Raw genomic sequence first — 72,089 nt, forward strand, 5'->3', positions numbered from 1 at the left:
CCTACCCAAGGGATACACTTCGATGTTGATCGGCTTTGAATATGATATAGTGTTGAGCAAAATTAGAGAGACATATTTTTTTATACGTGCCCATATGGCCGTTAAGGGGGTGGAACAGCCCCTTGAAAAAAAAAAATTGAGTTTAATATTTCTGAATGAATACTGTTGAAACGGTGACAGATATACATAAAATTTCAAATAAAAGTTCTACCATTTTTAATGTCCATTACAACGGTGCACACAAACTTGTCGAAAAGTCATTTTTCAAAATCAAAGTGCTTTGTACATTTTTTTGAAGATAACAGTTCTTCGCTTTCTCATTATTGTACAGATTTACAGTAATGTTAAACAATAATGTACAAACGTACAACATAATTAAATCTGACAAGGTTTCATCTTGGGGCAAAAAAAAGAAAGAAAGACAACACCAAAAGTAAGAAGAAGACTCAAATACAACACATGTTGTTTTATGTCATAAAATTAAAAGAAAATGTATGTACAGAACAATATATATATAAAATACACATTTAGAATATCTTAATCTGGGAAAGATTATCTAAGGAACCCAACATGACAAATGGCATTGAAGTGGACACGTATCGGCATGCGTACACCAATGTATATACCGGGTGATCAAAAATCACATTGCTTGGTGTTCGATATCTAGTCATTTTGATTAATAAGACAAGTGCGTCTACGCACGCTGGAGCGTTGCATCCATGTCATTGCATCAGCTGTTTCTCTCTCGGGCTAATTTGTATTACTGATTATATTAGAATATGTAATTGAATTTAGTGCATTTATTAAAAAAATTATTTTCAAATACATTTAAGGAATGAAAGACATAGTTTAATACTTTCCATCATCGCTCCGAAAGTCCTCTTACGCTTTCATGATCGCTACAATCTAAGTCGATAATCTGTTCCTCATCACCTGTAACAAATATAATAATAATGATGTATAATTACATAAAAATACTTTCATAAAACGTTTTGTAGCTTTAATACGTAATAATATGTTTAAATAAGTTAGAATATTATTTATAGAAGTTATAAACGTGATAATGCAACATTTTTAAATGTTCTTTAGTTTTTAAATAAAATAATCAAAAAAATTACATTTAAATAAGGAAATATTTGTAGTTAGAAGAACTATTCTAGCCGGCCGGTGTGACCGAGTGGTTTTAGGCGCTTCAATCTGGAACTGCGCGACCGGTACTGTCGCAGGTTCGAATCCTACCTCGCGCATGCATGTGTGTGATGTCCTTAGGTTATTTAGGTTTAAGTAGTTCTAAGTTCTAGGGGACTGATGACCTCAGATGTTAAGTCCCATAGTGCTCAGAGCCATTTGAACTCAGAACTATTCTAATGTCCAGTACTTTGCTTCCTCGATGGTAATATCCTGAAGGCAAGAGGGTAGCTGTTCGCCGCCAAACCATTTAAACAAAAATTTGTTGTCTTTCTTTCCAGCCCTAATCAGTCGGGTGCAACTCAGTTGGAACAGTATGATGCGCATCAGCCCAAATATTAGCGATGTACGTCGTTGCTGCAGTTAGTTTTGACTGAAAAATAATTTACAGTTATAATACGCGATATTGATGTGAAATACGATAAATGGTATTAGAGTAAGCACAAATGTAAAGACTGAAATGATCTTACGTTCGAATGCTAAATACTTCGTACGCATAGCGACAGATAAAATAACACGGCCTGAAAATAAAATCGATTTACAGACGAATTTACATAAATGTTTATTCTCTTTCTGAAGACGAGGGAGCTTGCTTTTTCGGATCATATACTCTCTTCTTCGGCGTTAAAGTTGTGGAACGGGCGTAGCACTGACTGTGGTACTTTGACAATTATACATTTTTGTCGGCAATATAAAGTTAGTCCGCAGCTCGTGGTCGTGCGGTAGCGTTCTCGCTTCCCGCGCCCGGGTTCCCGGGTTCGATTCCCGGCGGGGTGAGGGATTTTCTCTGCCTCGTGATGACTGGGTGTTATGTGCTGTCCTTAGGTTAGTTAGGTTTAAGTAGTTCTAAGTTCTAGGGGACTGATGACCATAGATGTTAAGTCCCATAGTGCTCAGAGCCATTTGAACCATTTGAATATAAAGTTATTTAAATGCAGATTATTATCGTTCCGGATTTTTAACAAAACGAGGCACTTGTTAAACATATCTGTTTCGAAACACTTCAGTTTTCCACTTTTTGGAGCAAAACATGTAAAAACTTTCAATGTTAGACATTTTGGAAGCAACCCTAGTCCTATCGATTTTAAGGGCCACACTGTTTTCAGAGCAGGCGATATGGTCGTGTGAGGAGAACTGGGGAGAGAGAGAGAGAAAGGCGAACGCAGGTAACGGCGTAACGCGCAGTCCACACCGGAGGCGGGTTTCCCAATCGGCCGCCGTCGCGAAGCTGCGTCGGCGTGCTGCGCGCATAGCTATGCGCCGTATCTTCCAATCTCAGCTGAGCACTTTTCCAACGCGAAAACTCAGCGCACTGTTTTTTTTTATTAAACTGTTATAGTTAACTATCACTTAGCCGAATTTCAGATTTCTTAGTATCATCGTGCATATTTTTCGCATGTTTATGACCTGAAGCTGATGTATAATACCCCATAACGAAATAAGCCGACTATTATTTTCCCCTTGTTTACAAAATATTCTTATCATTATTATTATGCGTGTGTGGGAGGCTGCCGCCGCTGTACCAACAGCTACTATGCAAGCTGACAGTCACGTCGTTTATTCGCAACGTGAAATGAAGAATAGCAAAAGTTCTCAGCTTTCTACAAACAAAGAAATAACAATGGCAGCTGTCTCTCGGACTATTGGAGGTGTACGGCAACGTGCAATCCTTGGAAGCATGGTAGTCGGCACGGCGACACAGCAAGCGGTAAGTGTAGACTACACCCTAAATCTACACTCCGCAAGCCACGGTCCCGTGCGTGGCGAAGGGTACCCTGTACCACCACTAGTCAGTCATTTCCTTCCCTGTTCCACTCGCAAACAGAGCGAGGGATAAACGACTGTCTATATGCCTCCGTATGAGCCCTAATTTCTCGTATCTTATCTTCGTGATCCTTTCGCGCAGTGTATGTTGGCGGCAGTACAATCGTTCTGCATTCAGCTTCAAATGCCGGTTCTTTAAATTTTCACAACAGAGTTCCTGGAAAAGAATGTCGCCTTCCCTCCAGCGGATCGCATTTGTGTTCCCGAAGCATCTCGGCAACGCTTGCTTGTTGTTCTACCAGTTACAAGTCTAGCAGCCCTCCTTTGAATTACTTCGATGTCTTCCTACAATCCGATCTGGTACGGATGCCAAACACTAGAGCAGTACTCAAGAATAGGTCACACTAGCGTCCTTTATGCTGTCTCCTTTACAGGCGAACCACTCTTTCCTAAAATTCTCCCAATAAACCTAAGTCGACTATTCACCTTCCCTAGCATAGTTTTCACATGCTCGTTCCATCTCAATTCGCTCTGCAACGTTACACCCAGATATTTAAACCACTTGACATCGTCAAGCGGTACACTACTAGTACTGTATCTGAACATTACGGGTTTCTTCTTCCTACTCATCCGCATTAACATATATTTTTACATATTTAGAGCTAGCTGCCATTCATCATACCAACTGCAATTTTTTCTAAGTCGTCTTGATTCTTCCTACAGTCACTCAACTTCGACACCTTACCGTACACCACGGCCTCATCAGCAAACAACCGGAGATTGTTGACCACCCTGTCTGCCAAAGCATTTCCGTAAATAGAGGGCAACAGCGGTGCTGCCACACTTCCCTGGGGCACTCCTGACGACACCCTTGTCTCTGATGAATGCTCGCCATCGAGGACAACATACTGTGTTCTATTACTTAAGAAGTCGGCGAGCCACTCACATATCTGTGAACTTATTCCATACGGTCGTACTTTCGTTAACAGCCTTTGGCTGGGCACCGTGTCAAATGCTTCCCGGAAATCTGCATATATGGAATCTACCTGTTGCCCTTCATCCGTAATTCGCAGTATATCATGTGAGAAGAGAGCAAGCTGAGTTTCTCACGAACACTGCTTTCTAAAACCATGCCGATTCGTGGAAATAAGCTTCTCAGTCTCAAGAAAATTTATTACGTTAGAACTGAGAATATATTCAAGGATTCTGCAGCAAACAGAAGTTAGAGATACAGGTCTGTAATTTTGCGGATCCTTTCTTTTACCTTCCCATATACTGGAGTCACCTGCGCTTTTTCCCAGTCGTTCGGGACTTTTACTAAAACTGGGTCAAATGATTCTGAGTAGTATGGGATTTAACTGATGTAGTCATCAGTCCCCTAGAACCGCTCGGCCACTGCGGCCGGCCGGACTTTTACTGGCGAGAGATTCACGATAAATGCGAGCTAGGTAATGGGTCTATTATTCTTTGCACTCTTGTCGTTGTCCTTCGACTTAGGTAGATTTACGACAAATACTAGCATGGGCACTAAGTCGTCTGTCTATTAATCTGGGTTTTTATACTGGTGAATTCTCGCCGAGGTGAGCCCTTTCTAATGCAGGGCCCATGTAACGTCAGCCACTGGCACTAGGGCAGGGAGTCGTTCTATGATCACTTTCAGCACTTTTTCCTCTGGAGGCTGATGAGTAAAAAGCGGAATGTTGCACTGTTCAAAGAGCTGAATTGCCCGCCTGTGGTTCTCGTTCGTAATGGAGATGGTACTTGACTAGGTCTCCTTGGAATATCGTCTCGAGGATGTATTGCAAGTGTTGCTTCAAGGCTTCGTCGAGTTTCACGTAGTAAACCGTGATGGGCGGTATTTTGAGCGGCAGGGTAGGTTTAGCAGCGGGTTCTAATTGGATGACGGGGACATTAGCCGACCCTGCCGGTGCCTCCCCCTGCTCGAAGGTTTGTGGGTCAATCGGTTAGAAACTATCTGCCGTTTTCACCTCTGCATTCCGTTTTCTCGCTTCTTTCTCTGTAGCCGATCGTCGCCAGTGTCGACGTTTGTATCGGACGCTTTCAAAATCAGCGTCCTGTGTGTTTTGCGCTTCTAGAGCGTCATCCGTCTTCTCGTCGCTCGGCGAAGATTAAAAAGCGTTAGGTGAAAGGTCCGCTTTCGTGTTGTGTTCCGTGATTTGGTCCAGTTTAGCGGAGTAATACTGAACTGGTAGCAATTGAGTGCCTCGCAGGAGTCGTTTCCGTTACGGTCACCCCGTTTACATGGGGCTCCCGAAGCCGGATTTCGTAAACCGATTTCCCAATACCGTTTCTGGGTGCTCACTTAAACACTTGAATATCGATTCTGGAAATCCGCCTCTAGTTGCCGGTTTTCCAATTCCACATGAGATTTTAGCTCCCTTGTGAACGCAACCGGCTTTGAAACGTGCTTGGCCTGTCAGGTTTCGTCTTGTTTCTAAACATTTTTGGCTAATATGGGCGGAGTGGTTTTTCGTACAGTGAAAAACAAGTAGAAACATTTGACTGAAGCTGCTAATTGGGGAGAAACAGTGACTGACCCGACTAAATCAGAAACTGTGACAGCTTTTTTCCAGGCCCTATTGTTAACTAGGCTACCAAATCCACTTCAGACATTAACATGGAACACGCCAGCGAAAAACGGTTTTCGAAATTCGGTTTTCGTCTTTCGGAAGATGTGTCGCTTGTAAACGTAGTGAGTGTTGTCGGTGAGTGGTAGCAATACGAGCGCCTTCGGCGGTCGTAAAGTGTTGAGGTGTAGTCCCCTCCAAAGCCGCGTCGCCATCCGCGAGTGTTCTCCCGCCATCGCGTGGCTCGTCGGAAACGGAGCGGCCGGTGAGGCTGCCGACGGGGCAAGCCGGCCATCGACCGACTCCGCCGAGGCACAGGCAGACCACCCGACCGCCCGCTCGGCCCTCTGTTCGCTGCGACGGTCCTATAACAAAGCAAAGATAACGTTTGTCAAAAGTATGTTACAAAATGGTAGTCAACCTCGGCACAATTTCCTACTTTTAGGTAACATTATTGGGAACAATGATCTCTCCGTTAAGTAAAATTAGAAAGGAAAAATTCTCCATTGCACAGTCATATATAAAAAAATATGACCGGTTTAGGCCTCTAGTAGTGGGCCATCTTCAGATAATGCACTGAAAAGATGAAAAATAAGTGTGCTGATTTACATAGAAAAGTCAGAAAACATTAAAAAGAATGTACATTAAAAAGATGCATTGTTACCTACCTGGCTGATCAAAACGACCACAATTACCCATAGAACAAGTCTTTTCTAAAATGATATGCATGGATCAGCCAGAACATTATGACCGTCGACTCAATAGCCGGTATTTCCACCTTAGGCACGGATAACAGTGGCGACACGTCATGGCTTGGAAGCACCGAGGTCTCGGTAGGTCGCTGGAGGGAGCTGGCACCACACAAGTCATCTAAGTCCGGGAAGGGCGGCAGTCAGCTCTGGCGCCAACGTTCAATCCCATCCTAGATGTGTTCCATCAGGTTCAGATCTCGCGAGTTGGGGGCCAGACTGTGGTGTCACCGCCAGACACCACACTTGCTAGGTGGTAGCCTTTAAATCGGCCGCGGTCCGTTAGTATACGTCGGACCCGCGTGTCGCCACTATCAGTGATTGCAGACAGAGCGCCGCCACACGGCAGGTCTAGAGAGACTTCCTAGCACTCGCCCCAGTTGTACAACCGACTTTGCTAGCGATGGTTCACTGACAAAATACGCTCTCATTTTCCGAGACGATAGTTAGCATAGCCTTCAGCTACTTCATTTGCTACGACCTAGCAAGATGCTATTACCAGTTGCTATTGATACTAGGAATCATGTACCGTCATGAGCGACGTTCACCATTAATGGATTAAAGTTAAGTATTCCACCAGCTACGTCCGTTTTTTCTAAATTCTAATTTCCATGTCCTGTTCCAGACCTCACGCCAGCCTGCGTGAGCTAAAACGCGTGCCTTTCGGCTTCCTCTAGTAACATGGTGTTGGCTCTCCTGCCAACCACAACACAGACATCAAATGGAACTCGTCACTCTGTTCCTTCGACGACTCCATCACATTCCTGGCCTTGTGACACGGCGCATTATCTTGTTAAAAATCGCCACTGCCGTCGGGAAACATGATCTTGATGAAGGGGTGTACGTGGTCTGTAACCAGTGTACGGTACTCGTTGGCCACCACGGTGCCTTGCACGAGCTCCACCAGAGCATAATGGGACCGCTGCCAGCTTGTCTCCGTCCCGTCGTACAGGTGTCAGGGAGCTGTTCCCCTGGAAGACGACGGATTCGCACCATCCCATCGACACGATGAAATAGGTATACGGATTCATCAGACCGTGCAACGCTCTGACCCTGCACCAACGGCCAGTGGTGGCCACGTGCCCGTTTCAGTACCAATGTGGTGTTAACATTGGCACATGCGTGGGTGGTCGACTGCGTAGGCCCATCTTTAGGGGTGTTCAGTGCACTGTCTGTTCCGACACACTTCTCCTCTGACCAGCATTAAAGTCTGATGTTAGTTCCACCACGTCCTGTTTTACCAGTCTGCCCAACCTACGACGTTCGACATCTGAAGGTCTGTAATGAAGGGTGGTCGCCCAACCCCACGACGTCAGGATGTGATTTCACCTTCGTTTCGCCACTTGTTGAGGACACTCAGCACAGCATTCTTCGAACAGCCGACAAGTCGTGCAGTTTCCGAAATGCTCGTGCCGAGCCTCCGGGCCATCAGTCGGCTCTCGGTCAAACTCAGATAGATCGGGCGTCTTCCCCATTCTACCCACGGACAGCAGCCTCACTGATATTATATGCATCGTGCGTGAGTCTGACTAGCAGTCAATCCCCGCCTGGTGACATTGCTATTGCTGGAATGCTTATATCGATAGCAGGTCGGTGTTCATAATGTTCTGGCTGATCAGTGTGTATGGGAACCGTATCAAATGGAACGTACAGACTTTTCAGAAATTCTCGCACAACCGTTACCTTTTCAACCACAAATATCCTTCTTAATAAACTTAAATATGTTGTTGACAGCACTAAGAAACGTTACTGTGGATCAGGAGTACATAAACGAACCTACAATTACTGTGAGAAAACATATCTTGGCCACATTAGTCGTAATTATAATACACGCTTCAAGGAACATGTCTCAGGTGTGTAATGCAATAAATCATTTTTCGGACAACACCCTACTAATAGCAGATATTCAGAAGGCGATATCATGAACAGTCTTGAGATTATGCACACCACTTCTAAAGGTTTACTTCTGAATACTTCAGAAAAGTTAGAAATTTTTGTGCATTACAAGAAAAATCCGTCACCTCTTTTGAATGAACAGTTGGATATCCACGAAAAAGCCTTTTTTGACTTACTCGAAGATGTTATTTAAACAAGAGGATTTCTACTTTTCTAGCTATATTCCACCTAATGTTTTTGATTTGTCTTTTGTGAAATTTCCATGCCGTAACCAATTTTCATCTTTTAATGGCAAAATCACAACGAATCTTACGAAAGTATCAGATTATTTTAGAGGTAATTGTTTCTGATATGTAAAATACGCAAATTTGGTAACATTTATCTCCATATCAAAGATTTTAGCTTTTTATTCCATTTTTTGTAAGCGGTATTTATGCGTTTTAACACAGTTCTATACATCAACTTTACTTCTTTGGAAAAAAAATCTGACTACAAATTTTGGTTTCAGTTTACTTTTAATCAGTTGGTCTCCTCGTTTCAAACACTGACCAACGTCCTGCTGTTGACTACAAAATTCCAGCACACTAGCGCCACTCTGTTAGCGACGCCATTCTTTTCCTATTTGACGGTGGGTATCGACAGCTGTTGTCAAGGCAACACACGGCGTCCATCTAATAAACCTTTGACAACCGACAGCCACATTCAACCACCAAGTTTCCATGGGAACGACCTCCTTAAGCATTCTAACCGAATACGCAAGATGGCGATCATATACCACGAAGCTTCTAATTTTCCGTATTGCTCTGTAGTATTGTTAACAAACCAATTACACTAATGTGAATAACTGTGTATTTAATCGTCACATACGTAATTTTTGTATCTTTTTCTGTCATGAATATGGACTTAATGACTTAATAGCAGTTGTTATGGAAACAGCGTCATCGTAATGCTAACTATTGCCTCTAGATGGTGTTCTGGGTTACAGTTTAACCTATCACATTAGTTTATTATTTAATGTTTTATAAAACTCATTTTAACCCTATACGATATCCAAAGGGTATTAAAATTCCTGTTTTTTAACCTTTTAAGTTAAATTGCTGTATATTTTTAAAAATGGATATTCAAATCTTAACAAAGGTCATGTAAATCGCTTCCCATTGATTGACACTGGCGTCATGCGGCTCACGCACGCTCTCTCAGACTCTATTTAACCTTTATAATTGTCCCAGTGTGTGGTTTTTTGTGAGCGCTACTTTTTACGGTTTTGATCTCCATTTTACAGTCACACCTTTTTGTCTATTGTCTTCCATCATGTTCCCTCCTTTTTTATATCTATGTACACCATGTTTTCTCGTTTATGTTATTATTAAATTTCTTCCGTTGTATGTTTTATGTCTTTCGACTGAAGAGCAGCGCATATGCTGCTGCCAGCCCGCCCCGATGGGGAACTGAAATACAATAAAGAAAAAAAAAGAAAGATAAGGGAAAATGCCTCCGAACACTATGGGACTTAACGTCTGAGGTCATCAGTCCCCTATAACTTCGAACTACTTAAAACTAACTAACCTAAGGACATCACACGTGCTCGGCCACCGCGACCGGCAGTACTAAAGAATAGGTCGCACTAGCGTCCTATATATAGTCTCGTTTGTAGATGAATCGCACTTCCCCATTTCTCCCAGTAAACGTAAATCGACTATTTGTCTTTCACACTACAATCCTGTCATGCTCGTTCCATTTCATATCGCTTTGCATCGTTACCCCCAGATATTTAAACGACGTGACTGTGTCAAGCAGTACACTAATAATACTACTATATACGAACATTACAGGCTTGTTTTTTCTACTTATTCTTATTAACTTACATTTTCTCACGTTTACAGTTCGCTGCCATTCATCACCCCAACTAGAAATTTTGTCTCTGTCATTGTGTATCTTGCAACAGCCACTCAAGTTCGACACCTTACCGTACGCAACGGAATCACCAGCACACAACCGCAGACTGCTGCCCACCCCGTTCGCCGAATTATTCATGTATACAGAGGACAACAGCGGTGCTATCACACTTTCCTGGGGTACTCGTGCCGATATTGTTGTGTCTCATGAACACTTTCCATCAAGGACAAAATATTAGCTTCTATTACTTAACAAGTCTTCGAGCCACTCGCTTCAATGGGGCACCGTGTCAAATGCTTTCCAGAAATCAAGAAATAGGAAATCTGCCTTTTACCCTTCATCCACATTTCACAGAAAATCCTGTGAGAAAAGGGCAACCTGAGTTTCGCACGAACGATGCCTCCTAAAACTATGCTGATTCCTGTACATAAGCTTCTCAGTCTCAAGAAAATTTATTATATTCTAACTGAGAATACGTTCAAGGATTCTGCAGGAAACCGAAGTTGGGGATATTGGTCTGCGATTTTGAGGGTCTGTTATTTTCCACATCTTACATACAGGAGTCACCTGCGCTTTTTTTCCAGAATCTTGGGACTCTTTGCTGGGCAAGAGATTCAAGATAAATGCAAGTTACGTTAGGGGCCAATGCTGTTAAATAGTCTTTGTAAAACCGAATTGGATTTCCATCCGGACTTGGTGAATTATTTGATTCCAAATCTCTGATTTGTTTCTCTACGCCAGGGATGCTTATTACTATGTCGTCCATACGGGAGTCTGTCCGATGGTCAAATGACGGCATGTTGGCACGATTCTCCTGTGTGAACGATTACTTGAGCGTGAAATTTAAAACTTCTGCATTCGATTTGCTATCTTCAACTACCAGACCAGACGGACCAATAAGGGACTGAATGGAAGCCTTAGACCCGCTTAGCGATTTTAGAAGGATCAGAATTTTTTCTGGTTGTCTGCCAGATCTTTTGCTAAGGTGTGACGGCGATTGTTGTTATATGCTTCGCGCATACATCTTTTCACAGACGCACGAATCCCTACTAACCTTTGCTCATCGTTATTTGAGCGTTCTATTTTAAAACGAGAGTGCAACAGCCTCTTCTTCCTCAGCATCTTCCGAATTTCTTTGTTAAACCCTGGTGGGTCTGTTCCATCATTTTTTCACTTACTAGGCACATAACTCTCCAGGCCAAGATTTATAATCCGCTTGCAATTCGCCCATAATCCATCTACGCCCATCTTACTGGAACGAAGTGATGTTAATTCACTCTTTAAATGAGATGCTAACAACTGCTCTATAGAGCAGAAACACTCTCCTAGCCTTCTTGACTGGTTTGTTAACTTTCGTAACCGTAGCTGCTATAATGAAATCATGATCTCTAACCCCCATTTCTATACAGGCATTGTCGACAATGTCCGGGCTATTTGTAGCTGCAATGTCTAAGATATTTGTCCCCTGCAATGTCTGCTGCATGCACGAACTTTTAGCGCTATCCACTTTATCTGTATTTCCCTGATTCAGTGACATGTAACTGTCGATACTGATCAGGGTGATCTATACATTAAGTTTTATATTAGTAGCCTCTTTGAATTATATCAACACAAACCTGTTAATACAAATGCACCAGAATACACTCATGTGTAAATTAAAATTTATTTAAAATACTTTAAGAAAAAAATTTATTAAAATATACCCAAGGAAAATTTGAGTATATCATGTTACAGTACTAGTGGTTAATTAGTGTGGATCCATTACAGAGTGCTTTCCATTTCTTTGAATTGACCAGCATCACCACAACCTCGTTTTGCGCACAGGCACGATTGATGTTGTCGGTTTCAGTTATAGTACAGTGTGGCTCTCATTGGTGTATTGATCCGTAACAGGATCGTTATCAGAAAGAGCTGCCGCAAAACCTACGCAGCTTTATTCATTCTTCCTGTAAGGGCCTTGTACCCCTTCATGCAATGCTTACACCTGTTATCACTTATTATTTCATACGAAGATTGCTGGCTATTGATTGTACGTAGGCGACAGATGGTTAAACAGTATACAGTAAGGAGACTATAATGTTGAACGCCAAGAGCAAGGTCCGGAGGATGCAATTTTAAAGATGTCCACAGGTGTTTGTGAGCCGTTGCGCCGTGTAGTGTGGGAAATAGTTGTACTGCTATGCCGACATGATAATAAAATTAATATTTCAAGAAGCAATAATGACAGCAGCACGGAAGATTGACCGCCGGATAACAAAATGAAATTGATCATCCGCATCAGGACCAGTCGCGTCATCTACACTGAAGCGCCAAATAAACTGGTAGAGGCAAGCGTACCCCAGTACAGAGATTTGTAAATGGGCAGAATACGGCGCAACGGTCGGCAAAAAGTGTCTGGCGCACTTGTTAGATCGGTTACTGCTGCTACAATGACTGGTTAACAAGATTTAAGTGAGCTGGAACGTGGTGTTATAGTCGGCGGACGAGCGATGGGACACAGCATCTCCGAGGTGATTTTCCCGTACGACCATTTCACGAGTGTACCGTGAATATCAGGAATCAGGTGAAATATCTAATCTTCGACATCGCTGCAGCCGCAAAAAGATCCTACAACAACGGGACCAACGACGACTGAAGAGAATCGTTCAAAGTGACAGAAGTGCAACCCTTCCGCAAATTGCTGCAGATTTCAATGTTGCCCCACAAACAAGTGTCAGCGTACGAACCACTCAACGAAGGCCCACTCGTGTACCCTTGATGACTGCACGACACAAAGCTTTACGCCTCGCCTGAGCCCATCAACACCGGTATTGGACTGTTGATGACTGGAAACATATTGCCTGGTCGGACGAGAATCGTTTCAAATTGTATCGAGCGGACTGACGCGTACGGGTATGAGGACAACCTCATGAATCCATAGACCCTGCATGTAGCAGAGGACTGTTGAAAGCGGTGGAGGCTCTGTAATGTTGTGGGTCGTGTGCAGTTGGAGTGATCAGGGACCCCTGATACGTCTAGATACGACTCTGACAGGTGACACGTACATAAGCATCCTGTCTGATTACTTGCATCCATTCATGCCCTTTGTGCATTCTGACGGCCTTGAGCAATTCCAGCAGGGCAATACGACACCCCACACGTCCAGAATTGCTTCAAAGTGGCTCCAGGAACACTTTTCTGAGTTTAAACACTTTACCTGGCCACCAAACTCCCGAGACATGAACATTATTGAAGATATCTGCAATGCTTTGCAACGTGCTGTTCAGAAAAGATCTTCACCCCCTAGTACTCTTGCGGATCTATGGACAGCCCTACAGGATACATTGTGTTAGTTCCCTCCAGCACTACTTCAGACATTAGTCGAGAGCACACCGCGTCTTGCTGCGGCACTTTAGCGCGCTCGCGGGGTCCGTACACGATATTAGGCAGGTGTACCAGTTTCTTGGGCTCTTCAGTATAAAATTTAGAATACGTTTGTCTGCGTGACCATCTTTCGGAGCAGCCGCTAACAACAGTTATTATTGGTTTCTCCGTCTTAAGCTTAATACAAAGAACTTTGCACTAGATGTATTTCGCTTTTATTTTCAAAGTATCTTCTATGGTCATTTTGGAAATATATTTTGGTTGTTGTAAAATAAAAGCATTATTTATAAAGTTGACGTGAAATTCACTTACGGAGTTTCTACCTCTTTTTCACACATTCTGCAAACCACTGCTTTTACCTTCTTCGTTAACGGAAGTTGAAGGCGAAAGAAACTTCCTTGAGAGTTTACACTTGGCAGTTTTTTACCTTTTAAGCTATCTATTATTCTGCATTGGTATTATTTGCACTGCACCTCACTTGTGGAAACAGAACTGTAGCTGTCTGTGTTCGCACTCAGTACAGTATCACACTGTTTATGTTTCTTCATTTGCTTTTCGTGTAGGTTGTGAGCGTTGCCAACCGTTGGATATTTTTATTTTTAATACGTAATTCGTGTGTATGTGTGCTGGTGTTACAACAATGTAAGATCACGACCAGAAACACAGACAAGGAAATCATAAGGGTAAACTACAACAAAAAGCAACATCCCACCTTATAAGAAAACTACCACAGTCAGAAAAGTATAACAGAAGAGAAAAAATTCGTTAATGATCAGACCAACCTAGTGAACCACACACTCTTTAAACTAACTGGCAACATTAAATAGATACATATAAGCAGCCCACATTCACCACTACCATCTCCTACCAGTTTCTTTCCTATAATCGCAATCCCTCCTCCCCAAAACACGAAAATCAATTCTCAATCCAACCACCCCCTCCACTGATCAGCTTTTCAAATGACGGCACACAAGACAGAAGCCTATCTGCAGGAATGTCAGCATAGGCGTTTCTGATCGGTCGACCATGTATTCACGGCCTGTTGGCACTTGCTGGTGCACCTTATGTTTTAAACATCACCACAGAAAGAAATCCGGCGACGTCAAATTAAGCGACCGAGCTGGCCAATCAATAGGGCCACCTCTGCCGATCCTCAGAGCCGTGAAAACACGGTGTAATACCTCCCGTGCTTCAGTTGCGTAATACCGTGGGCAACTGTCATGCTGAACCAACATACGTTGTCAAGCGCCCAGGGCAACATCCTGCAGTAGTACCGGTCGTTCCTGTTCCAAAAAATTCGATATTTGCGTCCATACAACGTGCCGTCTGACCAATGAATTTGTTCCTCATGATGCCACACCATACGTTAACCGACCAAGGACGTTGATGGTCAACTTGATAGGACCAGTGGGGATTGTCTACAATCAAATAATGCATGTTATTTCGGTTAAAGCTACCATAGTTTGTGAATGTAGACTCATCGGAAACTAGTACCTGGGCAAAGAGCGTGGGGGTGGTTTGCATTTGTTGACGTGCCCATTCACAAAACACTACATGGTTATGGAAGTCGGCGCCATGAAGTTCTCGATGCAGTGACACGTGGTATGGATGATACTTACGACGACGCAGTATTGTGACAATACTACCTACGGACATACCGGAATCGAGAAGTAATTGCTGGGTGCTCATCCGTGGGCTGTGGTGCACTGCAGCTAGTACAGCTATTTCGCTAGCTTCTTCTGTAACATGTTCGCTTCCTTTCCCTCTGCCGGTTTGCACGCACTATCAGACATAAAGGCGTTCACAGCCTTGTAAAAAAAAAACGAACCAGAGTGAGCTTTCTCTGGAAAACCCTCGATGTACAAAGAAGCCTCAACGTTGTCTTACATTCTCCGTAATTCAGGATCATTTCAACCGTTGATGAATTCTTCTCGGGTTATCAGCCGAGTGGTGGCGTCGTATTGTTGCAACGTTTCAATGAGTTTCGCACCCATCATCTTCTGGCGAAGTGACTTCGCCAGAAGGTGATGGGTACGAAACTCATCGAAATGTTGCGACAAAACGACGCCACCACTCGGCTGATAATCCGAGAAGAATTCATCAGTGGAAAACGCCGGGAAAGACTGAAATCGTATACATTTCAACCGTTTCTTCTTGTGGTTGCAAAATTCATCGTCCACTTGCATGACTGTTCTACAAACTATAGGTAGGTGTGCAGGTAATACACACTGCACAAGTATTGTTTATGTTTACTGTCAATGTCTGTGCTATATCTGCACGACATGTGAGCTCCGGTCGCAGCGTACTGCCTCTCATGATACATCGTAGTTCCCTACATGGCCACCGAGTGAGGTGGCGCAGTGGTTAGACACTGGACTCGCATTCGGGAGGACGACGGTTCAATCCCGCGTCGGGCCATCCTGATTTAGGTTTTCCGTGATTTCCGTAAATCGCTCCAGGCCAATGCCGGGATGGTTCCTTTCAAAGGGCACGGCCGACTTCCTTCCCCGTCCTTCCCTACTCCGATAAGACCGATGACCTTGCTGTCTGGTCTCCTTCCCCAAACAACCCAACCCAACCCTACATGGTCACGGTGACGTGTTGAATACTCTCCTGTTCGATATGCGTTGGAATACAACGTTGCGAATGGATTTTCCAATTAGAAGTTATGAAATGCTTGCCTGTCCTACCCTCGCAGCACGTGCCATTGGATATTCAGGTGCCATTGAGTAGCATGTCGTAAATTGCGACTGGGTATCCATTTCTATTCCTCCGATTACAGTGCCAACAGTGGCTAAACGAAGAAAATGCTTCAGATAAAATATATGTAGATTTTGCCGTAGAATTGTAATCTGCAATGAAAAACGGGGGTTTCCACTGAATAGTTCAAAGTTGCCGTCCCGCTACCCATGCACGGGTTGAGGTGATGGGTCTAGTGTGGTGTCGCTGGATGTGCCCCTCCGAGACAAACATATTCGGATTATAACTTTTTTGATACGATGTGTAGTTTTCGATATATTTCAATGACCTGAGTTAACATGAACACTCTGTATAGACAAAAATTAATGAAGTGTTTTCACAAAAAAATTGTTTTCGTCTTCACCACACTGTCATAAATTCTAAAAATTCCGCTATTTATGATGATTTAAACAGCATGTGTGGAAGAATAATGGACCATGCAACCACCTAATGCCTCATTCAACTAACTGGAGCTGTTCAATATCGGTTATAAGCTGCAGTTCCGTTTCAGTAATTTTTAGTAGAGTATCGTACTACAAGCCAGGCAGATTTATGCACATGATACAATTAATATGCTTTACGGGAAAGACAGCGAAAGTTTTTGAACATGTGAGCACTGATTAGCACGTCAAGTTTAAAATCTAAATTGGAGTAATCTCCAAGTGCTTTGCACTTGAATACATTCTATACATTCGAAGAATTTTGTGACCATCTTCTGTTATTGTTTCACCTGTTAATAAACCTTTAAACTTACCGATTCGATATAGATGACGTTACAGTAAAATCAATTCGTTGCTCACTTACCAAAAAATTCCTTCCTGACTAACTAGGGTAAACTTTCAATCACCAGGAAAATACGTCTTCACTATCTTAAGTTCATCTGATTTCAGGTATTATGACCACTTTTCGAGTGAGCGTGTCAAGAAATTTAGTAAATCTATAAATCGGAAACTTATGTTGCACTACCTCACTTTGTGCAGTATTGTATACTTCTCATAAAAGATTTATTTATCTCCATATTCGAAGACAGACGAGAAATATGACCTCAAATTAATTTAACTTCTTCATCGCCATCTGTCACCTTTTGTTCACACATATATGTCATCAAGAAATACTCATCGTAATAGCTCAAATTGTGGAATACAGCTGAGTTTGTGTAGTGAGGTCTGCAGTTCACAGTGTAACTACGAGCTAGGGTACCTTGATAAGCAGCAGTGAAATACCAATGGTCTCTTTGTTTCATAACGCCTTCCTGCAATGGGTCCCCACTAATATAACAGATATCTGCCGAGCAAAACGCTAATTGTTTTTCAGGACTTATCTCCATTTTCCATTACAAAAAATGTTATTTACAGTCGGAGCAGTTACAGTGGCGAAGCGTGGCATTTTTTGTATGGTAGGCTGAGAATTACGGATTTCGAAGAAAAGAGAAAACAATCTTAAAACAAATCTTGTAAAACAGAAACACTGCAAAAGTAACTTAGTTACGTACTTTTAATAGGACTGAAAGTACTACAGAAATTGCTATAAATAAATGGACAAAAATATGAAACAGTTACACACTCATAAAACTATAACATATAGTAATGCACCATTACATCTTTTTATAAATCTGTTCTATCCTCCTGTCCTTTCTTTGGGTGTAAACGTCGATGACACGAGATATGAAATTCTGCAGGTTGGTTGAAGATTTCACAGGCCCCTACTCTGTAGTCAAAATGGCCAAGTTTGACAGTCTGTCATTTGTCTTTGTGTTGCGAAGGTAGGCTTTAACGTTTTAATGTACTCATGCTTCTTTTGCAAGACGCATTGCTGGAATTGCAAGAACCAACGACAGTAATTTCACACATTCAGAGAACACGCTTTTTAATCCATTATTTATAATGGATTTAATGAGGTCCTGAGGCTATAGACGTTTATTCTCACTGCTGTAAACAAACGTAAGTTCTCTTTTCAGATTTTCATTGTCAATACAGGATAGGTTTTATGTAGTTTTTCAACTTCACGTATAGGGAAATTGTTTGGACTACTGTAACTTGAGAACTTTTTCTCATTTACAAGTTCTGTAAATATGTTTCATGGAAGTCCTGGAATCTAGTTTCGATGTTTACTACTACTGTGTCAGTCATTTCGAATACTAGCCTTATCAATTTCTGAATACTTACTTCTGCTTCGTTAAAATTTAATTTCTTATATTTCTGCTAAATTTATAAAGCTATTAGCTTCCATTATGCATTTCAGAATAATTTCCTCACATCTTAGTCTTTCAACTGTCTGAATGCAGTTTTAAATTTCAAGCTTACAGCGTATTATGTCCACGGTTTTACTTTGCAAGATGTCAAACGAGATACTTGTATGTCAGAAATTCGATTGTACTGCTGTAGTAGAAAAAGAAAAGTCTGTTCAACCACTATACTATTTATCGCAATTGCTTGATGTAACGAATCATCATCCCACCCTTCATTGTTTATCACATTAAATACTGCTCTCAGGTCTGTATAGTGAAGAATAATGATTTGTACTGCGCTTGAATGAAAATTCTAGCTTGTTTCACAAGGACCTGGTGGTTTAAATATCCTTTCCCTCATAAGTTCACTTCCGTTACTGGAACAGCTAAAAATGCGTGAAATCGTAATAGATTTGCCACAAACGTTTTTAATTGGGTTATTTTTTTACAAGCATAGAGTAGGACTAGGTTCAACTGATGTACGTAGCAGTGGATAAAGAGAGCATGAGGATTCGCTTGTGTCACAATAGAATGGACACCGTAATTTTTCCATGGCATTGCACTGCATGCGTCGTATGTTTGCGACACTAATTTGTTTTTATCAATATTCCAACTGCTTAGCACTTTCAAGAAAACAATGGCTATCCCTTGTGCACTCCAATCGTTAGATACGTCATAAAAACCTACCCCTTCTCGTATTTGCCTGATTCGTTATTTGAAAAATGAAAAATTACACTCATTTGACTTCTAGTTGAGGCATCCATTGTTTCGTCGGCTTGTACTGATGTAAAAGCACTACTTTTAACTTCACTTGGAATTTGCTCCTTAATAACATCGTAATAAAAGCTATTAAATCATTCTGTGTGTCAGAGGAAGTGCCTTTAAAAATCCCATCGGATGCTAAATAATCTTTCATGTATGGTTCATCTTCTGCCTAGAAATTCAAAAGTTATAAATAATTTCCTTTATTTACTGACACCTCATATTCGTCATGACCTCGAAGAGCTAACTCTTGTCGTTCTAAAAAGCAGGTTGTCGAAATAAGTCTCTTCATTATACTGCTACTTCGATGAACCTTATCGTTGTGTTTCAAAGCTTCCAAGCGTGTTGCTACTGAAACTGCATTGTTGATTCTTACTGTGCCTACCTGATTGTATTTAACAGCTGCTGTGATGTGTGAAATAGAACAATCATGCTTTTTAGCTTTAGACAGCAAATTTTTAAAACTCTCATCGCCTACACCCCACTAACGCCTTTCAAAGTAGTCATTACCCATTCCAAATAGAACACAGCAGAAACAAAAAACTGTGTTCCTTACAACGCTGCCACTTAACTATGGTATCATTTTGTGTGGAAACGTCTTACAAATTTTCCAAAAGATTTGTTAGTAGACAGATTTGGCGTCGGCTTTCGTTCTTTCACCAGCAGTTTATCTTCCAAAGAAAGATGAGAGAAGACTGCAGGGTTTACAGTTAAAAAATTCAGTGGGTCTTGTGATGAAACAAACACGTCCATGGGAGTTTAAGGTAGTCAGCCATACCATGCTTTACAACATAATGACTTAAATATTAGACAACTTACAGTTTTCCTTTCGACAGCACAATGTGAAGACGAATTGACAATGACACCTCATACATGACAGGGCACGCCGAAATATACAGTGTATCAGAAACAGCGATTCGATTTGGCACCTCTATATTTCTGAAACTAACAAACATATACAATGAATTTCGTTTTTGATGAATGGGAAACTCAAAAAGTTTTTTTGTCATACTGAGGCACATAAACAGAGTCTTTTATAAACCTCCACAAGAAATAATCACATACTGTCAGGTCCGGTGACCTTGGAGGTCAGTAATGTAAGGCTGAATGAATCATTTGGTTCAATGCGACCGATCCATCGTTCAGTAATCCTTTGATTTAAATATTCCAGCACTTCCAGATGCTAGTGTGGCGGTGCGCCATCTTGTTGATAAATGAAGTAGTTCGAATCCGTCTCCAACTGTGGGAAAAGAAAGTTCTCAAACATATCGATATATGTGCTTCCTTTAACAGTGTTCTTGGCAAAGAAAAATGGACCATCAAGCTTTTCCCGTGAAACTACACAAAATACATTAAATTTTGGAGGGTTTCTCTCATGTTGTACAACTTCATGTGGTTGTTCCGTACCCCATATTCTCACATTATGACGGTTCACCTTCCCATTTAAATGGAATATTGCCCATCACTAAAAACTAACATCTTGCCAAGGACGAAATTACCACACGTTGTTGACAACTTCACGAAGAGCTTGCAGTAGCTGAATTTTGCATGGTTTCATGTGTTAACATCGACACGGACATCGGGGGCATGTTGACCTGTCGAGCTGCACGCGAACTGCTTGTGAAACTATGGCGGATGCATTCGACGTCTGTGTCAGACACTGCCCAGTGATATGCCTTTACATAAACAACTTGTTTCTCGGAACTGTTCATGCCATCGTCTAATGCTCTGTGCTGTAGGAAGATCCACACCATACGTAGTACGAAAGTCACGCTGACAGTTATTAGTGACCCGCACTGCGCAAAACGTAGAACACAAAACGCTTTATCTTATCCCGACACCATTTTTCTAGAACTGAAATGGGCGCACTCTGCTGCTACCTAGCGGGAACCATGTAAAACTTGAGAGTTCGCTCTTTCCAACAGTACGTTGTTCATGCACATATCTCAAATAACACAATAGTTATGATTTTTTTCAAATCAGATGATCCTTCTTGATACACCCTGTACTTCACTAATCAGTTAATCACTGCCAATACTTACTACATGCCAACTAAAACGTTCACGCTCGAGGTTTCATCATTAGCACGTCTAGTACTATTGATTTGGAAACATACAGACATGCTACAGAACTACCAGCGTTTGAAATATGTAAGGCTATAAATTTTAATCAAAGGAACAATGAAAAGATATAAGCTATTTCCTGTCATCTTGCAACAACATCCAATGATACATTCACATTAATTTTCTATGAATTATGCCGGCCGGAGTGGCCGTGCGGTTCTGGGCGCTACAGTCTGGAACCGAGCGACTGCTACGGTCGCAGGTTCGAATCCTGCCTCGGGCATGGATGTGTGTGATGACCTTAGGTTAGTTAGGTTTAATTAGTTCTAAGTTCTAGGCGACTGATGACCTCAGAAGTTAAGTCGCATAGTGCTCAGAGCCATTTGAACCATTCTATGAATTATGAATTTCTCCTTGTCCTTTGTGTTTAAAATAAACGATTAAATCAAGAGTCGATGGTTTCTCATTCTGTCCGACTTGCTGCTAGCGTGCTAAACGATGTGAGGTAGCGCTATCTGTTAGGGAACCGCTGAAAGACTTGCCATTACATAAAGGCGTGTACCCACCTGCTGGAAAGGAGTAGAAACAAATCAAACGCCAGCTTTTAAACACCGTATCCGCGACGCAGAAACACCAGTCCGCCACATAAGAGAAACGGGCTTATTGAGCATGCTCATAACAATCACAGAATTCCGAGCTGCTATTGCTTACAAAGCTAGAGGAGTGATGCATTATACTGGCGGGTGCATATACGAAATCCAAACGTAAAATATTTTATAACATTTACGAGGGTACGTGATCAGTTCGGATTAAATTCAGTTTGGACGAATTATTTTGGAATCTTTTGGATTGACTTAGCCTTAGAACCTTAATGGATGCTTCGCCACTGAGCTGTTACATATCGCTGACGAGTCAACCATTCTATGCAATCGCTCCCTCTCTGTAACTTAAAATCAGGATATTTCTTGTCATAGCCATGGTGTTTGTAGTAACCTACGCTAAATGATCTATCCAAATGTAGCTGATTGGAATACAAACAAGAGTCACTACTACGACAGCAAGTAGCAACTGGTTCTAAAATGTATGCTGCATCAGCATATATTATTAAAGAGAACTTCAGTTCGTTGCTGAATTGGTAACTTTTATAAACTCGTTCGTGCCACTAGGCATGATCCTTTTGACTGGTTTAAAATGTGTGCAGTCATTTAATTGTGCATCTTTGTTCAAATGTGGGACTTAAGTGCTAAGGTCATCAGTCCCTAAACTTACATACTGCTTAACCTAAATTATCCTAAGGACAAACACACACACCCATGCCCGAGGAGGGACTCGAACCTCCGCCGGGAACAGCCGCACAGTCCCTGACTGCAGCGCCCCAGACCGCTCGGCTAATCCCGCGCGGCTGTGCATCTTTCTTTTGTTTCGAATAAAAATAGCACAGACGGAACTGACAATTGATTATGTGTTAGCTGTGATAAGGTTTTAATCCAATTATTATTGCCACGTGGGATAGCCGCACGGTCTGGGGCGTCTTGTCACTGTCCGCGCGGCTCCCCCCGGCGGAGGTTCGAATCCTCTCTGGGGCATCGGTGTGTGTGTGTCGTCCTTATCATAAGTTAGTTTAAGTTAGATTAAGTAGTGTGTAAGCTTAGGGACCGATGACATCAACACTTTTATCCCATAAGACCTTACCACAAATTTCCTATTTATCCAGTTATTGTTATTATTCTCGTGTCAAAATGGCTCTGAGCACTATGGGACTCAACTGCTGAGGTCATTAGTCCCCTAGAACTTAGAACTAGTTAAACCTAACTAACCTAAGGACATCACACACATCCATGCCCGAGGCAGGATTCGAACCTGCGACAGTAGCAGCCGCGCGGCACCGAACTGAAGCGACTAGAACCGCTCGACCACAGCGACGGGCATGCCCATACAGAGGATAGGTAATTTCGCAGCTATCTCTCTTCGAACAGGTGTGGTGCTTTTCCTGCGAGGTGGTAAAGATAACAGAAATGGTATATATCGGTATTATCAACCTGCGAAATGAATGGATTTACGAGTTTCTTGTGACGGTGCTTTTTAACATATAATAGTAAAACTCGAAATTCTTTTTCAGCTCTCTTTCAATGGACAACTATCCTTTCATAATCAAAACACTGGATGACACAGCCGTTAACAGACACGTTATCTTTATGTTTTCTTTCAAAAATATGATAAATGTGATACACTGACGGAATAAAGTCCAGCACCAAGAAAGATATGTGCGACGTAAACGAAAGTTGGTAGTCGTCTTTTGACATCCGAAAGATGATGTCTACTCAGATATCGCGCCAGAGCGGCGCTAATAGCGCCACTATGAGGATGCACATCATATTTGCTTTAAATACACGCTGCAACGGTAGTGAACGTCAGTTACCTTCGAGACTGGACGTGGTGAGTTGATGTTGGTCAAGAATGCCATTATGGCGACAAAGACGTCATAATCAGTAGCTCACATAGTTTGAATGGGGTTGTGTAATAGGGCTATAGGATGCTGGGTGTTCCTTCTGCGCTATTACAGAAAGACTTGGCACGACTGCAGCCATTTACATGCTTGCTGGTACCGGTGGTCACGAGAACTCCCGTGTCACGTAGCACTACCGATAGGAAAGACCATCGCTTTCGGCGTATGGCTCTGACGCATCGTACTGCATCTGTAGCAGCAATTTGAGCAGCAGCTGGCACCACAGTGACACAACGAACTGTTACAAATCGGTTACTTCAAGGACAGTTTCGAGCCAGACGCCCTGTAGCGTGCGTTCCACTGACCCTAAACCACCGCCATTTGCGACCTCATTGGTTTCTAGCGAGAGCTTATTCGAAGACAGACTGGAGGTCTGTTGTGCTTTTGATGAAATCCAACTTTGCCTCAGTGCCAGTGATGGCCATGTGTAGGTTAGAAGGAAGGCAGTTGAGGATCTGCAACTAACTGTATGCTAGACACACTGGATCTATACCTGGATTTATGGTCTGTAGTGCGATTTCGTATGATAGCAGGAGCACTCTCGTGGTTGTCTCACGCACCGTCACATTCTGGTGATTCGATCAGTTGAGCAGCCATTAATGAGCAGCATTCCAAGGGGTGTTTCCAACAGAATAACGCTCGCCCACATACCGCTGTTGTAACCCAACAAGCACTACAGAGTGTCGAAATGTCACCTTGGCCTGCTCGATCACCAGATCTGTGTCCAATCGAGCACATATGGGACATCATCGGACGACAACTCCAGCGTCATCCACAACCAGCTTTAACTGTCCCTGTGTTGACTGGCCAAGTGCAACGGGCATGAACTTCATTCCACAAACATCCGGCACCCGTACAACACAATCCATGTACGTTTGCTTTCTGTCAATTTTTTTTAGAAGTCTTATGGGACTTAACTGCTAAGGTCATCAGTCCCTAAGCTTACACACTACTTAACCTAAATAATCCTAAGGACAAACACACTCCCATGCCCGAGGGAGGACTCGAACCTCCTCCGGAATCAGCCGCACAGTCCATTACTGCAGCTCCTAGACCGCTCGGCTAACCCCGCGCGGCTTCCGTCAATTACTCAGGTTATTAATGTAGTAGTATTTCACAATTACAATGGCTTATCTCACGCTTACATTAACCTGTGTTCTTGGAATGTTAATTTCTTAAATCTGTCACCCTCTACATTAACTATTTTCTGCTGTTGCGATATTTTTGTCATTGTATGCTGACAAAGTTTATTTTGTTTGCATATAGAAAATAACTAGGCACATGGTCTACATGCTGATTTACAGGAAATGAACTTGCCAGATATGATACATTTTCGTTTGACATAACATTTATTACTGTGGCATTATTTGCTATTACTTTTTGTAGTTTCGTGTGCAGACATACATAAACCCGTTATTTTCGTTTACATTAACATACTGTAGAATTATTTCCTTCAATGTCCAGCCAGAATCTCGCTCTAGTTTCTTTGAAGAGCTTATCAATAAAATTAGTTCTGTGCCAATATTCGTTAATTTAGGATCGCACTAAACTCGTCTTCTTTGTACTGATGTAAATTTGTTTTTCTTCACCTGATTTCGGACAGGATAAACTTTTGGAATACGACAGAATTGATGTTAAGAGGTTGGTTAAGAGAACTCTTTTCTTAAAAACGTGAGAACAGGTGTCTAGAAGATGTCATGGCTACTTAAACCCAAACTTATTAGTTATCACACCTGCATATATTGGACTTGTAAATGCAGACTTGACAGCAAACTGATCGTGATCATCGGTTACATGTAATTTACTGTTTAGCGGCAGTTCACTCATTACTGTTAACTTGACACTAATACAACAACATTACTAGGTTAGTCTCAAAGTCTAGGATGTTCAGCATACCAACAGATTTCTCTGTCGGCGGTCTTCCGCATTTTGGTCGATTGGGAACTAGCTGCCGCAGACCTTCACCTGCTGCTTGAACGGGCAGTTGTTTTACAGATTCACGGTTGCTCGGTCAGGTTACTAGATGATCGATTGGTGGTATTTTTGACAGTCACTGCTCTCTCCAGCTGTCTACAGATTATAGTATATTGAATAAGAAAAAGCGTGGCTTAGGAAAAACAATTTAGTTGCATTCTTAGATATGGCGATATCTGAATAGACAGGAAAGTGTCAAAAAGAAACAGAAACATGTATGACGAATATTGACAGGAGGAAAGACAAAATTGGCAGAGGGTTCGTAAACTATCATCATAAGCAGAAAAGTTTCAGGAAGATGAATGACTGTTAATAATTATTTATATGTCAAACTTTTCCTGGAGAGTTGTCAAGCATGTCGAATTTTCCCTGCGAACGGGAATTTTGACGTAAGGCCCTACAATTGTTCAACCATTGCTGCAACTGGGTACTAAAGACGCCAACCGGTGCAGATTCTGCAACAACGAATAAAAAAAGGATGCCTGAATTATAGAAAGTAATCAGTAGGTGAGAAAATGTAAGGCTGTTAAAAGTAATACATATGTTAGACTTACATTTTTTGGAGAGTTACACGCATGTTCCAAGAAGAAGGCTATGATGGTTCAGCAACAATAATTCGGTTTTATTACCCCTTCATTCAGCTGAGAGGCAACGGCCTTGCCGCAGTGGATACACCGGTTCCCGTGACTTCTCCGAAGTTAAGCGCTGTCGGGGGTGGTCGGCACTTGGATGGGTGATCATCCAGGCCCCCATACGCTGTTGCCATTTTTCGGGGTGCACTCAGCCTCGTGATGCCAACTGAGGAGCTACTCAACCGAATAGTAGCGGCTTCGGTCAAGAATACCATGTTACGACCGGGAGAGCGATGTGCTGACCCCACGCCCCTCCCATCCGCATCCTCCACTGAGGATGACACGGCGGTCGGGTGGTCCCGGTAGGCCGTCGTGACCTGAAGACGGAGTGCTTCATTCAGCTGAGTCACCAGTTGCTGATGTCTGCGCATGTGCATTGAAGTAATTTACCATCATATCATCTCGGCAAGCCCAAACAAACTGAGACTTCTTCTGAATGCAAAATACATAGGCAATGACGTCATGCATACCAGTGCGTAATCAAAATGTGCGTCACAATACGCCATTTGGATGTCGAAAAGACAAGGCTTGTCCAAACAAGCAAAATGCTCATTCAGAGAACTAAGTCTTGCCGACGCCTGCCCAAAGGAATCGACGTGTGTGGCATATTACGCCAAGCCGAGTCAAGTGCGTTGGCGAAAACAACATGAGCCGCCTATTGCTTTCAAAAATGGATTTTATGGAGAGCTGCATCAAACCAGTTTCTGGACTGAAGACCACAACAACAGAGATATCAAGCATTAGTTCATCAAACATCAGTTTACAACCAACCTACATCCGCAAAATAAATAGTATGGGTTATGGCTGAGATAAATAACGGAGCATTATTAAAATATACAACAAATCGTTCGGAGGACTTTTGAGCATACTGATAGTTTACACAAGAGTCAGACTGTTGGCATGGTTTTGTACATGACTCAAAATTTAGATACTTTTTGAACATAACAATGTCAGTTATTGCTTGCCAAAAAGTCTGAAGTAGCACTGCGGCGGTCAGCGTATCATGTAGTGTGTCACCACGTGCAACGCTAGCTGTGCGTCTGTTAGCTCATCGCCTGGCGTGCCTTATGCAGTCTAACGTCTAAAAGTGAGTGCAGTCGATGCAAAAATGATTTTTCTGGAGAGAACCTAACAAAATCAAGTCACTTCCGACATATAAACCATTGATGGAAGAAGCAGCACCGTATTTCTTGTTTAGGTAAGCCATGGGTAAATATACGAGCCCAATTCGGTGACAGCGTGACCTACATTTCACATGCATTTGCACTAATTACGACAATGCTTGAGATGAGATCAGTGACGGATCCTAATGCAGTCACAACGCAAACGGTTTGTTTACAGACACGAATTTACTTGAAACGTTTTTGGCTATTAATTCTGTTGCTCCCTATGTGTAAGTAAGATGGAGTCGCCGTTTACAAACATGGTTACCAACATACAACACTGTAGTACACAAACTGCTGCCACTGACCATAATATCAAGATAACATACCTCAGTTGAGATCGGTTAATGCTGTGATTGTGTACGCAAATCCATGTCGTATCGTTTCGTAATGTCGGCAGATAGGTGTCTGGTGATGTGCCTGATCCATTATTCAAATAATATAGTCCGTATTTGGGGCTTGTAATACATATACATACCTGTCAACTCTCCAGGTTTGGTGGGAGATTCCCGATGTTCCACTTTTTCTCCAGCGTTCAGATTATTACATTATTTCTCCCGATTTTTAGCTAATTATCGTTTAACATAATAAATTCTTTTTGGAAACACTCCATTTCAGGTTTTTTGGCAAATGGTCGGAAGTTCTTCACGCATTAGTCGTTTTCAACCGACATACGTAATCAAAGTTTATGGAAATCGGAAAGTTGTGCGCGACCTGTATACAGATTGTTGTTGTTCCTCTTTCCTGCGCATTTTGTTGAATGTGTACTCGTTTCGATCAGGGTTGTGCTCCGTTTGAACTCGTATTTGTGTGTTGTCATTGCGTTCAAGTGAATTCGCTTAACATAATCGGTATAAGTCTTTAGAGTGGATGGTTATGAGTGTTATTTTGTTACTGGCAGGCTTTATTTTTGTGTAAGTGGTTATTCCACATTTATCTTATTCGTCATATTCGTAGTATTTTGATTCGGTGTTTTGTTTTTCATTATGTCAAAAAGCAGTTCTGTTTCCTGGAAGCAATATTCGGAACAGTTTACGTGTAGTATCGAGTCTAGTAAATATCCGTTGTTTGCATTTTGTACTGTTTGTCGATCTAACATTTGTATTACGCATGGAAGAAAAATCATATATTTGAAAACAAATGGAAACAAAAAAGCACCGAGCCGGCCGAAGTGGCCGTGTGGTTAAAGGCGCTGCAGTCTGGAACCGCAAGACCGCTACGGTCGCAGGTTCGAATCCTGCCTCGGGCATGGATGTTTGTGATGTCCTTAGGTTAGTTAGGTTTAACTAGTTCTAAGTTCTAGGGGACTAATGACCTCAGCAGTTGAGTCCCATAGTGCTCAGAGCCATTTTTTTGAAAAAAGCACCGAGAAAATGTTAGATGTGTGAACAACAATAAAAAACTGGAATTCGGCGTTAAAAGTGAAAGTCATGGGGTGGTAAATGCTGTGTTGCGGCCACATCTAGTAAGCATTGCTTCACGCAGTGGAGAATGGCAAAACAGAGGCACGTCGGCGACCGAGATGTTGCGAAGTAGGCAGGCACAGATAGCCTTGTTGACAGCAGCAGTCTACCAACAGCCTGACGCAAGGATGCACACAGACCGAGCACTGAGCAAAACCTGGAGAGTGCTGAGTAAGGGGAAGTGAAGCCATCACGCTAAGTTACGCTGCAATATACTGTAGGAGTAATAACAAAAAGCTACCACCGAGGGTAAAAAACGTCCTCCAGCCGGATATAAATAGTGGAGCGCAGGCAGCAACAGACAGAAGCCATTAGGAAGCAGTTCGGATCTGAGGACGGACGTGGTCCATGTCCGAATGTTCAATCTTCGTAGGTGACGGTTCCGGAAATCTGTTCCAGCTCGCAGGAGTCATCTGTTCACCGCCAGATGTCAACTTCAGCCCTGGAGATCGGCCTGAGTTCGGTCGGCACCATGGCTGACTAACTACAGCGACAACTTCCAGCAGGACCGTCCACAGCACGGTCTTGGTCACAGGCGCCGCTGGGGACTGTTACCCGGACTTCACGGCAACCTGGCCCCACGCCACGTGGTCCGTCCATGACGGGACCTCGCGGACATCGCGACTGATAGCTTCCCAGCCGCTGGTGCAGCAGGCTTCGTCAGCTGACCTCACGGCGACGCAGCTCCGTAAGCGTGCCCGTACTGGGGCGCCGGGCGGCGACGAGTTCATCTCAACCACAGGGCATCCTGGCTTCAGCGGAGCACTGCTGGCCTGAGGCTCCCGAATGCGATCAGTGGCGCATGTTGCGCGCATTGTCGGAGAATATACACAGCAGTAGCCAGGCAGAGGGATCCGCAGGGCTGGGCAGCGACGACGAGGGAGAAATTGTAAAGAAAGTTCAATAAATAATTGTAAAACTCCAGGCCGTCTCAGTGTTTGCTGCAGCCACTGTGTCTGCTGCTAACAGCTGAATGCTTATTTACATAGTTTATTTTTAGAACACAATTTGACAGTCAGCTGTGCTGACTGTGAGAGTAACTTGTTCAGGAAAACGTTACCGGATAGCAATACAGCGAAACAGTACTGTTGTGCAAGAACAAAATTGTCTCAATTATAGGGGAAATGGTGAAAAAGAAGAAGAAAATTTATAAACATTGAAAGATTGGCCATTTTCTGTTTCAGCAATCGGTAGCAAGAAAGGTGATTCTAATTTATATTCCATATTTGTTACCGTTTATAATAAGATGACCCAAAATGTTGAAAGCAATTTATTATTTCTCTCTAACTTAAAAGGGGATTTCACTGGCATCAACATATGAACACTTCTTCTCAACAATCTGAACTAGTACAAAACTTCACTCAGTAAAGGTTTAGGCATATGTTGTGATAACGCACCTGTAACGATTGGAATGAAGAATGGTGCTGCAGGTGTGTTGTAAAATAATATTCCTGACCTCTTTGTTGTTGTTGTTGTTGTTGTTGTTGTTCTTGTTGTCCTTGTCATTTGTTAAATTTGGCTGCAAAAAGAGAAAGCTGTTTGTCTTCCATTCCAGATGGGTGATTATTTAGAGGAAATATACTATTTTCCGCAAGGGAGTGCAAAGAGAAATGAGAAACTGAAAGACTTTCAGAAATTATATGATATCGAGAGGAGGAAAATTTTGAAGTATTTCTGTGAACAAATATTCATTTCCGTTATAGGAACGTTTGAAGCCATTGTCCAGGCTGCTCAGGTATGAAGGAAAATCTGGTAAGAATTGTTGCACCCCAGAATGAATTCGGTGTGCAAACCCAAAAATTTAACGTTTTACCTGGCGAGCTCAGAACCAAGGGGTCAACTCAAGGCCAGTGTGCCATTCGAATTGGCAACATGGAATACCGTCGATGCAGCGGAAGGCAGGGCACCATGCGAGCTTTGACACACAACCTCCGAGTGAGGGAGGCCAAGGCCCGCTCTACGGGCGTGCAACCCGCAGATTTGTCCGGGGCGTCAAAATGTGCAAGCTTCTTCATCTCCCAGTACCTACTGCAACCTACATCCTCCTGAATCTGTTTAGTGTATTCATCTCTTGGTCTCCCTCTACGATTTTTACCCTCCACGCTGCCATCCAATACTAAATTGGTGATCCCTTGATGCCTCAGAACATGTCCTGCCAATAGATCCCTTCTTCTAGTCAAATTGTGCCACAAACTTCTCCCCAATCCTATTCAATACCTCCTCATTAGTTATGTGAACTACCCATCTAATCTTCAGCATTCTTCTGTAGCACCACATTTCGAAAGCTTCTATTCTCTTCTTATCCAAACTAGTTATCGTTCATGTTTCACTTCCATACGTGGCTACGCTCCATACAAATACTTTCAGAAACGACTTCCTGACACTTAAATCTACTCGATGTTAACAAATTTCTCTTCTTCAGAAACGCTTTCCTTGCCATTGCCAGTCTACATTTTATATCCTCTCTACTTCGACCATCATCAGTTATTTTGCTCCACAAATAGCAAAACTCCTTTAGTACTTTAAGTGTCTCATTTCCTAATCTAATTCCCTCAGCGTCACCCGACTTAATTCGACTACATTCCATTATCCTCGTTTTGCTTTTGTTGATGTTCATCTTATATTCTCCTTTCAAGACACTAAACATTCCGTTCAACTGCTCTTCTAAGTCCTTTGCTGTCTCTAACAGAATTACAATGTCATCGGCGAAACCAGATGAGTCCCCATTTGGTCTGGAGAGTGATTCTCAACGGATTAACGGATTCGCAAATGGAAAGCACGTGGAACACGATTTCGGGACCCAAACATTGTGGAAAGAGACCGATATCGAGGGGGATCCCTAATGGTGTGGGCAGGAATTATGTTGACCACTCGAACATTTCTTCATGAAATTGTGCGGGTGAATCAGCAAGAGTTAATTGCTGTCAGGTACCGTGAGGCGGGATTTCATGCGCGGTTGTTTCGAGGTGCTGTGGGCCCAGACTTCGCATTGATGGACGATAATGTTCGACCTCATAGAGCACAGGTGGTTGATTTTTTTTTTTAACGGAAGTTATTGCACGCATAGCGTGGGCTTCCCATTCTCCCGATTTCAGTCCCATAGAGCACGTCTGGAATGCACTAGGGACACGGATGTCATTACGACAGCATCCACCAACCACTCTCCAAGACTTGTGAGAAGCTCTGCAGGAAGAATGGGCTTATTGACTCAACATGAGATTGATGACATTATTCACAGCACGTCCCGTCGTTGTCAGGTCTGTATTGGTGCCAGAGGTGGTCACATCCCATACTGAGCACATTAATCAGTTGTCGGAATGTGCGTGCGAATCCGTTAAGCTGAAAAAAAAAACGAAGAAAATTTTTGTCTACAGTTATGCATATTGCAGTTGATTACTTCCTGTATTCTTTAAATTATTTCTATTTTGCTGTCACCTGTTTATACTGTATTGTGGAAATATAAAGGCAACTTTGCAAAATTTCCGTTTGTTGCTTTAATTTTTGACAACAGAGTAAAGTTTCATTATTATGATATCTTTCTCTGCGCGGACTGTTGCTGCGCGATCGAAAGCTTCTGTTTCATTTTCGGCGCTCTATGCGGTGACGAAGGTTCTCCTCTCGCTCCGAGACACCATTGTCGCAGTTGTGTGATCTATTGTTATGAGGCTCGCGGTAAGGCGGGCGTCAGCCGTGCGCCATCCACACAAAAATTCTCCATAAGAATAAAAAAAGAAGTTCTCATACGAAGCCCGAGATGAACCCGCAAAATATCCAAAAGAACAACATTTTTTATTTTGCAATCGATCAAGCACTAAATGCGTAGATGATGGATGTGAACAACTTAGTAATCATAGTAAATAGTTTCAATTCTTATATAATATATACGATTTAAACACCACATCCAAATTTATGCTGCTGAAAGACTACAAGCATAGAACGTATTTTAACTTATGGTAATGTTTTTGACATAAAGGGGTGGAATTAGCAGAGGAAATCTGCGGTTTTGGGCAAAAAAGAAAGCCTAAACTATGTACTGAATTTAAATACGAATTTAAATTTTGCTCCAAATCTTATTAATCCTTTAAGAATGTTGCTAAGGAATCGAATAACTGTAACAAATGGCGAAAGGAGTTCCTCTAAGTAGAAATTAACTAGAAACAAGTAACGTTTGACTACAGAAAATCGTCTTAATGGTTTGTACATCCTGGCAACTGACCATGAAATTGCTTATGAAGTAAATCTAAAAGGTGTAATAAGAAAGTTTGCGGAACTGAAAGTAAGAAAAGAAAAAGGCTTTGTGATTCTAGCGTAGCTGATGTTTCATTCTCAAAATAACGAAGTATAAAAATGTAAAAATTGTATGGTTAACCAACTGTGGCTAGGTTCAGATGTTCCTTATTTAATTTCTGTTGTATTGTACTGCTTGATTATCAATGTTATTTTGTGTTAGATGTTTCTAAAAATACGCGTTTATTAACATATATAAGGAAGTTTGCGGAACTGAAAGTAAGAAAAGGAAACGGTTTTGTGGTTCTAGCGGAGCTGACGTTTCATGTATAATAGGCCTGTCTGCCACATTTCGCGGATCGTTCGGTTCCACGCAGGTACCACGCGAAATCAATATTTAATAGAAAAGGTACCATCTAAAGGTCTTTATTTTGTCGTGTGCTATCGAGAACTTGCCTGTATTTAAACGCAGAGTCAAGACTTATTAACTCGTCTGAAATAGCTACTCGCTCCCCGCCGGAGACGGCTGCTGGCACTCGTAAGACGTGCAATGTCACGTGCTGTGATGTAAGCGCTAAGGTCTGTGTTTCTAGTTGGCCTCACTGAAGAGCAAACGCCGCAGTACGGCATAAGAGGGCAATACCAAGTAATACTCCATAACTTCAAGCGCCAGAGTGCCATTGGAATTGTCAAACGTTGTAGAAAGACCCGAACTTGGCAAGAAGCAATGACGAGTCCAGTAAACGAGGGCAAATTCCCTCATGCATCCAGAACCACCGCGCCATATGTGTGTGCTCGGCTCTTTAAATAACAGGGCTTTCGGAACTCGAGAACACATTGAGTCATGCCGCTATTCAGCCCCGCTCGCCAGAACCAGTGACAATGCCGGTTCATTATGTTTCAGTGAAACCGCGACAAGCCGATCGATAATGGCCTACTGCCTGTTTGCTGACTTCGACGCAGAGACACAGCGAATTTGTTGCTAATCACAGCCGCAGTCTACCATTGCCGGCTGCCGGGACATCGCAGACGAGGAGAAGGCTGGCGTGCTGCCAATCTCCTCCCTCTGGGGGCCATGCGCGGACGAGCTGCGAGCTGTCGTCTTCATATCGTCCAGGCGTAGCCTCCTGGCCAACACGTGATCACCTGGAACAGTCCTGGTCGGCCCACGATGGGTGACCGGGACCTTACCTCAATGACAGCAGATGTCCTGGACCACACAGCCGACTATCCTCACCTAAGAACGCGACGGGCTATCAAAGCACTGAGGTGTGAGCCAGAACGACTGGAGCGACCGACGGCTGCACATCTCGCCACGCTCTGGCCCACCATCAGCACTTCTTCGTGGCACGCGCTGAGGCCCGGCCATTGTACGACGCAGTGAGGGAACTTTATCAGTCTGTAAACACATGCTGGTGATACCGGTGTGTTTCTAACGCCTCTGGGCGTTTCTACGGACCACTCTCCCACACTCCGTCCTTGGACCCTGCACACAAACCTGTCTCAGCGCACTGTGTAGCTACAGAATGATTAGTAAACTGTCTCCAAACTTGTCTTGTTTCGAAGGTGAAGAAATCCCCAACTGAGAGTGATGCATCCTCAAGAAATTTACTAGTGAATCGCAAATTCCGTGTTCCTATACATCCAGAATGACTAACCAGGATTCCTCAGTTAAATGCAACATGTCCAGTGAAGAAAGGTTTTATGTTCGGCTTTATGTCGGTTTTTGTCAGATGTTGTAACTACCTTTGACAGAGCAAAAGGACTTTTAGAATCAAGTGTGTCTCAGATCCATAAATTGCAAGATCTGTTGCTTGACACATTACAAAATTTGATGTCTAAATTTGTACAACGTTCAGGGATATCATATTCTCTTTCTGAGGTTGATTACCGCAGCAGAAGGAACCAGAGCGATGACTGCGATTTAGTCACTGGTAGTTGTAATTCGCAACTTGTGGAACGTCTCGAGCATGATGAAAAGGAAGAATTCTTTCAATCCGTTAGAAAGTACTTCATTTTCGCTTCGACAACGTGGTCCACAAATTCCCGCTGAAGAGTAAAATGCTGAAGAATGCAACAATTTAGCAAATTAGAGCCGTTTTTCGTGCAGCATTTTCTACCTTGAGGTATTTTGTAGAAATATTCCAGTGTTGTTGAACACAGATGCAGTAAATAACATGATGCAACGGATGAATTACAATCTCAGTTTTGTGCATTTCAGATATATTTCATTAAGATTTCATCTGCGGCGGTCCCTGATAGGAAAATTAAGAAGCAGCGATGGGAGCCAAAACTTTTCTGTATTATTTTGTGTTATGATAGGTATTCTAACGATCTCTTACAGTAATGTAAATGAGAGAGGATATGTAGTCAAGTAACTAAACCAAAAACACAGTTAACATCATCTACTGCTGATGAAAACTTGGAAAGATCGTTGACAGAAAAATCAAGAACACATGGTGACTGATTTCAGTAAACCTTCGACAAAGATTTTCTCTGAAACGCAAAATCTTCAACAGTTACTTCCTTAAATCAACATAAATATGTTGTGAAGTGTTTGGTGAAAAGGTAGTTAAACTTCTGTGCTACCATCTTTTCTCCATCCTCACCATCTGTTGAAGATTTAATTAAGGAGAGGACTATAAATTCTGATCAGAAAGAAGAACAAATTTCTTCTTCAATAAATGGGAACACAAATTAATTTGTATTATCCTAAAGAATTTTTAGAAGTGAACTTTTATATGATAATTGTTTGCGCCGACCGGTGTGGCCAAGCGGTTAAAGGCGCTACAGTCTGGAACCGCGTGGCCACTACGGTCGCAGGTTCGAATCCTGCCTCGGGCATGGATGTGTGTGATGTCCTTAGGTTAGTTAGGTTTAAGTAGTTCTAAGTTCTAGGGGACTGATGACCTTAGAAGTTAAGTCCCATAGTGCTCAGAGCCATTTGATAATTGTTTCAGTATATTAGTACATATACACAATCATTCGGCTTCTGCAATAAGTCCTCGCAATCAAATCACGATCTTTTGGAAATGTCCACCACTCGCAGTACGGAGGTGGCGCAAACGAACAACAAATTTTGCTATCACATCCTGTAGCTTCTCAACGGAAATGGATTCAGATGCCACACAATTCGTCTATTCAATTTCGTCCAGCGTGGTGGGATGGTTCCGGTAGACAGTACCTTTCAATGCGCCCAACAAAGCAAGGAGTCAGATTGGTCGAGTAAGGAGGCCAGTAAATTTGAAATAATACAACGCAATGAAGTAGTCACCAAGAAAGCGAAACACCTGTTAACGGCTCGTTGTCTGGTCGATCCTCCAACACTAGTTGTGTGGCGACAAATCGTTCCAAAATTGCTACGTAACATTCACTAGTGATTGTTTCTCGGATGGAAAAAGGGCCAATAATGACTCTGCTCCATAACACAGGCCATCCAGTAACTTACCTCTCGCTTCACGCAAATGGGGATTTTCGGGACACCAAAATCTCCAGTTTTGTTTGTTACGAATCCATTCAGGTGGAAGTGTGCTTCATCTGTCAACCAGATGCAGGCAACATCAAAACCTGCAATCATTGCGAGAATCTGTTTCCAAAATTCAGCTCTCTGTTGCATAGTTCGTACAGGTATGGCCTGTTGGCTTTGGATTTTGAATGGAAATATGTGTAGGCTCTGCTCCAGCATTTTCTGCGTGCTGGAATGCTTCTGACCATTCTCTGCTGCAGTTTTTTTGGATGTGTTTCCTTGGATTTTGCTGAAAATTCCAGAAACCTTGATGACATTTTCAGGAATAACTACAATCTGCCTGGACCAATATTCCCCTCTAGATCGTCAGCCACGCTGCCTGTCCGTTCCGATTTGGCGAAGAGCTTGCGAATGGTTTTCGCATCTGGCCCTTTTGGAACATTAAATCGTATTTGGGAACTGAATCTTGTTGCCGTAGTACTATGTAGTGTTCTAACCTGTGGTATTCCAGTACCAGAAAAACATGTTATTCAGTGGAATACATTAGTTCATCCTCTTCCTTCGGTACGCTAGCTCCTTCCACGTTCAAGGGTGGAACGCTTTGAGCTGCATTACACTATTTATAGGCACAACGTATTGCGATAACAGCCTCATCTAGTAGCAGCTCTTCGAACTATTTCGAATCTTCTGTATAAAATTCTTACAGCTTTCACAATGAAACTACCGTCTGTTGCATTCGTCTATCGATCTCTATTTTCTAGATATATAATTTTGAATTAAGGGACTCCGCTGGACAGCCTGTAGCTTCAGTTAAATATTATGAAAATTTTACAGAGTTGTTTGATGATATAGTTTACCTGGAAATATTTAATATCACTTAACTCAGAACATGCTGACATACAATGTATGAGGAGAAAGTGGATACTACCCCTGAAACGTAAAAAAAGAAACTTGGTAGAATGTCAGCATACGCCATACAGCCAGTCGGCTAACCTATGTTTACAGTTTTCAAGGGTATGTCACAAAACAATATGTGGAACGCTGTTTTATGGCAATCATACATTTTTATTTAAAATCAAAAATATCCCAATCTTGAACTAATTACCTGGGGTACGCCATAGATAAGAGGTGTGGAATGAAAGTTTTGGGCAATTGCATTGTTTTCGTTTGTGTTTTTATAGGTTTCTGACGACAAGTTGCCTCTGGATTATAGCGAAATGAGTCGTGGTTTTTGAACATTCGTACCCCCTGTTCTTTTAAATTTGAATCTCCTGGTGTTTCGTTTTTGAAGGTTGGCAGTCATGGATATAGCATTAGCTGCGAGACACGTCGATTTCCTGTCTGTCAGAATTTCGCAATGGAGTTTTCTCATTACCATTTACGAGAGCTACAAATGAAACCGTGCTTTGCAAACAGCCATAACGGCGGAAAAAGACAACGCATTGAAACTTGTACGCAAGAACCAAGGTAGTTACAAAGAGGTAACAAGATCGCAGATAATTAAAAGCAGCATAATGTGCCGTGCTTTCGCTAGAGAAATATGGGAAAATTGTGTGTGTCATTTGTTTCTCCTCCTAGCGCGAAGTGAGTTCTAGGAACATCCGCAGTCCGGGTCGACAATGCATCTACTTGCATTGTCTTTGGAGCATGACAATTTACTGCTATGGGCGAAGGCAATTTATTCGACATTCATATATATGCAGGTTATTTCAGGTGTTCCCGTAATCTCATCAACAATTATTCCAATATTCTCTTTGTTTTCATTTGTACAATGCCTTAAAACGTTCACAAGTAATTCGGATTTTGTGACAGGATGCATTATATTAATAATTTCCTGAATGTTTAACTTTGGCTATGTAACATGTTGTTGTAGTCCTTAGTCCGCAGACTGATTTGATGCAGCTTTCTATCCTACTTTGTCCGGTGCAAGCCTCTTCATCTCCGAATAACTACGGAACCTACATCCTTCTGAATCTGTTTGCTGTATTCATCTTGTGGCATCTCTTCGTCTCCCTCCACGATTCTTACCTCCCTCCCCCCTTTCCTTCCAATACTAAATTGGTGATCCCTTTACGTCTCTGAATGTATCTTATCAACCGATCCCTCGTTCTACTCGGTTTGTGCCACAAATTTCTTTTCCCCTCAATTCTGTTGTGTTAGTTGTGTAGTCTACCCATGATACCCATCAAATCTTCAGCATTCTTTTGTGTAGCAGCACATTTCCAAAGTTTCTCTTCTCTTCTTGTCTACGTTGTTTATCGTCCATGTTCCACTTCCATACATGGCTACACTCCATAAAAATACTTTCAGAAAAGACTTCGTAACACTTACATCTACATCAGATGTTAACAAATTTCTCTTCTGCAGAAACACTTTTCTTATCATTGTCAGTCTACATTTTATATCCTCTTTAATTCGACCATCATCAGTTATTTTATAATAGCAAAACTCATCTGCTACTTGAACTGTCCCGTTTCCTATCTAAGTAAGGAACAAACGACAAAATAGAAAGGCGTGTTACGCAAGATCTATTATGAGCTACGTTGTTAGAGATCGGACGATAGCTGTTACTCAGCCAGTAAGCAAATCATGAAAAGTGGGTAAAAACTGAACAATTGTCAATTGTTTTATATTAATGTACTATATTGCCATGCTGGGATATAAATATTGATTATTCTGGAAATAATTTTGTCAAATCCTGTCATCGAATGACTGCGGAATACTTTCCATTAGAGTGGTAGAGCGTCACGAAGTATTATACTCTGCCGGCCGGAGTGGCCGTGCGGTTATAGGCGCTACAGTCTGGAACCGCGTGACCGCTACGGTCGCAGGTTCGAATCCTGCCTCGGGCATGGATGTGTGTGATGTTCTTAGGTTAGTTAGGTGTAAGTAGTTCTAAGTTCTAGGGGACTGATGACCACTGTAGTTAAGTCCCATAGTGCTCAGTGCCATTTAGTATTATACTCTGTGGAGACGAGAGAATCTGTGGCACTGTGATACTCACTCATCTGTTGTAAAATCCAGGTCAGGCCTGAAGATTATCAAGTGACAAGTTACTAATTGACTGTGATAATAAACTGCAGCTCAAAGAATACAACAAATGTTGTTTGTAGTGTATGTGCATAACTATCTGTGCGTAACTACTGCAACAGAAACACGCGAGAGTACCAAAATGACAGAAGTTCCAACAGATTTTTGAAATGTCCGCAGCTAAATCAAGTACCCTATACCAACTTCAACTAACAAAACTTGTTCATTGTCCGCATAAATGAGAATGGAATACTGCCGATTTCCACGTGTAAGCAAGCCAATAGTTTAAGTCGTGGAACGTTCAATGTGAGCAGATGCCGATACCGGTACATTTCGGAATTTGTTTGGCCTCGGTTATGACGGGTCTTTTTAATTTTTTTGTAATAACTGGGTTAGAAAAATCGTACATCATTTGACATAGCAGTTCTGCTAAATTTTTGGTTTTTAAATAAAACTTTTTTTAAAAAAAAATATTTATTCGTAAAATTTCCATTGATTTGAAATATTAGGTTATTATAGAAAGTGAAAAAAAAACGATCAATGTTATTTTAATAGTAACGCCGACAGTTAGAAAAGAGCAACAAACATATGGCATAGGAATCAGAATTCTGGAAACGTCCCCCAGGCTGTGGCTAAGCCATTTCTCCGCGGTACCCTTTCTTCCAGAAGTGCTAGTCCTGCAAGCTACACAACAGAACTTCTGTGAATTTTGTGAGGTAAGAGATGTACTGACGGAAGTAAAACTGTGAGGACTGGTTATGAATCGTGCATGGGTAACTGGTTTAATAGAGCACTTGCCTGAGAAAGGCGAAGGTCTCGAGTTCGGGTCTCGGTGTGACACACAGTTTTAATCTGCTAGGAGATTTCAGTAACGGACCTGTTGCCCTGTGGCGTGGCCTATCAGACGATACCCGTTTGTGTGCAGTGTGCAACACTTGTCCTCACTTGGTCGTCGCCAGATGTTGATTGTATTGCACAGAATGGCACCATCCCTAGTCTGGCAGCATTGAATTGCATTGGAGTGTTGTAGGAAATATTGGATATTTTAATGCTTTTCGAAGAAGCCACAAAAATTGCGGGAAGTAAGCACTGTAACGGGAGATCCTCCTCTTGCATTAGTGTTCCTCAACAATAGTTGACGATACCAGTATTATTTTTCGAATTTTGGACAGGACAGTATTATCTCAGTTGCTTTTCAGCAAATTTTCACATAATTTTATGCACAGTATGTTATATTTCAAACTAAAATTTATGGAAAGGAATTACTTTATAAAATATTTTAGTTTCGATGTTATAATCGATAAGTACTAGTTCTGAATGCATAGTTAAAATTATTTCTTTTTAGAAACGTATGAAATTGTGAACTATTTGCACACTTAAAAATTCTATTACTAATTACGCAATCCTCTACTGTATACTATGTCTATTTTTGGATTATGAAATAATAATCGAATTTAATAATATAACGAAAACAAGTAGGAATTCGTTTGTTAGGAAAAATTGTAAAGCCTTTTGAATATTGTTATTTCCATAGGTTGTGAGAGTCGTAAGCTCACCTCTGATGTGATCGGACGTATTTTTGTATAATAGGTGCGAACAACGTAATTTCCGCTTTGTTAACGTGAAAAATCAAAATACTGTATGATATACTAAAATGTGAGGAAATCATTGGAAAATATATATTCGTAAAAAATTCTGCAACAACACTCTTTCAATGTATTTAGTTCAAACGAACCGTGAGGACTTCATGTTAGATTGAAAGTGTGTTATAATATTCGCTCCTCTCAAATCTTTATAAAAGATTAATTACTTGGACTGGGCATTTATTAATGTGGACAATAGATGGAAGAAGAAAGCAGGGGGGAGATTAAAACACGTTACATGTAGTCTTGTTATTCCCCTGGTGACTAGCCTCGAAAATGCATTAAAAATTCTATTTTAAACGTGTAGTCAAAATTCATGTGTCAAAACCTTCTAAAGAGCTTCAAAAAACGTAAGTGCAAAACTATTACAGAACTTAGTTCTACACTATCAGACTAACAATTTCTAAAATAAATAAAAAAATTTAAAAAACGTACATAAACCGCCTTATTGCTAGCAAAGCTGTCACAGAGGCCAGAACAACTGCAAACTCTCTTGAGCCACGAGCGGGCTATTAGATCCCGAAAGTTTGTTTTCCAACGAAATAGAGCGTTACTTTTACCATCCTTTACTATTCAGAAGCAGAGATCTTTTCTTTTATTGGAAACAGATTAAAAGTTATATGCCAGGTCTGTGATTTGTAGGCACAAAATCTTTGGTAGGAAGTTCTGTCGCTTCCGGAAAATTAGTATCATCTTTGAATGATACTGCTTCTGCTGAGAGAAGTCAGCTTACTGATCAATACATTATATAAAGAATGTTTATGAAGAGATTGGACAATAAAAATCGACCCATAGATTAATTCATTATTAAAATTTGAACCATTATCATGTAGCGGCTCCTTGTAAATGTTATATTTTTCTTTCAATCTAAAGAGCACTTTTATTTTTGTCAGCAAAAAATCAATGCTATTGAAATTCCTGTTAAATTATTAGTGATTCTTTGTGTTTTCAACCCTCATTACTTTTCTATAAAAGCAGCGAACGAACTTAAGTTCCTTTTATTTACCTGTTTCACCTAATATTTTAATTGTGTACATCTTGAAACAAATACTGCTGAAGTCTGAGGAGTAATAGAATTTTTCAGCCTTTGTTCATTGTCTATTTTTATTAGTAATTAGGAATTAGTAAAACACTAAAATCGGTTATTTCAAAAACCGATTAGTCCGAGTGGCTTTTAAAATAAACGGTATAACCGAAAACGGGCTGCATCAGCCATAACCGCCAGCCCTACGACAGCCGCGGCAAGCACGTGAGGTGGTACCGTCGTCTCACAAGTGTTTATCGATATTCCGCAGCCCGGCGATCGTAGGCAATCTCGCGTTAGTCCCTGAAGCCTTAAGCCGTTGGCACACGGGGCGAGCCAGCTAACGATGACGTGCGCGCAGACGGGATACCCAGCGTCGCGAGAACGGCGCCGTCAGCACACAGGACAATCGGTTAACTTTATTTTGCACTCTCAGTGTTCTGCAGCAGAAGTTGTCGGCTTTATTTAGCTCGCAAACAATTCAGTTTGTTCACGAAAATGGTCGCGTGCAAAATTCCCACGTTATCTCAATTAAAACGCGCATTTTCTCCCTCGTCCACATGCTAGTCATGTTGTTCTGCCTGCGGCATGTATAAATACAGACTTCGATATCCGTTGACATGTAATAACACAGAAAGGAAAGATACATTCCAGTCAGTAAGAACATCAGCTTATAAATGTTCACCAAATCGAACACACTCACGCCTGCGAGAGAGCACACTTACATTTAAATAACAACAAGTACTACATAAATTATTTCTATAAATTTCATAACGAAGTTCCACAACCTTTTCGAAAACCTGAAGGTGAACAAAAAAAATTCTATAGCAGAGGGTTCCAATTCTTTGCCGACCTTTCCTCTGCTTAATAACGTGGCTCCTCTAGCTTTTTGCTCATACGCTACATGGTAGCTTTTTAGTTAAGGGTCTTATATTTGACGTTTAATTATAAGAAATCCTACCAAGAACTACACGTTTCTCATGAACTTTCAGTGTACGGTTACCTTAAAATTGCTTACTTTCATAACACGCGAGATATAACGCGAAAACAACTAAATACGAAAATTCCTTAAACACTAGTATGACCTTTCCCGTCATTTTATTACAACAAATCATACCAACAACGATTCGTTCTCGAGATATTCAGTGTGCTGGTGCTTAGAAAGAGCATACATTCATAGGGTGTAAGATACAACATAAAACCCACCGAATGTGGGCTTCTGATGACAGACAAATACAATACGGTGCCTCGGTTGCTGCGGGCCTCATGGTTTCTGCTTGTGACGTTGTTGTTGTTGTGGTCTTCAGTCCAGAGACTGGTTTGATGCAGATCTCTATGCTACTCTATCCTGTGCAAGCTTCTTCATCTCCGAGTAACTACTGCCACCTACGTCCCTCTGAATCTGCTAATTGTATTTATCTCTTGGTCTTCCTCTACGATTTTTACCATCCACGCTTCCGTCCAATACTAAATTGGTGATCCCCTGATGCCGCAGAATGTGTCCTACCAATCGATCCCTTCTTCTAATCAAGTTGTGGCATAAATTCCTCTTCTCCCCAATTCTATTCACTACCACCTAATTAGTTACGTGATATGCCCATCTAATCTTCAGCACTTTTCTCTAGCACCACATTCCGAAAGCTTCTATTCTCTTCTTTTCCAAACTATTTATCGTCTATGTTTCACTTCCAAACGTGGCTACAATGCAGGCTTCAGACGTAGGAGGAGATATTGCTGCCTATTGGGTCTGCTTTACATAACACTTTACCGAAATATCGCAGAACTTACTTTGTGCTCCACGTGACGAAATGGCTCCTCAACGTGAAATAGCAGGAAGTGACGTCACAAAACTTGTAGAGCACTATGGCAACGTAGCTAACACGTCCCATGAGCTTACGGCTTTACGTACGCGCCATTGGATAGCAGAATATTTTGACTTCGCCTTATTGACGTTTTGTGATTTGGACTTTTTCCCTGGATTGTGGTATATACTTAGACGACTCGGCTACTCTCTGGACTTGTGTTGGTTATTAACTCACCCCGTTACCTCCGCTGTCAGTCACCACCGGAACACTGTTTCGTTTCGCCAGTCTCCTCTTTACCACCAGTGTGAGTAATCATAAACTGTGTTTCTACCTACACAGTGTAGGATAAAGGGCTCTCTTGTTCGGTTTTAGGAAACCAGACGAAGAACGCATTTGGCAACACTATCTCTCAATTGAATTAGCTCACGTAGTGACCTGATTGGCTAACTTCGGTGACAATTAACTCGGAAGGGGAAACTTGATAAAGAAGGCTTACAAACAGTATTTTGGAATAGCCATCGAAGGACAGTATGGAGAATGGGCACCACATATATGTTGCACAACTTGTTGTAAACTAATTACCTGATGAAAGACAAAGAAAACGCTGTACCCGTGGTATGGAGAGGACCAAAAGACCATATCTCAGATTCTTATTCCTGTGTGACGAATATTCTGGCATTTACAAACAAGTAATCAAAGAAACGCATGTTTACACAGACCTACCCTACGCACGGTCAGTGCAATACACTGAGAGTTTTCCAGTTCTTTCAGGGCAAATAGATGAAGAAATTGGTAACGACAGTGAATTGGATGGCAGTGCAGAAAGGATAACATTTCCTGAAAGATATGATCCTCTGTACCTGACATATACAGTAGTACACTTATTAACACAGGCAGATTTAAATGATTTAGTGAGTGATATAGGACTAAGTTCGAGGTTACAGGAATCTTGTCCATCAAAGTACCAACATCACTGAGTATAGACACAGACAACGTATTTTGATTTCCAATTTCGCAAGCGAGGAGCACTGACATTTTGCAACGATTTTTTAAGCTTAGTGAAAGCTCTCAAATGGTTCAAATGGCACTAAGCACTATGGGACTTAACATCTGAGGGCATCAGTCCCCTAGATTTAGAACTACTTAAACCTAACTTACCTAAGGACATCACACAAAGCCATACCCGAGGCAGGATTCGAACCTGCGACCGTAGCAGCAGCGCGGTTCGGGACAGAAGCGCCTAGAACCGCTCGGACACAAGGGCCGGCTGTGAAAGCACTCGACTTCGCATCCAATCCACAGGAGCGGAGACTCTTGTAGACGCGTCGAAAACAAGTTTCAAGGCTGTTTTGTTCCCCAAAGGAAACAAAATGCCCTCTTTCCCAATTGCATATGCCAGTCTGGTTAAAGAAACTTTCAACGTTTTAGAAAACACTCACAAGTGAATCAAATACAGTAAGCATAACTTACATAATTACATAATTACAGCGATTTCAAAGTAACTGCATTCTTATTGGAAATGCAACAAGGCTAGACGAAATATGCTGTTTTCTGTTTGAAATATCGCCATGCTCGCACTGCTGCGTCTGTTAGGCACGTTTCAAAATGTTGATCTAGCAGAAGTTACCTTATCTGAGTGCTCACATATACAGCTTTCTTTTTATTTTTGCTCATGAAAGACGCAGAAAGTTTTCAGTTAAATATGCAAACCCTCTGCCAGTTTGATCCATCACCTTCACAAATAGTAACAGTGCGAGGTGACGCAGTGGTTAGCACCCTGGACTCGCATTCAAGAGTACCTCGGTTCAAACCCGCGTTCGACCATCCAGATTTGGGTTTTCCATGATTTCCCTAAAACGCTCAAGGCAACCGCCGGGACGGCTCCTTTGAAAGGGCTCAACCGATTTCCTTCCCCATCCCTGGCACTGTACTAGGATGTGCTCCGTCCCTAATGATCTCGATGCCGACGTGACATTAAACCCAATCTTCCTTTCTTCCTTTTTACAAATAGTTTAATTAAACCGAGTTTGATGTGAAGAGGTGGAAGAAAGATGTCTTTAGGAGCTACCAGACTATGACGTTGAACAAATTTTTCACCCACTTTCCATTTTGGTTCCGGCCATTTCTCTTATGTACGGGATTTTTTTGTCACGACTATCCCACTCAAGTTTTGTTCGCCAGTATATATAGGTAGGATAAAGTCTGTGGAGTAAGGCCATGAGCGGGCTATTGACCTGACTGCAGACAGATGGAGCCACTAGGAGGGGGACGGTGGAGAGCCCATCACGACGGCTGCTTTTTCCCCCCGGGAAAGATCCGCGACATTCATTTGACCTGAGGACGTTCTGGAGGGAGTGGAACGAGGAAGAATCCCCACCTCTATTCAGGACTGAACCCTAGAACTCCACGGCCGAAGTCTAGTGCTCTGTCTGATAGACAGTCATGCCCACATTTTAATATGTGATACGATAAAAATACCCAAATCCTGTGGGTTGGTGTCCCACAGCCGGCCGAAGTGGCCGACCGGTTCTAGGCGCAACAGTCTGGAACCGCGCCACCGCGACGGTCGCAGGTTCGAATCCTGCCTCGGGCATGGATGTGTGTGATGTCCTTACGTTAGTTAGGTTTAAGTAGTTCTACGTTCTAGGGGACTGATGGCCTTAGAAGTTAATTCCCATAGTGCTCAGAGCCATTTGAACCATTTTTGGTGTCCCACAACTTGAAAACCGGAAGATTTTCGCTGCCTGCGCTACCGTCAAGGGCGAAATTGACGCTTTGGTAGCTCCCCCCTGTCGCCGTCTGCTGCCGCCATCTTCTGCCACCCGCCCGTCGATCCGACCGTCGCCAGCGCCTGCCGCCGGTGTTCGCCATCGCCGCAGCCCACCGCCGGTGTCTGTTCAAATGGTTGGTTCAAACGGCTCTGAGCACTACAGGACTTAACATCTGAGGTCGTCAGTCCCCTAGAACTTAGAACTACTTAAACCTAACTAACCTAAGGACATCACACACATCCATGCCCGAGGCAGGATTCGAACTGCGACCGTAGAGTCGCGCGGTTACGGACTGAAGCGCGTAGAACCACTCGGTCACCGCGGCCGGCCGGTGTCTGTCGCCGCCACCCCCGTCGCCCTGTCCTCCTGTCCCCATCGCCTCGTTGACCCTGTCTTCGTTCTCTTTCCTTCCCTCAATGCCTCCTATCGCTGGTAGACCACACAGTCCACCGTGTACACACCCACACTTCCCATTCCCCAGCCCCCTCCATTACCTCCTGGAGTGCCTTCTCCGGGATTCCCCCATCTACTCCATCTCTCCCCCTCACAGCCTCCTCCCTTCCATCATCTCCCCTCCCTTGTATCACCACCTGTATACTACCTCTACTCCTGCTCCTCCCTTGCTCCCACTCATGCTTCTGCCCACACCCCCACTGCTACCACCTGTCAGGAGGACGTTTCCCCCACTCCCCCACTCCCTATCAGGCCACAACCCCTGCTCAATGATCCCACCAAACACCTCATCCTCAGTGTCTTTTTCCCCTCCCTCACTATCACCTGTGCCACTATCTATGTCTGTCTATGAGCTCCTCTCCACTATGAATTCATCTGGCATGTTGACTGCACCTTTTCTACCTGTGTGATTGCTTTAGACCTAAGCATTGACAGCCATGACCCTGCCATCCTTCGTAGTGGCATCAGTTCCTCACTACCCTCCATGGGTGACCCTCTTCCCCTCCCACATCATACCTGTCCTAAAAGTAACTCCACCCTTGATGTCCTCACTTCACACAACCTCCTTGGTCGTATTGCCCTGGTTGTCCTAGACCCCATTGGTACCAACCACCTCCTAATCCTTCACACCATCTCCTCAGCCCATTATCACCCTCCTGCCCCCCTGCACAGCTGACCCTCCAGTATCCATCCATGACTACCAATGAGCCAACTGGGATGCCTACCGGGAATCATTGCCTCACAGATTGGACATCACCCACTTACCTTTCACCACCCCACTGACATCACCCATGCCTCATTTTTTTCTCCAGAAGACAATCACTGACGCTGTGGCGGCTCATGTTTCTATCAAACTTATCCACACTCACTGCCCTACTCTTCCTCCACAGGCCATCCTTCTTCTCCGTGGATCCCACAGGCTCTACTGCTCATTCCTCTACACCTGTGACTTGGATACGTTCCTCCACCACTGGCAATTACAGCTACACATCTGCAACCTATTAACAGCTAAGAAACGCCGGAACTGGCGCCCGTCATGTACATGATTCAACGTCGCCCTCCCTGTCAACACCTCCAAATATGGTTCTGCCTTCCACCACCTTATTGGCAGCCATTCTGCCCCACATTACCCCCTTCTCCATGATGACCACCCCTTCCCTGATAACTGCAGTAAAGCTAACCATTTTGCTTCCCACCTCTCCGAGGTCTTCTCGTTTCCGACGATCTTCACTTTAATTACTTCCTCTTTCCTGCAGTCCTTGAACACTCCATCTTATCTCCTGTTATTCTGCTATCTTTGTTTCCCTCGACCTCCGAAACATCTTTGACTGTGTCTGGCATCCCAGGCTCCTCTTTAAACTCCAAACCTATGCCCTTCCCATCAATTTAGTCCATCTCATTGCTTCCTTCCTCTCCTGTCGTCCCTTCTATGTCACAATCCACAATACTAACTCCCCTATGCTTTATCTCACCACAGGCATGCCCCAATGCATGCCTCTCCTATATCTCTTGTTTACTACATAAATGCCCAAACCTCCCCTGCCTGTTCACCTCCTCCAATTTGCTGATGACACAGCCTTCCTGACCCTCTGTCATACCCTTCATAGTCCTAACATACTCTTCAAACACACCTGGACCAGTTCACTGCTTGGTGCAACCAGTGACTCCTACATATCAACCCATCCAAGACCCAGGCAATCATCATAGGTTATACCACCCCCTCCTTCTATCTCCACGATTTTTACCTTACCATTTATGGTCATCCTATCCATCTCACTCCTACCCTGAAATACCTTGGCCTAACCCTTGACCTTCACCTCACCTGGCCTCCCCATCTTACAATCCAACACAAAACCCAAAATAGACTTGGTCTCCTGAAACTCCTGTCTGGCCAGACATGGGGACTGCATCCTTCCACCATCCTTCAGCGATAAATCCTTAATCTGTCCCATCCTTTGTTATGCCAGCGTCACCTGGATTTCCACCACACCCAGATTCTATAAAGCCTTCCAAATACTTGAACAACATGCATTCTGCCTCACTTTTTGTATCTACCTCCCATCCCCCACACACAGCTCCTGTATGACCTCATCTCCTTCCCACATCTTTTCTTTTTTCTCGAACGCATCCGCACCCTGTACATTGTCCGCAGACTCGATTCTCCTCCAACCCCTGGTATCTCTTCTCCTCTCTACCCAGCCCATTGCCGCGCCTTTACTATTGTGTCCTGCCGTCTCTCCATCTCCACGCTCTCCACCTCCTTTACCAACGTACCTTCCTGTACCTACCCTCCAAGACGATGAGCTTCGCCCTGATATCTACCCCTCCTACCAACTCTAATCCCCCCATCCCCCCTCCTCAGGGCTCCCTCCTTTCTCCTTCCCCTGAGCTGTTTTTTTCTCCCTCCTACGCCCCGTCCCCTTCCAGTGCAACCCTTCAGCGTCACTGCGCTCCCTCTTGACTTGCCTTCCCTCTCCCTCTCCCACCCCGCCCGTCTCCTGCCCCAAGTGTCGTCGTTCTCGTGTGTTTTTTTAATACTGTGGCCTACTTTTATCTTGTGTGTGTGACTTCGGTGTATTTTACATGCTACACATGTCGTCAACTGTATTTTTGTCCTTATGTGGAGTTTTTTAACTGTGTGCCATGATGAATCTCTCCGTGTAAGAATATATTTTAACCCCCATTGTCTCTCCTTCCTATGTTCTTAAGTTCCCCCTTTTTATCGCCTTTTATATGTATCGTTTCTTCTTTTTATTAACTGTAAGGTCACTCGGCCGAAGAGCGGCGGATTGTTCCGCTGCCAGCCTCCCTGCCTGTATGGGGCAGGAGAATGAAATCACAATAAAGGAAAAAAAGTACCCATTACCACACACTTATGTGTTCACTGTATTAAACTGCCCCCCACAGCCCGAGCTGTTTGTGCCAAAGATAGACAAGAAGTGTTCACAATCACTGTATCCAGAATCTCTGCCCACACAGACTATTCCAGGAACTCTAAGAAGAAAAGTACACGAATACGATAGGCTAAAACTGACAAAAACTATTTTAAAATACGATAATGTGTCTTTTCTATCGCTTCACAAGGTCATTTATCTTTAAATCTCTGCGTTCAGTGTTTAAAGGTTAACGAATCAGAAGTACAAGTCGATGAAGAAGCAATATTGTGTTTATGACAAGTGTCATAAATGAGATATTTTGTAACAAAAAATATAAACATTTGTTTCAAACAATATATGTTAACACATGAAGTTCTTCCTGAATCATATTTCGCAGAATAGAAGTATCCGTGCCTCCATACGTCCTTCCATTATTGGTCATCCCTTGCAATAGAAGAGTTCCAGTGAAGTGATTTGACATGGAACACCTGGTGGCAGAGATCAGGCTGATGAGATCGTTCAGGCTTTTGCTAATGGATTACTGCACTGTGGATACACCAAAACTGACAGCAAGACCACATGTTTCCTTTGTCAAGTGTGAGTACTGTTCCATTACTTCATTGAACCTCCAAGTATTCACTTTGATGAGAAATAAGAGAAGAATGCACGATAACACAGCAACGTTTATTTTAGGAAATAGGACTGTGTAAGCATTGCCTGCGTTTACATTCGAGGATGTGCTGAAAAGTAATGCTCCAGAATATTTTATGTGAAAACTCTTAAGGCATTTTTTAAAAAACTTTATTAACATTCTGCATATTTATTCTTTATTTATTTCTCAAGATAGTCACCCTAGCGACGAACACTTTTCTCCATCTCGTTGATACCGTCACTGTAGAATGTTTGTTGACAGTGCCAAAACCGCAACTCTACTTGCATCATTTTATCACTATGAAAGTGAAGTCCTCGAAAGTGTTCTTTGAGTTCTGGAAACAGATGAAAATCGCATGGGGCCAAGTCAGGACTATATGGAGGCTGACTGATGACAGTGAACCCGAGGCTCGGATTGTTGCAGATGTCACAGCACTCGTGTGTCATTCTGAAGGAGAGAACGAACCCCTCGAATTCGAATTCTAAAGTCTATTACCGCACTCTGTTTCACACAAACTGACATAGTTACATTACACACTGCTGCGTTACACGCTACAATTTGGAGCCCTCTAGTGACAAAGGGCTGTAAATATATGGGCATGAAGAATAAAGATGTAGAATGATAATAACTTTTGTTTTATTAAAAAAGATTTAAGAATTTTCACATAAGAAAATCGGAGGCATTACTTTTCAGCTCGCCGTCTTATATTGTTTTAAGCAAATTTTGCCAAATAATATCTCTTGATGACTGTCGTGAGTACGCTGGCCATTACTGTGTGCCACACAGTAGTCTTTCTTCAACGACGTGTGCTGCTGCCGTTTTTGGATTGGTTAATCTTTAAACATCGACTGCATATAAACGCAGAATTTGTCAGATGAATGACCCAGACGGATGCTGGGATTGATATAGCTCTGTATTTTAAAATTATGTTATTCGGCTTTAGCTTTTCATACTGCGGTACTTCCCTTGTTAAGTGGTATCATCAGAATGAGTGGCAGGGCATTCAAAAAGATATAAAGAACACATCAGAGCATTAAAACACAGTACAAATCATTCAACATTTGCGAATCATCTAAAAGAAGAACACCATAGACCAAGCAATATTGAAAATGATATGAATATTACAAAAATCAGTAAAGACAGACACCTCCTCCCCTTCCAAGAAAATGTACACACACAAAAAGCATTAACACAAAATAAACAGTTCCTCAATGACCAGATAAATATTGGAAACCAGAAATTATATAGAACAATTGATGAAATTACATGAAAAAGAAAAGAGTCTTTTCATCCTTCTACCACAACCCCTCCTCTCCCATTCACAGTTTCATTTCACTTCTCGCTCCTCACCTTCTCCTCTAACTCATACTCTATACTCTGTCACACTGCTAAATACTTATGTCAACTCATCATGGTTTCCCCTTCTCCTAAAAAAAAATCCCTCCATCACCATTCCTTCTCTACTCCTACATAGTACATAAATACACAGAAATCACAGAAATACAATTAAATATAATTACAGACATACAATAATCTAGTTTAAAAAAATTGTTGTAGGTCAAAGACAAAGTAGTGGAAAGGTTATGTTGGCAACACTGCAAAACACAAAGAACAACACACACTTGAAGTACAAAAACAAACAGAATACAGTGGTGCGCATAAAAGTGTGTTGTGAAAAACATAAGAAATACATAGTGCTGCAGAACATCTAAAAATTAGACCAAAATTATCAGTGTTTAACACAGAAAAACAACGATGTATTAGCAGATGGCATTTCAGGATGTAAGCGAGAAATCAGCCGAAAAGTCACCGTAAGTACAAATCAACCTATTCTTAACGAACTGTTTTTCGATCTAAAAGCAAATCAAAATCTAAATAACTTACTTACAGACCACTGACGATGCTTTACCTCAATAAAACGAAACGCGCTTGGTGAAAAAAATCACGCATTTTTGGAGTTGCATCGACAGAACAGAAATACCCTCAATAAAGGTATCATGTCTTTTACCTGATTCCTTGTTGTCCTGCTACAGTGGCGCCGTGATTCAGTGTTGTTTTTGTGGAACTCGACGATTCCTTAGGGTGTAAACAGTAGGGTATGGAACAGCACATCGGTTCATTGTTCGGCAGGTGATAGATAAAATTAGAAAGAAGAAAGTTCTGTAGATCCTTTTGTAAACATTTTCTCGTGTCAGCAACAGCGCTTAGCCTATAAAGGGTTGGTCATCGACAAGAAAATAAAAATGAAATAAAATAAAAATTTCTCGTTACTGTTTGTCAGGAAGCATTACAGCAGGCGGAAACACATAGCTAATGAGCTAACTTATATTTTTTGTGGTTGGCTTCGATTACCGCTGTGGTAACCCTGATTCATGTCTTACCTGGTTTCATGTCTGATTATAGGGTAGCAGTTACTTCCTACGCATGTCATAATTGTAAGAGTAACGCTCTGTTTGCGATGTACTCTGTACTGTTAGACTGAAAACAAATAAGTCAGCAAGTCCGGATGGACGGTTATCAAAGAGTATTCTATGGCATTGGCCCCTTAACCAGCTTGCATTTATCGCAAATCTCTTGCCCAGCACGAAGTCCCAAGCGACTGGAACATAGTGCAGGTGACTCCTGTATATAATAAGGACAAAAGAACGGACCCACAAAATTACGGGTCAATATCTGTAACATCGGTCTGCTGCAGAATCCTCCTCAGTTCGAATATACGAAAATTTTCTTCAGACCGAGAAGTTTATGTCCCCGAATCAGCACGGTTTTAGAAAGCATCTCTCGTGCGAAACACAGATTGCCCTTTTCTCACATGATATAGTGCGAACTATGGATGAAGGAGAACAGGCATATTCCATGTTTCTAGACATCCGGAAAGCGTTTGACACGGTGCCCCATTGCCAGCTGTTAAGAGGGTACAAGCATGTGAAATAGATTCGCAGATATGTGAGTGGCTTGAAGACTTCTTAAGTTATAGAACCCAGCATTCTCTCCTCGGTGGGGAGACAAGGCTGTCGTCAGAAGTGTCCCAGGAAAGTGGGATAGGACCGCTACTATTCTCTGTATACTTAAATGATTTGGGGGTCAGAGTGAGCAGTAATCTGCGTGTGCTTACTGATAATGCTGTGGTGTACGGCACGGTGTCGAAACAGGGCGACTGTAGGAGGACACAAGATGACTTAGAAAAAATTTCTATATGATGTGATGAGTGACAGCTAGCTCTAAATATCGAAAAACGTAAATTAATGCGGATGAGTGGGAGAAACAAACCCGTTATGTTCCGATACAGCTTTAGTAGTGTCCTGCTTGACACATTCACGTCGTTTAAATATCTGGGCGTAACGTTGCAAAGCGATATGAAATGGAACGGGCATGTAAGAATTTGGTAGGGAAGGCGAATGATCGACTTCGGTTTATTGGAAGAATTTCAGGAAAGTGTGGTTCATCTGTAAAGGAAACCGCATATAGGACGCTAGTGCGACCTATTTTTGAGTACTGCTCGAGTGTTTGGGATACTTACCAGGTCTGATTAGAGGAGGACATCGAAGGAATTCAGAGGCGGGCTGCTAGATTTGTTACTGGTAGATTGTAACAACAAGCGAGTGTTACGGAGATGCAAAAATGTTCAAATGTGTGTGAAATCTTATTGGACTTAACTGCTAAGGTCATCAGTCCCTAAGCTTACACACTACTTAACCTAAATTATCCTAAGAACAAACACGCACACTAATGCCCGAGGGAGGATTCGAACCTCCGCCGGGACCAGCCGCACAGTTCATGACTGCAGCGCCTTAGACCGCTCGGCTAATTCCGCGCGGCTACGGAGATGCTTCGGGAACTCAAATGGGACTCCCTGGAGGGAAGGCGACATGGTATTCCAGGAACACTGTTGAGAAAATTTAAAGAACCAGCATTTGAAGCTGACTGCAGAACGATTCTACTGCCGCCAACATACACTGCGCGCAAGGAACACAAAAAAGAGGTACGAGAAATTAGGGCTGATACGGAGGCATATAGATAGTTGTTTTTGCCTCGCTCTATCTGCTGGTGGAACAGGAAAGGAAATGACTAGTGGCGGTACAGGGTACCCTCCGCCACGCGCCGTTCGATGGACTGCGGACTATCTATGTATATTTAGATGCAGATGTAGGTTATATTTAATCCGAATAGGTGATCAGCGAGCTGGTCCGACGTACCACCTCAGTTACACGATTCGCAGACATTTCGTAAAAATTCTCACACTTGCACGTGGGATAATACGAGACGCAGGGAGATGCGGCACCCAAATTCCATCCCCAGGGAGAAGGGATGACGAGAGGAACGGCATCCTGCCACTCTCTGCCGCTAACTTCGCCAAATCCAGATTAACATGCGAACCCCGTGAAGACCCGGGATAAGGCCAGCATAAAGAACAATCAACGTAGCTTTATTTCACTGTTACGTGATTCATCTCGTTTTCTTTTAACAAAGAATACTCTTGCGAAAATGTCCAACTTCGTACGAATTGTAGAGTAGGTAAAACAGTCTCTGTAGCCTCAAATGTAACATGTAGGCCCAATGATTTTCTGTAATTTTTTTGTATCAGTGTCATTATTAAGACTTCTTCTTAAATCTTCTAATGTAGACAAACGTGCTGGATGATATGACAGGTTTATCCACCAGAAGCAGGTGCTATTGATAATGTTTCAATAGATTTAACTATTCATTACACTTAGCCGGTGTATCACCAGTTCTAAATGCAAAAACTTTTATTACAATAGCAACAATCACAAAGTACAGGGTGTTTCACAATATTTTGACGGTTTCTAATTCTAATGGAACACAAACTAATCGCGAAACAATGTTGAAAATTTTGCACAAGATGCAACATTTATTGTAGTTTAATTATGAAATACTACAACGGACAAATGACGACCATTCACGCCTACACGATACTCGAGGCGTCTCACCCAGTATTTGAAACACATTTCGTACCTTCCGGAGAAAATCTGGAAATTTCATCGTTAATTCGATCTTTTAATTGTTGCAAGGTTCTCGGCCGGTCGGAGTACATTCTTGCCATCAAATGACTCCGTAGCTAAAAGTCTTGCACTGTTAAATCAGGCGAGCGAGGTGGCCTTTCGATACAAGCGCATTTTGTAATTATGCCGTTACTAAACGCTTCAAGGAGAACTTCTAAGGTCTTGTTGGATGTGTGGCCTGTCGCGCCATTTTCGTGGCACCAAGTTTTCGTAGCCATCGACGAGGGCTTGCATGTAAACTGCTACGCACTCGTTCGATGTTCTCGGGAGTTGGGACGATTTTCCGCGAGCCTATTGACTTTCGATTCGATGTCCTGGCAGTTGCACGGAAGTTTCTTACCCAATTCCATATTGTTCCACGAGCAGCAATTCGGTATCGCGGCTGAAAACAGCACTCCACTACGAACGCACGATACTACTGCGACCAGTACGATATGATTACTGAAATGTATATGACATGACACTCGACGCTCCACACTAGTAACAGATGATTAGCTTGCGCTAATCGGGTTCACATATTACTCCTGAAGCCAAGATGTGTAGGAAACGGCCGCACCATACGTGGTGAACAGACGCCTACCAGGGAGCCGCTCAGTATGGAACAGACGCTTCTGGATTTAACTTCCCTCCCAGACTGGCTAAGATGGCCTCTTCCGCCGGCTTCACCGTACCAGAGTCCATCTCTTCCGCTGCTGCTCCCGTTGAGGTCTTCTTTGTACCCAGATAAGCAACCCTCACAAGGTACTATGACCCAGGTGGACCAAGGTTGTTTTTTTTTTTTAAAAAAAAGGGTGTTACTCCTCCCCCTCCTCCTTTCAAAACTGAGCTTGGGACCGGTTATGGCGGAATTATCATATTCTAACTTGTATTAATTATATTTAATCAAATAAACTCTTTCTCATTCAAACCAAATTCTGTTGTTAAAAGAGGAGAAAAAGTAATAATTGAAAGACATTTGACCCATCAAGCCAACGGCCTTGCCGCAGTGGTAACACCGGTTCCCGTCAGATGACCGAAGTTAAGCGCTGTCAGGCTGGTCTTGTATGGGTGGCCATCCGGTCTGTTGGCAACTGGAGTGCACTCAGGCCTTCTAAGGCAAACTGAGGAGCTACTTGATTGAGAAATAGCGACATCGGTCTCGTAGTGTCACAAAACGGCCGGGAGAGCGGTGTGCTGACCACATGTTCCTCCGTATCCTCATCCACTGACGTCTGTAGGCTGAGGATGACACGGCGGCCGGTCGGTACAGTTGGGCCTTCATGACCTGTTCAGGCGGAGTTTAGCTTTCGTTTGACCCATCAACTAAAATTTTTATTTATCACAAAATTGACCTAGAACATTCTTAGCATCATTATAATCCTTTCACCATTATTGTTAATATTACCTGAAATAAATTAATTTTACCTATACATACAGAATTTCAAATTTTATTATGACCAAAATCACTCAATGGTATAATTTTTATTTTCATTCCAATGTTCGTTGCAGTATCATTTAGTTTCTATTCCCACACATTTTCTGTAGAATTATTGGCATTATCATTTTCAACTTCCTTATCAATATAATAAGAGTTGTATCATTTGGATGAATTAATCACACTAGTCACATATTTGTACATCTAGTACACTAAAGTACAACTCCAACACAATATCAGTTATGATTTTAACTGAAACAACTAGAAATTTTATTCATCTGGAAATACAACTAGCTGCAAATATAATTGCAGAACATTTATTAGTAACGTTATTTGGAAATATGTAATCATCAATATCAATACATTTAATCTCATTATTATTTACTGGAGGGATATTATTACTAATTCTAGAATCAGCTGATGTATAATTCAAGCTTATGAAGTCTCTATTTTAAGAACTTAGTATTCTAGAGAAGCATACTAAAAACTTATGTTAACACCTCACTCGAATCATTCATTTCACCTAGTTGATAATGTATCATGATATTAACACGAACAAATGGCGCAATAGTTTTACTGGTTACGCTTACCGAATATTGACATATTCAGAATTGGATTAGGAATTATATTACGTACAATAACTCAATGACGATGAGATGTAGTAGGAGAAGATGCGTATCAAGGATTTTATATAGGATTTGTTTCAGTTGAATTTGATGAGGAATAATTTTGTTTATTGCATCTCAAGTTTTACTCTCTGTCTTTCCCTAAGCTTTTCTAGAAGAGGAGTAGCAACAACTATTGAAGTAGGACTATTATGACCTCCAAGGTGATTTGCAATTTTCTGTAAAAATGATGAACATATCACGAGACAATACAAGATATTTTTTGTGCTGCTATGTTCTCCGTAATTAGAAACGGTATACTACTTGCTTCCTGCGACAAGTACAGCCATTCTGTACCACACTAAGACAAGATGCATAATGTAAATCGTCTCTCCTTCTAGTGTTGTATCTATGTAAGTTACTGTTGCTTTTGAACTACGATTGATTTTTAAAAATTAGCTTCAAAAAGGACAAAATGTTATATTAGGCTGTTGTCGATATGTCCAATGTCTGAATAGCTACTTACGAGAGATTATGGTGTGGACATTACATTTTATCGCTATTACACGCTTCTGTGCAGTAAACTCTTTTGTCTCAATTAACCGTTACCTCCGAATATGATGCCGTAGGAAATTAATGAGTAAAAACAGGAAAAATAAATAAAGTTTCTGATACTGTTATCTTTAATATCTTTTTTAGCCGGAACAAAAATGTTTCAATGCTTGGACGTTCTTCTTCTTCTTCTTCTTCTTCTTGTGCCTACGTCCCGCATCGGATTTGGCACGGTTTGTTTAAGACATGGCTGGATGCCACCACCCCGCTACCCCCTGGAATGTTTGGTGAAATGAGTGGCAATTGACCCTCAAAGTAAACAAATTTTACGTATTGCGAATAAATAGCAGAAAGCTCCTTTATTGTATGATGTACATAACTGCAGAAGAATCATTGGTAGGAGTTACTTCCACAATAAGCTAGAAATATGCGTACGGAGCGAATTGAAGAAGAACAACCATACAAAATTAATCGCGAGTAAGGCAGAGGTCAGAGTGAGATTCATAGGAAGAATCCTCAGAAAACGTAGTCCATCAACAAAGTAGCTTACAAAACACTCGTTTGACCAATAGTCGCATATTCGCCCTCAGTATGCCATCCGTACCAGATAGACATGATAGAGGAAACAGAGAAAATCCAGAGAAGAGAAGCGTGTTTTTTACAGTTTCAATTAGTAAGCACGCGAGCGTCACAGAGCTTACCAGCCATTTCCAGTGGCAGATGCTTCAAGAAAAGCGTTCAGCATCACGGTGCGGTTTGTATTTAATGTTCCGAGAGCATACTTCCCCAGAAGAGTCACATATACATTGCTGCCTCCTACGCATATCTCGCGAAAAGACCGCGAGGAGACTTGTAGCCAACTGTTCTTCCTGCGAGCTATTCGCAACTGGAACAGGAAAGTGGGGAAGTGGCAGTAGTGCGCCAAGTACTCCGCCACACAATGCAAGACGGCGTGCGGAGTATACATGTAGATATAGATGGAACTTTTGTACCCCAACTGTTTACGTGTGGTATTATTTGTGTGAAAGTGAGCGAATTTTTCAAACGTTTGTGACTCGTGTAACTGAGCTTGGGACTTACAAGGGAATGGTCAGACGTGACATGCCGAAACATGTATTGCTTTTTTTTAACACTGTTATTGAACTATGCAAAAGGTCCGTATGCAAAATTCTAGCTGCTGACATGAACTGGAAGTCACCTAAAAAAAATCACGAACATGGCTGTTTTTCCTGCTTGGCGCTTACAGTGACGGCTGGCCACCCCTGGAAATGGCGAGTCGCGGGCGTTGTGTGCATGGTCGGCAAGTGCGGCCGTCTTATTGCGGCGTTCACTAAACAGGAATAACGCTGCACGGTTTTGGTGGAAATGGGAAACGAATATTCGTTTCTGTGCCATGCACGTCCTTTCAATTTCTGGTACCTATTTCGAGACATACCGTCCTGAAACTGGTTAGAGATGTGAAAGATGTTCTGTACATGTTCATCTATACTCCGCAAGCCACTTTAAGGTGAACATTTAATCTCCCCTCACAGGTGATGGCGAACCCTGTAAATGTTTTGCTGCTTGCCATGGAGATATACCACAGACGCCAAATGAAGCAATCAACAGAAAACACGCGTGAAGACTATGTGTTGTGCGACATGGTTGTTAAACTTCTAGACGAGCATGTAAATGGCGCAGACATGTGGCTAGAAACAACTGAACTACTCGATATTGCAGACTGTGAATCTACAGACGGCGAAGACACCGACGAAAGTTGTACTCATGAAGACTCTTCGAGTGATAGTGCCACGTACCATCATCAATTATCTCCGAAAGTATCACCAACTACAATTACCTTATCAGACAAAGAAAAAGCGGTGACGTATTGGTTCAACGGAACTGGTAAGAAACGCCTACGTGTCAGTACTGTTCAAAATAAGTATCGCTTTGTCCGTTCTGAACGTGAATTATATAGATGGTTCAAATGGTTCAAATGGCTCTGAGCACTATGGGACTTAACTTCTGAGGTCATCAATCCCCTAGAACTTAGAACTACTTAAACCTAACTAACCTATGGACATCACACACATCCAAGCCCGAGGCAGGATTCGAACCTGCGACCGTAGCAGTCCCGCGGTTCCGGACTGAGCGTCTAGAACCGCGAGACCACCGCGGCCGGCTGTATAGATGGAAAAAGGAAGTCGCTGGACGGCGTAAGTGTCGATTGGAAATTGCGACGGAGATAAATGCGCGACTTTTTGAGCTATTTACCGATGCCAGACAACAGTCATTTAGTTTCATCGATATAGCTTTGCGTGATTGGGCGTTAGAGATTGCCAACGCGATAGGCGCTAAAGAATTTACAGCTTCTCAAAGTTGGATTAGTTGTTTCAAAAGATCACATAAAATTGTGACAAGAAAAATAACAAAATTTGTATCGAGAAACAGGTAGGAAAATGAAGTGACACAAGTGGAAATGATAGAAGCTTCTCTGACGAATGCGAAAAATAAGATCGCTAGTTTTAGTGAATCGTACGTGTACAATGCAGATCAGTCAGGTTTTCAAAAAGAAATGCGTGCGAAAAGAACACTGTCATTCAAAGGGGAAAAACGTATTGAGGCTGTTGCGCAGTCCACGACAGCACTCACCCATTCATACACTATAATGCCCATAATTAGTCTGGATGGTTCATTGCTGCCTAAACTATATGTGTGTCTTCAGCAACCAACTGGACGTTTTGGACCACGTGTCAAAAGAACAATGTTCTACGCAAACAATCTTGTGGTAGACGCATCGAAATCTGGAGAAATGGGAAATGAAAACGTTACACTTTTCATGCGTCATGCTTTTCTTCCGTTCTACGGGAACAAATCTCTTCTCCTTCTAGATTCGTGGTCAGGTCATAAAAGGTCTGATTCATTAAAATCTGTATTTCGAGCCCACCCTGACAAAGAAGTAGAGATACTTCATATTCCACCCGGCACGACGAACGTAATTCAACCTTTAGACAGAGAATTTTTCCGTCAGTGGAATGCATTTTAGAGAAAACTAACTCAAGCTGCAATCAGTAGTACATTATCAATTTTCCTCCCCACGGTTTCAGAATTTGATTAAATATGCGTGGCACTCCTCGAAATATACTGATACTAGGCCTGATTCATTCCTAACACCATCCCAGTTTTGCCTACAAACATCTAATAACGTCTGCGATTCGCAGGGTTCTCATATGTCGTCTTTGCTTGTATGTTCTTGGTGCACAAAAAACCTATGTTTCGAACATTGTATCAATATTTCGCATTTTTGCGGTAATTACAAGAAATAAAATTTGGACGTGTTCCAAACCGTATATTTATTTGTGTCTATTTCATAGCTATTTGGAAAGAATGTTGTAGATAACATATCAGCCGTATTTGTCAACGAATGTTTAATTATCATACGATCGCTTTCACTGTAGAATCAGCTCTCTCACTGCTGTGGCAAGAGAGCGGCGCGCAGCTAACGCCACCTTGTCCCTAGATGGCGTTGGTGTAACGTAGCGAGAGAGGTCAGGGTTGTACAAGAGGCGGAAACCATGCGACAATAATGTCTTACTTCATAAAATTGTTTACAGACTTCCAGGTCATGTCAGCAGCTAAAATTCTGCATACGGACTTCTTGCAATGTTAACTCACAGTGGTAAAAAAAGCAGCACAGGTTTCGACAAGTCTGACCATTCCCTTGTTAGGTATCTGCCTGATATACACCCAGTGTGATACTGGAAACTCCCTAAAAACGACGTCCAGGATGGCTGGCACACCGACCCTCATAGTTAATCCGCCGCGTGGGTTCGCGCTTGACACTGTGTGTCTCGGAATATTGAATTCCATAACAATTTCCGAAATGGAATGTCCCGTGCGCCTAGCTCCAACTGCCATACCCCGTTCAGAGTCTATCAATTCCTGTCACTCGGCCATAATCACATCGAAAACCTTTTCACACGAATCACCTGAATGCTAATGACATCTCCGCCAATGCACTGCCCTTTTCTGTACCTTGCGTGCGCGATGCTACCGCCAGGGACCGTTTAATGGAGCGATATGTAGCTGGCAAGTTGCAGCATACTGACCGGGCCACACCGGCAAGTAAGAGCCGTCGCACGGTCGGAGAGGTCGCAGTGAGAAAGGCGAGAGGGTAGGCAGGTATCTGCTCACTCATAAGTGCATGCTGCTTGGATTCCCCTACGGGAGAGAGGGGCGAAACTAAGCAACCACGTGGCTATGGACACTAAAGCAGCGTTATGAGGCTCTGAGTATGTCTAAAACTAAAATAGATCTATTCGCCAAATACAATAAAATCACTTCCAAAAGAGCTACAGAAAATTAAAAGACAACATTGAAATCGCAATAAATAGATGATTCCTATAAAATGATCAGTATTTCTATATCGTATTCATCAATCAAGTTATTAACATCTTTTCTCTGCCTCGTGATGACTGGGTGTTGTGTGATGTCCTTAGGTTAGTTAGGTTTAAGTAGTTCTAAGTTCTAGGGGACTGATGACCATAGATGTTAAGTCCCATAGTGCTCAGAGCCATTATTAACATCTGTATGTGAAATTGTACGTACAACAGTAGCAAAAGCTATAGACAAGCTACAAATGTGTATGATACATCGTCTATGCTTGAGATCAGCAACAGTACAGATAAACGGACCATCTGTTTATTACAAATACAAATCTGTATTACTTTTTCCTGTCTGCCCAAACGAAGAGTTCTCCATAGTTACACAAAAATGTTAGCCTCTGCGTGAATTATTTGTGCTAAGTTCTTAATTGTCTGTGCTTTTAATGAGAAATTTGCGTATTACCCTTTGTAGAGAAGGTATTTGAGTAATGTAGTGCGGAACCAGGAAGAGAGGATAAAGTAGCACACTTGACTAGCGATTGCCATTCCGGTTTGTTCGACATTCAAAATGTAATAAAGAATCGATTATATGATAACATGTGAATGCAATGACATTTCATGCGTAAAGAACGATGGTCAGGTATGTATATATTCTTTTGACTCTTTTGCTGGTTGTAGTTGGTTGGGGAAGACTAGTAAGATATTATGCGATCAGTGAGCCACACGCATGTTACGTGATAATGTCGTGTGCAATTCGTTTGGGCTCAGACATTCAGGCATTAATTTGCTGCCGCGCGGGGTAGCCGTACGGTCTTAAGCGCCTTGCCACGGTTCGAGCGGCTCCTCCCGTCGGAGGTTCGAGTGTGGGTGTGTGTGTTGCGTAAGTTAGTTTAAGTTAGATTAATTAGTTTGCAAGCCTAGGGACCAACGACCTCAGCAGTTTGTCCCATAGGAACTTACCATAAAATTAATTTGCTACTTTGAGAGTGTATAAGCACTGAGTGGTGTTATAGACGTCTATTGCTGAACAGCGTTTTAATAGATGGTACATTACGAATAGTCTTGAGAGAACTGGTAAAATGTTAGGAGTTTGTTCAGATTATCGGTTTGTTGCGCTGCACAATATGAACAATATTCTTTAATCGTTGCCTGAGCACACTCTACTTTCTCTGTTAGGACAGTCTTACAAACTTATGAGCTTCACTGTTTACAGTATTCGCCCGTGTGAAGCCATCATTCTTAACAATGTGTTTCTTAAAGGCAAATGATAAACTGTACGTGAATCTTAATTCTGTGGTCAAGGTACGTTTTTGTCCGAAGGGATAATACCTATATCATTTTTTATTTAGTAACTCACAAGCAATTTGTTCAGTATTTATTCACTGATTGTACTTTAGGGCGGCTTATCATTTAAAAGGAATTTTTAAGGGTACAATGGAAGGGTTTACAACCAAACTCCCATGTCAGGATACGAGCCACTAAACTGAATTTTTATTGTGAACTCGCCCTCCGGCGATCAGGTAACAACTAAATATTTATCTGACCAATGATTTCACTCCATTTACTTGTTATCTTCCATTGTCTGGTAAAATTCCAACTGCTTGATATCGTTAGCGATTAAAACAGTTGTAGGGTAGCTATGTTGCAACGCTACATCACAAATCGGTGGAAATCGGAGTGCTTTGAGAAACTGATGCCCAAAACCAGAAGAAATATTTAAAAGACAAAAATCAGAATTTTAAACATTCAAGAAACGAGACTACCACATGAGGACAACATGGATTACGGAAATTGCAGACTGTTGAAAAGTTAAACAGGCAAAATTATTCTAAAAAAAACATATGTCAAGAAATGGAATGTTGTGGGTTGGCAGGAGAGCCAACACCGTGTTATTAGAGGAAGCCGAAAGGCACGCGTTTTAGCTCACGCAGGCTGGCGTGAGGTCTGGAACAGGACAAGGAAATTAGAATTTAGAAAAACGGATGTAGCTGGTGGAATACTTAACTTTAATCCATTAATGGTGAACGTCGCTCTTGACTGTACATTATTCACAATATCAGTAGTAACTGAACATGGCGCCTTGCCAGGTCGTAGAAAATGACGTAGCTGAAGGCTATGCTAACTATCGTCTCGGCAATTGAGAGCGTATTTTGTCAGTGAACCATCGCTATCAAAGTCGGTTGTACAACTGGGGCGAGTGCTAGGAAGTCTCTCTAGACCTGCCCTGTGGCGGCGCTCGGCTTGCAATCACTGATAGTGGCGACACGCGGGTCCGACGTATACTAACGGACCGCGGCCGATTTAAAGGCTACCACCTAGCAAGTGTGGTGTCTGGCGGTGACACCACATGGAACCAATCAGATTAACCCAACACAGGTTGTGGAATTCTACTAAACTCGCAGTAAAGCAACAATTGTAATAATAAAATAAATGAGTGAAGTAAATGAAGGCGTGAAGGAAACAGGAATAACATATCTTACGTACCACACAGAAAAATGTTTAGCCACAAAATTCACGACTGAGTAGTTGGCAGAAAAACAAAACTTGTTCTGACGAGAGGAAAACAGCCCATTCTGAGAGAATCGATGAAATGTAGAAGAGCTCAATAAAAAAAACTCTGAAAATGCTGCACGTTGTACCTCGTGCGATCCAGTAGGGCCCAAACGTGAATAATAATAATTAGTTAAAGCAACACTTTTCTGAGGGACATTGAATTCCTGTCGGCGTTATGGTCAGAATTCTGTAGCCTGGTACAAAACCTTTTAACGAGCTGCTAACTGATATATGGAAGAGTAGAAGTAAGTCTGACACTGAAAACTCAATGTTCCACGCCAGGCAGACTAAAAATAAACACCTGTAAGCATTTTGATGGGTGTCTAACTTCCAATTTTCAAATATTCTGAATTAAAAGAAACTTTTTTCACTCGTCGGTCGGTTTAGTTTTGGCCACTGAGCTTATTTCGTTACATTTGGACCTTAATGTGGATAACGAACTAAAAATAGTGAGACATGGAAGCAGAAGACGTTGTTAAAGTAACTGCTGGAAAAACAAACTAGTACACTTTTTAGAGATTTCCAGTACAGTCAAGATTTACTGTTGCAACAGTGTTTATGGAGTACATGAAATTATTACAATTACAGATTAACCGCACAAGCGGTTCTGAAGTACGGGTATCAACCCATGCTGTGAAACACTTATATTATACGATATGTAGCCTCCGCGGGTGGCAATGCAGGTGCTACCTCTGGCATCCAGTCGATTGTACAGATGGCGAATACTGTCCTGGGATACGTTATGCCACACCTGGTCGACCCGTTCACGTAGCCACGTACTTCTGTAAGAGTTGTTCGTTGAAAAGTTGCACGAGTCACTCCTCGTCCCATCATATCCCACACAGGTCACTTGCAGACAAGCCCGAAGATCGTGCTGACCAGGGAGGTTGCTGCACGTCCTGCAGAGCACGTTGAGTTTCACTGGCAGAGCAATATCCAGTCGGAACAACAGCTCACCTTCCTGTTGCAAGAACGGGTCTAACATCATTCTGCACGTCCCCTCCAGGGCCACCAGAGGAGAACGAGTGTTGTAGCTTATCACACCACAGAACATAAGCCCTGGGATGGGGCCAGTGTGTCTTGGACGAATGCATTATACGAGACAGGCCCACGACGTACGTGCAAACTACCATAACTCGCATCCAGGCAGAATCTGCTTTCATCGCTGTAGACTACGGTGCTCCATCCCATCTCCAATGTGATTCTCTGACAGCACCAGTCGAGCCGTGCACGTCGATCTTGTCGTGTGAGTGGAAGACGGGCTGGAGGTGTGCATGCCTGTGGTCCCATTGCTAATAACAGATTCGCAACAGCTCGTGTTGACACGTTTGGGCTCACAAGCCCTCTTATCTGCGCTATGGCAGCTGTACGATCTGCCGCTTCTACCCTTACATTATGGCGATCCTGGCGGGCGTCCGTGGTGCGTGGCGCCCGGAACCCCGTCTATCCATGTGAGAATGTTCACGTGACCTCTGATACCAGCATCGTTGCACAACTGTCACAACACGTCCAGCCTGTGTGGCAGTTCTCCTAAAGGACCATTCCACCATTCGAAAGGCCACGGTCTGACCACTTTCAAACACGCTCAGTTCGCTGCAGGAAGCACGAGTGCGTCTTGTGGCGTTGTTGGCTGCTTCCTTCACACGTTTGCACCACACTGAGCCTTCTGGCTGTGAGCATTCCCTACTAAAGGGTAGACACAGATGGAGCTCTGGTAGCTATGTCACTATGCCATCTGTTGGCGGACGACACAGAAACCGTTATCAGTGCATCTACTATCCCGCAGGTAGCATATGCCGTCATCGATTAAAAATTGACGTTATCTTTCCAGGTTTACTAACTTTTTTCAAAAATGGCTCAAATGGCTCTGAGCACTAAGGGACTCAACTGCTGATGTCATCAGTCCCCTAGAACTTAGAACTACTTAAACCTAACTAACCTAAGGACGTCACACACATCCATGCCGGAGGCAGAACTCGAACCTGCGACCGTAGTGGTCGCGCGGTTCCAGACTGTAGCGCCTATAACACCAGCCGGCAATTTTTTTCTTTTTCTTTTTTTTCTCGGTAGTGTATATGTTAGTAGAAGGAAGAAAGAAGCATTAGGATAAATGGAAGAAATGAAGGAAGATTAGCGTAAATGGAAGGAAGATTAAGGTTCAGCGCCCCGTCGACGATGAAGTCTTTTCAGATGAAGGGAAAACTATGATTTGGGAAGGATGGGTAACGAGATCGGACTTGTCCCTTAAAGCGACCATCTCGGAATTCGCTATGAACGGAAACAGAAACCTGGCCATGGATTTGAACCTCTAATCTTTCTTCCGACCCTCCTTTTCTGCGATGGAGCACTGAAATGGATGAGCATCTGGATGGTGACGCGATACCTATTGTGCTGGCATCCACTGTGTAAAAGCCACGAACGTTACGGACTGCAATGGGCACTTAAGGCTCTAACAGGAATGCAAAATGGCAAAATGTGGCTCACTTATACCGCTAAATGTAGCTGCTCGAACGGTGACTAACCTTCGTCGGATGCAGAGACCAATTCCAAAACTGCTGCCAAACTGAATAACCAGGCGCAGCAACAGATACGCACCACGATACTTAATTTAGAGCTGCCTGGATTTAATGGACAGGAGGCTCTCCGATGGAGTACGGTGTTATTTTGAGGATCAGGCGTGTCACGAATGTCCGGTTTTACGGCGACAGTGAGTTAATTAGAGCCGCTGCAAATAATCACGTCTGTCAAGAAGTCGAAACGACTGCTGCAGTGACGTTGATTGAGGAACGATGCCGGTTTTTGCTTCTAGTGAGTTAGGAAATATGTCAGGCTGTAGCACGTCATAGTAGCGAAACTGTGTCCGCCACACTATCGTTGTACAGATAGGATACTCGTAGCAGGGCGACAGAAGGCAGTGGCACATTCAACCTTAGACAACTACTTTTGATACACATTGACACTTTCATGTAGAAACAAAAACTGTTTAAGAATTTTGTTTTAATGGAAGCAGTTGCTTCCAATATCTCTGTATACTTAATCTGTACTATCCCTTGCTTCAGCTTACAGTTTTATCTGTCTCTATTACCGAGTGAGATCGCGATCCACGGTCTCCCCTGTCTGTCTGGCATCATTGCAGAGACGAGTTCTATTCTCTCATGTTGCATATCTAAAAAAACCTCTGAGTTTAGACTAAGGGGACCATAGAATCAAATAATAAGTCTTATGTGTTGAATCCTGCCTAGTCATCACATGTCGGGTGTCTAAGAAACCTGCTTTCTCGGATCGCTAGACAGCATTCAGACAAATCTGATTAATGAGTTTAATTAGAAAACAGAAAATATTGCAATACTTAACTTGGTGTTTAACAAATGTGTCGCAAGCACAGGGCGACAGGCAATAAGCAAGTTCTTCAGTATATACAATTCCTTATACAAGTGAAGTAATACAGTTGACGCATCTATTCAGGTCGCCAGTCTTCAGGCTTCTGTAGAACTGGGCCGTGGCCAGTCGGGCGCGGCGCTTATGTTCTCTTCGCACAGAGGCCGCTGCTGTCACGTTGTCGTCCTGGAGAGGGCTGTCAGCGTGCAATCGGCTGACGTCTTCTTCACAGCCCTCTCTGCTCTCGCGTTCCCAACTGGCGTGTCGACGCTTCACTTTACGCCGGAACATTATGAAACTAAAAAAAAGAAACATTAGTGAGACATCAAAGCAACACCAAAACAAAGACACTGCATCCGACGCCGGCCGGTGTGGCCGAGCGGTTCTAGGAGCTTCAGTCTGGAACCGCGCGAACGCTACGGTCGCAGGTTCGAATCCTGCCTCGGGCATGGTTCAAATGGCTCTGAGCACGATGGAGCTTAACAAATGGCTCTGAGCACTATGGGACTCAACTGCTGAGGTCATTAGTCCCCTAGAACTTAGAACTAGTTAAACCTAACTAACCTAAGGACATCACAAACCTCCATGCCCGAGGCAGGATTCGAACCTGCGACCGTAGCGGTCGCGCGGTTCCAGACTGTAGCGCCTAGAACCGCTCGGCCACTCCGGCCGGCTCTCGGGCATGGATGTGTGTGATTTCCTAGGTTGGTTAGGTTGAACTAGATCTAAGTTCTAGGGGACTGATGACCTCAGATGTTAAGTCCCATAGTGCTCATAGCCATTTGAACCATTTGGACTCTATCTGACGCGTGCATGTTAATACGTTTGTGAAATCAAAACCAGTGGCTGGGAAGCATTCAAAACGGTGTCGCTGCAAGCCATGCACCGTACCATGCTGGATACTACTTGGCTCGCTGTCCTCAATGTGGCCGAGACGTTGCTGGTCCTATTACCATCTCCAGCAATACTCAGCAAGCCGCCTGACGGGTACTTCCTGGTTCCTGTATGTGGAAGGATCTAGTATGTTTTCCGTCGCTTCGCGGAAAGTACTATCTCGAAATTTCAATAGTAATCCTCTCCGTGATTCAAAACGTCTCTGTTGTAGCGTCTACCACTGGAGATTGTTGAGGTTCTCTGTAACGCTCCCGTGCCGACTAAACAAACCTGTGACGAAACGCGCCGCTTTTCGTTGAAACTTCTCTGACTCTTCTATCAGTCCTACCTGGTAAGGGTCGCAGATCGGTGAACAATATTAAAGAATCGGTCGAACAAGCCCGTTGAAAGGCCTTCTGAGGCCATCCAGTGTGTGAGGAGCACTCCTATGACAATGCACTGAAGGTTTAAACTGGTACAACGAATTCTCAGTTTCGTTCGCGTCGGTGGATACCAGAGGAAATTCCATTCGGTTGATTCCTGCCCCCTGGAAGAGGTGTTCACTATGTGGCTGCGGTGTGCTCATGCGTTTACTTCTCGAAAGGCGAATCTGTCGCCGAAATGTTAACTGTAGAGCTGGAGGGTTCTCATCCGATACACAGTCCTCAGATTTACCCTCTACGGTGATGAGTGGCGTCCTACTTACGTTTACGGTTCCTGTCAAGACATGAGCGATCCACTTCTCTGCTGTTCTAGTGGCGCTGGTCATCCCCACTCACTGCGGCGACTATCACAAGGAGGCAGACACGGCGGTGGAGAGAACCCAGAGTTACTAATCCTAGTTCCATTCCAGGTATTTCGTTGCACACCTACTTCGCGTGTTTGTTTTTCTATTGAGTTATTTCAGATAATTTTGTCACGTGAAGCTAACGAATGATTTTAATTTGTTTGTAATCCCTACCATTACGAAACAAAATAGCATATCACTCGCAACATGCACAATTTTTACTAAGTTTCCGAAGAAACTAGATATGATTCAGTCACTTCGTGGGGGATCCCTAAAAGCCACCTCTACTTTTGTATCTGGATCTCTGCATTTGTAACTAAATGCGTTATTTAACGTCCATGTTTCGTTAAGTTCTGTTAAAACAAAGTTGTATGCCGAAGGCTTCTATCCAGTCACTCGTCGACCAATCTGGTGTACCAATAGAAGACAGCGAAAGGAAAGTTGAAGTTTTAAATTTCCCCGTTTAATCCACTAAAGTGGGACGGGAAGATAACACTGCTATTAAACCATCGTACAGTTTACTACACTACACTGTATTCACAGGAAGTCATAATTTATTCATAATTTATAGATTATGCATTAGTGAATTACAGTTATTACACTGCCCAGCCACATTAATGTGAGCTCTTGTCAAAAGCCTAAATAAAACACATTTTGCGGTATGGACGACTGTGACATCTACTAGAAGAGAATCAGTGAGGTTCTGGAAGGTATCGTCAAGATTGTGGAGCCATGCTGACACCACTGCTGTGGCCAGCTGTGCTATTTTTCTCGGTTGAGGCTCCGTGACGCAAAGAGCCCAGTCGAGGTGGTCCCACAGATTCTCGATTGGGTTTAAATCCGGGGAGTCTGGTGGCAAGAAATGCACGGTAAAATTATCCTGGTGCTCTTCGAACCACGCACATATACTTCTAGCTGTTTTACAAAACTGCATTGTCCTGCTGGTAGTAGCAATCGTGCATGGTTGGACATGGTTCCCAAGGGTAGATGCATCCTTGTGTTGATCCGCTGCGCCTTCCAGAATGACAAAATCACCCAGGGATGCCAAGAAAACATTCCCCAGACCAGATAAGCTCCCTCCTCGGCCTGAACCCTTTCGACGACAGTAGTAGCGAGATGGGGCTCTAAGGACACTTTTGATATCTAATTGATATGCAGATTAATTAAATTGATCAAGTAAATTTCCCTACCCCTGACCACGCCTACCCCCGCCCCCAGATAACGTCATACGTTTTTCTCATATAGGTACCAAAAAATGGCTCTGAGCACTATGGGACTTAACGTCTGAGGTCATCAGTCCCCTAGAACTTAGAACTACTTAAACCTAACTAACTTAAGGGCGTCACACACATCCATGCCCGAGGCAGGATTCGAACCTGCGACCGTAGCGGTCGCGCAGTTCCAGACTGTAGCGTCTAGAACCGCTCGGCCACCCCGGCCGGCGTAGGTACAAAAATGGGGTCACTATACTTTCGACAACCTAGTTTCAACAACTTTTCAAGGTCGTCCGACTACCCACTTTCCACATCTGAAATACAAGCCCATGGGCCATTGTATTAGGAAATGTCTTAGGAGTTTTGGTGGATTAGCGAATAAGAGAAGCAAATATTCTAGTACCAAAT

Source organism: Schistocerca piceifrons, chromosome X, assembly GCF_021461385.2.
Source record: "Schistocerca piceifrons isolate TAMUIC-IGC-003096 chromosome X, iqSchPice1.1, whole genome shotgun sequence".
NCBI classification, from domain to species: domain Eukaryota; kingdom Metazoa; phylum Arthropoda; class Insecta; order Orthoptera; family Acrididae; genus Schistocerca; species Schistocerca piceifrons.